This window comes from Dama dama, chromosome 3 (genome assembly GCF_033118175.1).
Source record: "Dama dama isolate Ldn47 chromosome 3, ASM3311817v1, whole genome shotgun sequence".
Classification (NCBI taxonomy): domain Eukaryota; kingdom Metazoa; phylum Chordata; class Mammalia; order Artiodactyla; family Cervidae; genus Dama; species Dama dama.
In genome coordinates this window covers 68,693,614-68,765,702 of record NC_083683.1, presented here as the reverse complement: position 1 = coordinate 68,765,702, position 72,089 = coordinate 68,693,614, and the positions used below count along the sequence as shown (strand labels likewise).

Genomic DNA, 72,089 nt, shown 5'->3' with positions numbered 1-72,089 from the left:
ATTACTGTGTGGTTTCCGTCTCCTAATTGGACCTTTCTGATATATGTACTGCATATCTGTACACCCCTAGGGACTACAACCCATGGGATTGGTACTGGTTCAATTTGGGAAAGAAGCTGCTACTATTTTACTCACGACCAACAAAAACCCCAAGGCAAGGAATATTATGGATCTGGCTACTCCTTGCAAAGTGGGAAAGGAAAAATATGGGGAGAACAATCATAAGTTAATTATATCGATAAATTGCCTCACCACTTCCATACCTTATTCATTTGTTACACTTAAAAGCAACCCAGATGCCTAGCACATAGGAAGAATTTACTAAATGATTTTGAATGAATGAATGGAGTATATGAATGATATAAGGAAAAACAAAAACACACCGCAGGCAGTATTTTCCTTTTGATTCAAAAAAATGACAAATAGCAAAGTGTAGATAAAAGACAGGCAATTTTCCCCCAAATATTTACTCTGATTGTATGAAAATGGTGGGGAATATACGAAGAAAGGAGATGTGACTATGAATACATTAAGTTAAGATATGTAGGCAAATGAAGTGGAAACACAAGAAAATAATTCTCTCCTGAAACAGTCTGATAATTGAGACAAGCACTGCATTTTTGGTTTGAATTAGCTGAGCTGAACCAGTTATTCATTTGGCTTTGCTGGTGAGGCTGCAGCCATAGAGAGGTTCATAGTGGGTTCACTCAATAAATAGCTGTAGGCTGGGGTCAATTCTTATTTTATTTAGCATTATTCATTCATTCAGATTCCATATTCCGCTAATGATTTGCAGGAACAGTGCTCATTAAGAAGAATCACTCATTTACATGGAGAAAGGCTACAGTCTGCTCTTTTGCTTTCATCCCCCTTCCTTCCTTGTGCTTTTATTCTTTCATTTGGAGTAACATGCAGCACAACGATCAAATCAAAGCATGTTCCATTCTGATTTTTTGTCTCCCAAACATTCAAACCTTTTTGTTAGCAGAATTAGCCTTTGCCAGGTAATTCAAAGAAAAATTTACATTTGATTTTACCCTCTTCAAGTCAGTGTTTGCCATGTTTATCGTATCTCCCTAGCTGCTCACTTTGCAATGGTTCACTCTCCCTCCTCTTGAGCTGATTACTGAGCAGTCAGTGGAAAGCTTCAGATGCCGGTGATATTTTCTCTACTGTTGACAAAAGCAGAAAAGAATTTCACACTTTTTTGAGCACTGCAGCTGTCTCAGTGCCTTTAAATGCCACTTATAAGCCATTCTAAACACACCAGCCTGCCTAACAGGAAACCAAAATACCCGTTAGCACTTTCTTTCCATGGAGGATGAAGAGTTGTCTTTAATGCATCAAATGAATTCAAGGAATGCATGTTCTTTCTAGAGATGACAGAAAGAAATGTAGCCAGTTCAACATTAAAAAGATAAAAGTAGTCTGTATTGTTATCATCAGTAGGAACTTGAGAGAAGGGGAGAAAGGTGATTATTCCCTGATAGCAATCTTATGAAAAATATATGTAACGTTAATTATCCTGTCATTTTGTTTAAACCAACCCTGGTTCTCAAGCCTGGTTGCACATTGTAGTCACCTGTACGTGCATGCGTGCTGCCTGCGAGCTCAGTTACCAGTTTGTGACCCTATGGGCTGTAGCCCGCCCAACTCCCCTCTCCATGGGATTCTCCAGGCAAGAACACTGGGGTGGGTTGCCATGCCCTCTTCCAGAAGATCTTACAGATCCAGGGATCAAACCTGTGTCTCCTGCATCTCCTTCATTGCAGGCAGACTCTTTACCCACTAAGCCGCCTGGAAGCCTATCATAATGGCCTGTAGAAACTTCAAATAATAGTAATAATAATGAGGAGGAGGAGGCAAAGAAGACAAGGAGGAGGAGGTTGGTACCCATCCCCAGAGACTGTGACTTAATTGGCCTGGGGTGTGGCCTGAGCTCTGAAGTTTGACTGGAAGTTTCCAAGTTTGGGAACCATTGCCCTTTAAATTACAGGATTATTGTAGTGCTGTCCAATAAGACTTTCTGAGATGGTACAGATAATAACTTCAGGGTGTATTAACCACCCTGAGAGCAGGAGGAACAAATGGAAGAGGTTGGTGTTTTCACAATCAGAAAGCTTATAAGAGGATCCTAAAGAACTGAGATTCAGACCTCTGAGAAAAGAGCGTTGCTTTCTAGGTGTTGATACCACTGAGTGGAATGCATCATTTTGGGAGTGAATGGAAAGAAGATAGAATCAGCTGCTGTTAGAATTCACTACTCCTGCCAGGTAGAAGAGCTGATGCTAGAAAGATGGGAAAAGATGAACAAGGAGGGTCTTTTGACATTTTCTCTTGCTTGGCAGCCTCACTCTGGTACCCACCAGTCACGGGACCAATGAAGGAAAGAAGTGGCCAAAGGGAAAGAGTTTGCTGCCCCAGCCCTAACCAGTGTCTCCAAGCCAGGTTTGGAAGACTGGCCTTGGAGCCCAGAAGCAATATTTAATGCCCAACATCACTGTAACCAAAGAAGTGCACATTACAAATATTTTTACATATCCAATTAATATCGATCTGTAAAACAGTTATTATTATAGATTCAGTAACCATGCATTCTTATACACTACTGGTGGATGAGTAAATTAATATCTGGGAAAGCAAGTTACAAATCCTAAAGTGTTTATAAATTTTCAATCAATAGGTTTGCTTTCAGAAATTTATCCTCAAAGGCACAATGAAAATTATGATATAAGATTTATGTAAAAAATATTTACTAGGATGTTGCTCATACTAATAAAAATCTTAATAACCCAAATAAGAAATGATTAAATACATTAAGGAATATATAAATGATTTAATTTTATGCAATAGTTTAGGTTTACAATGTAATTTATGGACAACACACACTTATGGTATAATAATTGAGATATCATCTTTTCATTTAATAACTTTACCACAAGCATTGTTGTTGCTTTTTATTTTCCTTTTATTTTCTCCTCTCTATTGCAATATATTCTCTTTCTTTAATATATTCTATTAATATAACAAAATGATACAAATCATAAAATAGCAAAAAGTAGATCTATTATTTTAACAGCATTAACACAAAATGTTTTATGCAAACAAAATACATGAGCGAAAACAATACTTTGGGAAAAATCTGCAGCAACTATACTTTTTTTTGTCTTTAATAAGTTCAGTTCAGTTCAGTTGCTCAGTCGTGTCCTACTCTTTGCGACCCCAAGAACCCCAGCACGCCAGGCCTCGCTGTCTATCACCAACTCCCGGAGTCCACCCAAACCCATGTCCTTCGAGTTGGTGATGCCATCCAACATTCTCATCCTCTGTTGTCCCCTTCTCTTCCTGCCCACAATCTTTCCCAGCATCAGGGTCTTTTCAAATGAGTCGGCTCTTTGCATGAGGTGGCCAAAGTATTGGAGTTTCAGCTTCAGCATCAGTCCTTCCAATGAACACCCAGGACTGATCTCCTTCAGGATGGACTGGTTGGATCTCCATGCAGTCCAAGGGACTCTCAAGAGTCTTCTCCAACACCACAGTAAAAAAGCATCAATTCTTCGGTGCTCAGCTTTCTTCACCGTCCAACTCTCACATCCATACATGACTACTGGAAAAACCATAGCCTTGACTAGATGGACCTTTGTTGGCAAAGTAATGTCTCTGCTTTTTAACATGCTGTCTAGGTTGGTCATAACTTTCCTTCCAAGGAGTAAGTGTCTTTTAATTTTATGGCTGCAATCACCATCTGCAGTGATTGTGGAGCCCAGAAAAATAAAGTCTGACACTGTTTCCCCATCTATTTGCCATGAAGTGATGGGACCAGATGCCATGATCTTAGTTTTCTGAATGTTGAGCTTTAAGCCAACTTTTTCACTCTCCTCTTTCACTTTCATCAAGAGGCTTCTTAGTTCCTACTCACTTTCTGCCATAAGGGTGGTGTCATCTGCATATCTGAGGTTATTGATATTTCTCCTGGCAATCTTGATTCCAGCTTGTGCTTCCTCCAGCCCAGCATTTCTCATGATGTACTCTGCATATAAGTTAAATAGGCAGGGTGACAATATACAGCCTTGACGTACTCCTTTTCCTATTTGGAACCAGTCTGTTGTTCCACATCCAGTTCTAACTGTTGCTTCCTGACCTGCCTACAGGCTTCTCAAGAGGCAGGTCAGGTGGTCTGGTATTCCCACCTCTTTCAGAATTTTCCACAGTTTATTGTGATCCACACAGTCAAAGGCTTTGGCATAGTCAATAAAGCAGAAATAGATGTTTTTCTGGAACTCTCTTGCTTTTTCAATGATCCAGCGGATACTGGCAATTGATCTCTGGTTCCTCTGCCTTTTCTAAAACCAGCTTTAACATCTGGAAGTTCATGGTTCACGTATTGCTGAAGCCTGGCTTGGAGAATTTTGAGCATTACTTTACTAGCGTGTGAGATGAGTGCAATTGTGCGGTAGTTTGAGCGTTCTTTGGGATTGCCTTTCTTTGGGATTGGAATGAAAACAGACCTTTTCCAGTCCTGTGGCCACTGCTGAGTTTTCCAAATTTGCTGGCATGTTGAGAGCAGCACTTGAGTACATATAGATTCATAAGAAAAACATCAAAACTGCCAAAATAATAAAGGAATGATCAAAATTATTTGCAAAAGGAAGAATACATGTGATTAATCAACTCATATTGAAAATGTTGACTATCAAACTCAGAAGAATCATAGACTCTGACAAGAAGATTATGCTCAGTACAGTAAAAAAAAATCATGGAGCCATTTTGGCAAAAAAGAGACTGTTTTGTAATAATTAAAATACATCTTGAACCTGTAGCAGTTTTTAGAATATATTCTGATTATGATTTGAAACTCAGGAAAAACTTTATTCTCCCAAATGTTGAAACTTTATTATTAAAAGTTTCAAAACTACTGGACTAATGTCTAAACATGTAAGGATATTTTAAAAGCCTTAACATTAACATTGTTTAAATGATATTGAATTTAATCCTATGCATTTAATATTTTAATTACTATTAAAATTATATTTGTAAAGATTTTTAAAATAATGGAATAATGTTTAAGTTTTAATAATGTGTGACATTCAGTTTGCATAATTTAATAATCAGAATTATTTCAGCTACACAGGGTTATGCACAGAACAAAATTGGAATGAACACTAAGTAGTTAATTATTGTTGCCTCTATTTAATATTAGTGCAATTAAGCATGGTCTTTCATTTCTTTACATCTCTGTCAGTATTCAAAATTTCTAAATTGCAAATATATTTTCTCATAATAAAAAATGAGCATTGTTGTTCAGTCACTAAGTCATGTCCAACTCTTTGTGACCCCATGGACTGTAGCACGCCAGGCTTCCCTGTTTTTTACTATCTCCCGGAGTTTGCTCAGACTCATCAAAATCAGTGATGCCATTCAACCATCTCATCGTCTGTCTTCCTCTTCTCTTCTTCCTCTTCTCTTCCTGTCATCAATCTTTCTGGGCATCAGGGTCTTTTCCAGTGGGTCAGCTTTTTGCCTCAGGTGACCAAATATTGGACCCTCAGGTTTAGCATCAGTCCTTCCAGTGAATATTTAGGGTTCATTTCCTTTAGGATTGAATGGTTTGATCTCCTTTCTGTCCAAGGGACTCTCAAGAGTCTTTTGCAGCACCACAATTTGAAAGCATCAGTTCTTCAGCACTCAGCCTTCTTTATGGTCCAACTCTCATATCCATACATAACTACTGGAAAAAACATACCTTTGACTAGACGGACCTTTGTTGGCAGAGTTATGTCTCTGCTTTTTAATATGCTGTCTAGGTTTGTCATTGCTTTTCTTGCAAGGAGCAAGTTTCTTTTAATTTCAAGGCTGTAGTCACCATCTGCAGTGATTTTGGAGACCGAAAAAATAAAATTATCACTGCTTCCACTTTTTCCCCTTCTATTTGCCATGAAATGATGGGACCGGATGCCATGATCTTAGTTTTAAATACTTGGATAGAGAATTTGTTTGGAAATTGGTAATAAATATGCTATAAATTTGCAGTGGAGAAATATTGTCAGAGACATTAAACAAATGACAGAGAAGTTTATATGTGATGGAATAGATAGCAGAGAGCTTGTACAAAATCACATTGAAAATATTGATTTATCGAAATCTGTCTTATAGTCAGTTAAAACCTTTAGAATTTGAAAAACTTATTTTCACTGCCTGCTATATGCGTATTATGTACCAAACACTGAGCTTGGTAGTTATATATTTTTTTTCCTCTGCCTTCTTATTTAATGTTTTTATGTTAACAAAGAGTCTAAGTCCATTTACAGGTTGTTCTTAACTTGGATATGTCTGGTTCTTCATGATTATATTTAGACAACTTATTTTTGGCAAGCCTACTACATAGATGATGATGTGTGTTTCTAATACAGACTTTAAAATTTTTGAATTTTAATTTATTTTATCAATTTTTATTTGAGTAGGGTTGCTTTACAATGTTATATTAGTTTCTGCTCTACAGCAAAGCACACAGCATGTAATACATATAATTCCCTCTCTTTTGGATTTCCTTCCCATTTAGGTCACCACTGAGCTCTGAGGAGAGTTCCCTGTACTACACAGTAGTCATATTCACACAGGTGGAAAGTTAGACATTGAGGGGGTTGAAAATTTGAGCAAGGTATTGTCCTTCCTCTCAGTAGAAAAGACAGGTAATTTTACAATTGTGATACAAGCTATACTTGAATAAGTGCTATAACAAAGGTAAAAGAAGTAAAAGAGTATAAACGAGAGATTCATTACTATGAAGAGGACCAAGGCAGTTTTACATAAGCAGTTACAAATAGACTTGCTAATAAATTACTCATAATGGGCAAAAACAGGAAAGAATCAAAAATGATGCCAAAGCTTTTAGTCCAGAAGACTGGAATAATGGTGTTGGCACTGACAGAAATAGAGACTTAGAAATAATGATAATATTAAATTTGCATCAATTTCATAATTGATATGCATCATTTTGAATCAACTATAGTTTTTTTATTCAGTTCTAAATTATTCCTGTGGCATGGTTATGAAACATAGCACATTTGTTTTTACGAGTTAACCTCATTGAATTCAAGATTTTTAATAATAAGGCTGGTATTTAAATGAGTGACAAATAAGGAACTGTATCCCCATTGGTTTTTTAAGACATATGCGTGTACTGAAAAAAATGCAAATAAACGCTTAGCTTTGCTAAAAATATATTATATTACAGTCTATCTGTAGTATCCTAAGTTCCTGATAATCAAGACATACATAAAAATATAGGCATGTGAAAAGGGGAACTTCATACTGTACTATAACAGAATTTCAGCAAACATAAGCTTTGGACTAAGGAAAGAAAAATCTAAGCCAATTCCATGAAGACTTGGAAAATATGTACAAAGACATTGCCAGAAACATTACATTCCAGTCAGTAACACATGCTTTTCATGAGGTTAAAATTACTATTTTAAATAAGTCAGCAAAGACAGTAAAACTTCTGCAGATGCTTTTACTTTTATTTAAGTTTCCTGTTAATGCTCTAAGTCAAATTCCCTTCCCTGATCTAAGATGCTCTGGCCTAGAAGCTCTAACACTATTTCTCTAGAGACGACCAGGCATTTTCTCTCTCAGGACTTCAGTTTCCTTGTCTCAGGGATGAAAGCTCTAAGACTTGACTTCTTCTCTCCCTCCCTTCTTCCCAACCACTCTTTCTCCTTTCCTCCCTTCTTTCTTCCGTGAACTTTTGTTGAGGACCTCCTTTGTGTCCCTGTTTAGACTCTTCTGTTTTACCCAGAATACTACAATCTCTTACAAATCTTTCTACCTTCAGTATTGTCCCTTCAGAGTCATTCTCAGAAAATGGCTTGACTAATGAACTTAAAATTCCAGTGTGACTATGTCTTTTCTTGGTCTGCCGTAGATAATTCCACCTGAAGTGGCTCCCATTGACCTTTTCATGGTTTCACCTCAGGTTTTTTCCTTGCATTTTCTCATCTCCTAGTTACTACAATGTTCTCTGGATATAGAGAGAGCCCTCTATGACTCTGTCCAAGCAAACTCCTATTCATTCTTCAAACTCTTATCAGATGTCCCTTCCTCTGCAACACCTTCAGGAGTTAACCCTCTTCTTCTCCTTAGTCCCCATGCTCGATTGTGCCTTTATTGTAGCGCTTATTTCATTGTGTTACATTTCGTTTTGTTGTAGGTCTGCCTCTTTCAGCCCCAGGCACTGTGCTTTGCACATAATGGGTAGTCACTAAATATTGTGTTGAGCTGCAAGCCTTTCAGTGATATTCACTTAGAACTGAACTTTAGTGTCCTCAGTTTTCAACTTCTTTTTGGTAAATCCAGAAATCATTAAAAATTAAAAGAGCAGGAAAATATGATTCAGATATTTCTTAGTCTAAGAAATTATATGGGAGATGTGATTCTTTATCGATTTTTGTGTATTGATAACTAAGTAAAACAGGAAAATGTGTGATCATTCCAAGGTTTAGAGATACATCTGGTCTTCTTATTCTGTGTGTTGAGGAGCATTGATCAGTTGTTCATGTTATGGATACTTGAACTATTTCTTCACCAACTGCCCAAAAAAGCAGTACATCTATCTCCTGAGAAACATTTGTTTCCAGAAAAAAATTTTGCTCATCTACAACTTGTCCTTAGGGGCTTCCCTGGTAGCTCAGATGGTAAAAATCTGCCTGCAGTGCAGGAGACCCAGGTTCAATCCTTGGGTCAGAAAGCTCCCCTGGAGAAAGAAATGGCAACACACTCCAGTATTCCTGCCTGTAGAATTCCATGGACAGAGGAGCCAGGTGAGCTACAGTCCATGGGATCACAAAGAGTCAGACACGACTGAGTGACTAACCTTTCATTCATCTTGTCATTATGTTATGTTTTCTGATATGTACTTCGAAAGCCTATATGACACATTTTCCTATAAATTTGGCTGTAGCTTTCATTTGCACCAGCTTGACCACTTTGCCTTATAAAAACACCATAAATTCCAGGATCTAATTGGCACAAGAATTGATTACTCTTCCAGAGATGAAGCCAGATGTAGAGCAGTCCCCCGGTTATATTCTCTTAGCCAGAACTTTTACTGTTTTTCCTCTAATAAAGTGTTAGTCGCTCAGTCATGTCCAACTCTTTGCAATTCAATGGACAAAGCCCACTAGGCTCCTCTATCCACGGGATTCTCCAGGCAAGAAAACTGGAGTGGGTTGCCATGCCCTTCTCTGAGAGCATCTCTTTAAATAATATCAGAAAATTGAGCAGAAAAAAGTATCTTCAAGGTGTAGTTGAGCAATAATTTGGACAAATACACAGAAAATGTTATGTTTACTCTTTACAACCTGTGGCTGATATTTTTGGCACAAATAAAAATTTTACGAAAATTTTAAAAATCTGCATTTTAAAATGCAGATTAATGCCTATTGCTTATTTGACATGGTTTTAAGTATTAATATCCTATTACAAAATTTTAAATCTTATATAGTCATTAAAAGAATAATCTTTTAGAAAAAAATAATTTGCATGTTGTGAATTGGAACTCCTTTGCTATTGCTGAATAAATTCAATCTGAGTAGCTAAACTGCTTAACTTTTTGTTTTAAAGGTTAGGAGACAGCGGTTCAACTCCTGGGTCAGGGAGATCCGCTGGAGAAGGGATAGGCTACCCACACCAGTATTCTTGGGCTTCCCTGGTGGGTCAGCTGGTAAAGAATTTGCCCACAATGCAGGAGACCTGGGTTTGACCCCCGGGTTGGGAAGATCTCCTGGAGAAAGGAAAGTCTACCCACTCCAGTATTCTGGCCTGGAGAATTCCATGGGCTATATTCCATGGGGTCACAAAGAGTCGGATACAACTGAGTGACTTTCACTTTTTTTTAATAAGGCACATTGACAAGTTATTGAAAATAGTGAATGGCAATCAGAAAATGGCACCTGGACCTTTTGCAAATGCAAATCTTTTAAAATAAATTCTTATTTCCTCAAAAATAAGGGATATTCATTCAATATGAGTAGTCCTGACTTTGAGCGTCAGTTCTCAGAGTCCAGACTCTAAGATGTACTTAAACAAAGAATGATTTTTCAGAGCAGTTTTCACCAAAAGGCATTCTTGCTCCAGCCTTACAGATAACTGCCAGCTCACCTAATCTGCTAGTCACGGGAAGGACTGATGCTGAAGCTGAAACTGTAATACTTTGGCCACCTGATTCGAAGAGCCAACTCGTTGGAAAACACCCTTTATGCTGGGAAACATTGAAGGCAGGAAGAGAAGGGGCAGCAAAGGATGAGATGGTTAGATAGTATCACTGACTGATTCACACTGACATGAATTTGAGCAAATTCTGGGAGACAGTTGAGGACAGAGGACCCTGGCCTATGTGTCCATGGGTCACAAAGAGTCAGACACAACTGAACAACACTTACTCTGCACCTGGCCAATGCCACAACACTCTAGTATGTAAGAAGTTCCTTCCTCATGTATAACTGGATAAAATATTCACATTGCCTCATGCACTTAAAGGATGTTTTCCTAGAACTAGAAATTTTAAAAGATCTTCTTTCAACAATGGATCTTTTCCTGTCTCTACTTTTTGTCAACACTAAGGGTGTTAATGTGCTTTTTTTCCTAGAATAAGCCAGCCTTCTTTGTGATCTAGTAAATATTGTATTTCAATGCTACATAAATTCAAAGTATTAATTTTTACAATACTAATTATGGCAGAGGTATGCATTTCACTCCTTATTTTCCTAGATGAAAAATATTAAGGGCAGAATGTGATTATATGCTTTCTTTTTAGAGGCAATGTTAGAGTTCATCTCAAAACTCAAGAATCCTTACGTGATCAGATGATTAATAACACTCTATCTTGATAAAGGAGAAATCATTTTATAGATGGAACCAGGGACCAGTGCATGAATTTTATGGTGCAAAAATTCTACCAACTTTACAAAAATCATGCATAAGAACTTGATCTGAATTGTCAGTTCAAATACTTCTCATATTTTATGTAATAGTATTTGCTTAGCTTGCTTACAGTGTTTTTAAGTAACTTCCATAACTTAATCCTAACAAATTATCCATGTAGAATGAGAAATAATATAATTAATTTTTTATGGTTAAAAAATAAAGCTTAAAAATGCCTGGTAAAGCCCATCACATATTTATTAAGTAGCAAAGCTTCAGGTCTACCAACTTTTAAACCATCAGATTTTAGTTTTCCAAGCATTTCTTACTTTACTTTGAAGTAAAACTTTGATATATACTGTTAATGTTGATATGTAGGGACAGGCAATTATTACTATAGTCTCTGTGCATACACTACTTAACTTTAAAGGTCTTGGAATTACTGACAAATTTACTTCTCAGACTCTCTCGGCAATGTAGGTTAAATGAAAGAACAAACCTCTTTTTAAACTGGTGAGTCAAGTCTCAGGAGGTGACTTGAGACTAAGATTAGACTTGGTTTAGGACTGAGTGAGCTTTGAAACTGCAGCCTCTGCAGCTGTAAGTGGGACTGTGTTTGGGACTGTGCTTATAGTAGTGTGGCTATTAGGTGATAAACCACCGGTAAGATCCCTCTGCCAACAACACAAGGGGGTCCATTTAATGCCTTTAAGGAATAGTTAGTTGAACTTGGGTCTCTAACTTAGTGAAATCGAAACAACACTTTATACATGTCTGTTTCTAAACCACTTACTCTTCTAGCTGGATTCCTGAGGTAAGGAAATTTTTTAAGATTTCCTCTACCTTAGTAAGAGTAGGAATCATTTTTACTATGATCTAGAGAAGAAACTGATATAATTGAAAAAAAAACATATCCAACAATACAAAACTGGTATCAAAATGAACGAAATATTTTATTAATCTCGGTAGGGGGTACATTAGATCGAATTAGATATGAGAAGTTAATGTGTGTTTAAAAACATTCAACTGAGTAAAATTTTAAAGATCTTATTGGCTTTATTCAGTGATTTGCCAATCAGGCAGGATCCAGTTTGCAGGTAGATGGGAGCTCCGAAGGGAAGAGATGGCAACCCATTCCAGTATTCTTGCCTGGAAAATCCCATGGACAGAGAAGCCTGGCTGGTTACAGTCCATGGGATACAAAGAGTCTGATACAAGTGAGTCACTGTGCATGCAAGGGGGGAGCTCTGAGGAGCTACGCAATGCAAGAGATTTTATAAGCAGAAGGGAACAGAAGCAAGGAAGTTGTGCTAAGCAAAAAAAAAAAAAAAAAAGGGTTGGTTACTGCAAGATTACTGTCCTTTTGTGGGATGGCAGGGATCTATCAGGGAGACTACCTAACAAGGTAACAAGGACTGATCAGGTGATTCTTGATTAAATGGTTTAAAAATTCCATGTCTGTGAGAGCTAAAACTCTAATGACGCCTCCATCTAGTGATGTGGGGTGTAGCATAAGCGACTCTATTTTGGGTTCATTTCTTGTTTTTAACATATGTCATGATTTCAAATTATTTTTCCCCCTTTGGAGTATTTTTTATATTTCTAAGGTTTAAGCAGTATGGAGGAGAAAGTTACATGTATGTGTAATCTTTTTATTGCATTTTAAAAATGACGTCTCTTAGTTTACATGTGTTGTGTTTAGTTGGGAAATGGGTAAGTGCAGAGGGTAGCTGGCTTAGTTTGGCCTCATTTGATATTGCAGATATAACCTTTGAACTTAGATTTAGTAAATTAAGAAAGCTAAGAGGAAAGAACTGGCCCAGAAAAAGCAGTCCACTTTTCATTTTTATTGTAAGTAGTTATATTTTAACATAAACTAAACTGGTAGTATTTCAGATTTTAGGGGAGAGTCCCACCAGTTCCATGTTTAAGGATCAACTTGTTATTAGACAATTAAACGTTTCTTAAGAGATAGTGGAAGAGAGGAAGGAGTTTGAGGAGAAAAAGATAGAAGAGTTGATGCGATGCACAGAATAGTTGTTCAACTATCAAAGGGATATCTGTCCATGGAGGCTGCACCAAAAATACTAAAGTCTATGGGTCTGGAGAAGGAATGGCAACCCACTCCAGTATTTTTGCCTGGAGAATCTCATGGACAGAGGAACCTGGCAGGCTACAGTTCACGGGTTCGCAAGAACTGGACACGATTTAACACTATCTATTTATTTCTTTCTATGCAGTTTATATATAAAAAATGATGTTTGTCCCTGGAGCTATAATTTTCATTCATAAGGATAAACTTTCTAAGATAAAATGACTAGATTAAAATGTTGTCTCCCTGAAGTGTGTGTATACCTGGTTTGCATGTCCCTCTGGATCCTTCTGGAGAAGGAAATGGCAACTCACTCCAGTGTTCTTGCCTAGAGAATCCTGTGGACAGAGGAGCCTGGTGGGCTGCCGTCCGTGGGGTCGCACAGAGTCGGACACCACTGAAGCGACTTAGCAGCGGCAGCAACAGCGGGATCCTTCTAAGACTGAACTGCTGGTAGGAATGGGCTTTTTCTCTCTACTCTCACATTTTAAAACAAAACAGGCAGGGACTGCAGCCTTCTTGGTTTATAATTCTCTCTTTGTGCTGGCAGTGTTAGAGGCAGCAAGAGAAAACCCACCATGGGAAAACAATAGGCTCTTTCTCATCTTATCATTCTACCTAGACTAGAAGAAGGAGAGAGAGAAGAAAGAGATATGTATATATATATATATATATATATATATATATATATACATACACACATATATGTATTCACACTATATATTTATATATATACATATATGTGTATATATGGGGGGAGAGAGAAAGAGAGAATGGGGAGGAGAGAAATGAGAACTTTCCATGTGACTTTTAGTACCTGAGAAAACACCTCTTGAATTGAAATTATTTTCATCCCTCTGGCAAACCTGCCCTTGGCCTTTGTTTGGCTTCTCTTAAGACTGAGTTTTATCCATCTGTGCTCTCCGGCCACCTCAGCTGAGACAATGTAAAACTAGGCCACGATGTATAATTCAGAGTATGTGGAAAAAACAAATGGAGGCGATTGCTCTGAAAGAAGAGACATTTAGTAAAGAAGACAAGACAGACATGGCTTTCTTTGAATAAAACGACATTTCTATTTATTTTTCTCTGTCTTGAACTATTTCCCCCGAGGCACCTTTTGGTTCTCCAGTGAAGAGGAGCTGAGGGAATCCACACATCCCCAGAGGTCTCTATTGATTCTCCAGATGTGGTTTTTCAAGGGGTGTGTTTCTCGTAGGAAGAGGGAACACCTTAATTACTCAATAACTCTCAAAGTTTTACCCAAACTATGGGTCAGGTCATTTTTTTTCCCCCTTTAACTGTATGCAGCCTTCATTTGACTATAAATTCTATTAAAAATTGATTGCTCAACCTCAGGTTTAATTTTAAGTTTTAGATGGCTGGCTCCTTCACTCACTGTATTGCATTCTTTGTCTCTTATTTACTCCATGCATTGACTGGTTATGCTGAAAGAATATGCATGAGCCCACTTCGTTTTAAGGTGCCCTAATATTTATGCCTATAGGGATTCATACCCTAATTACTTCGGCTGCAAGCTTGTCATGAAATATAAACTCCAGACATGTAAATATGGCAGTTTTGCCCTCAAAGTCAGATATGTACCTTCAGCCTACCATGGAATTCATAGTTCAAATAGATGCCTTTTTCAGCTGTTTGTTTTAAAATAAGAAGTTGTAGTCTCCTGAGTTCTAGTTTCTATAAGAAAAACAGAAGGAACACTCAGCTAATGTTTAGTATCCATATGCTTCATTAAAGTGACCAGATGGCCTGCATTTGTCAAGAGGGATGGGGGATTGTTCTTGGTTTTGTTTTGTTTTGTTTTTCCCTCTCTTTTCTAATTCTTTGCTTCAAAAAGTCTGTCATGGATACGTTTTGTGCCTTTGCTGGCCCTCCATGCAATTCTTCAAGTCCTGCTCTAAGAACATCATAACTGATAACCTACTACTTTTGTACTTGGGATTCTAGCAGGGAGAGGTCGCTGTTCCTTTGTGGTTCTGTAGTTCATTGTGGGAAAACTTAATATCAAGATCCTCATCCTGCCTATGTTTAAATTTGTAGTTTAAAGTAGGCATGATCCTGTTTTTTTAAGGGCCTACTCTGGCACACATTTTAAATCTTCAGTACTGAATTTAAATAATAAAATGTGATCTTTGATATAGTAAGCGCTATAAGGAAAAATCACCCAAGATTTAGAAATGGGAGGAGATTAGTGGACATTCTTAAGATGGAACACTGTGTTATCTATCAGATTCTTCAGTAATTTTTCATATCTTAGGATATGGGCATCTGAGTAATTTTCTATTGATTAGGTCAGGTGTTGAAAACATGATAGTCTCAGAATCCTATTATATTCTTAAAAATGGACCACCAAATTTTTGTTTACATGGATTTTATCTATTGCTATTTGCTACATTGTAAATTAAAGCTAAGAAATGAAAGTACACATTTGTTAATTTATTTTTTTTTTGTTAACTTATTTTAAATGAGTAACAAATGCAAAGATTCAGAGAATAGCAAGGAGAGATAAGAAGGACTTCTTAAATGAACAGTGCAAAGAAATATAGGAAGACAACAGAATGGGAAAAACTAGAGATCTGTTTAAGAAAATAAGAGATATCAAGGGAACGTATCTTGCAAGGCTGGACACAGTAAAGGACAAAAACAATAAGCGTCTAACAGGAGCAGAAGAGATTAAGAAGAGGTGGCAAGAACACACAGAACTCTACAAAAAAAGGTCTTAATAACCCAGGTAACCAGATGAGTGATGGTGTGATCCCTCATCTAGAGCCAGACTTTCTGGAGAGTAAAGTTAAGTGGGCCTTAGGAAGCATTACCACACACAAAGCTAGTGGAGGTGATGGAATTCCAGTTGAGCTATTTCAAATCCTAAAAGATGATGTTGTTAAGTCTTGCACTCATATGTCAGCAAATTTGGAAAACTCAGCAGTGGCCACAGGACTGGAAAAGTTCAGTTTTTTTTCCAGTCCCAAAGAAGGGCAATGTCAAAGAATGTTCAAACTACCCAACAGTTGGCCTCATTTTGCATGCTAGTAAGGTTATGCTCAAAATCCTTCAAGCTAGACTTTAGCAGTATGTGAACCGAGAACTTCCAGATGTTCAAGCTGAATTTAGAAAAGTCAGAGGAACCAGAGATCAAATCGCCACGATTCTTTGGGTCATGGAGAAAGCAAGAGAGTTCCAGAAAAACATCTACTCTTGCTTCATTGTCTATACTAAAGCCTTTGACAGTATAGATCACAACAAACGGTGGAAAATTCTTAAAGAGATGAAAATACCAGACCACCTGACCTGCCTCCTGAGAAACCTATATGCAGGTCAAGAAGCAACAGTTAGAACCTTACATGGAATAACTGACTGGTTTAAAATTGGAAAGGGAGTATGTCAAGACTGTATATTGTCACTTTGTTTATTTAACTTATATGCAGAGTACATCATGTGAAATGTCAGGCTGGAATCAAGTTTGCTGGGAGAAATATCAACAACGTCAGGTAAATAGATGCTACCATTCTAATGGGAGAAAGTGATGAAGAACCAAAGAACCTCTTGATGTGGGTGAAACAAGAGAGTTTAAAAAAATGGCTTAAAACTCAGCTTTCAAAAAACTAACATCATGGCATCCAATCCCATCACTTCATGGAAAATAGAAGAGGGAAAAGTGGAGCAGTGACAGAGTTTATTTTCCTGGGCTCTAAAATCACTGCAGCTGGTGACTGCAGTCATGAAACTAAAAGATGATTGATTCTTGGAAGGAAAGTGAAAGTGAAAGTCAGTTGGGTCCAACTCTTTGCAACCCAGGCCAGATTACTGGAGTGGGTAGCTGTTCCCTTCTCCAGCGGATCTTCCCACCCCAGGGAATGAACCCAGGTCTCCCGCATTGCAGACAGATTCTTTACCAGCTGAGCCACCAGGGAAGCCCAAGAATGCCATGACAAACCTAGACAGCATATTAAAAAGCAGAGACATCACTTTGCCAACAAAGTTCTGTATAGTCAATGCTATGGTTTTTCCAGTAGTCAGGTATGGATGTGAGAGTTGGGCCATAAAGAAGATTGAGTGCCAAAGAACTGATGCTTTCAAACTGTGGTGCTGGAGAAGACTTTTGAAAATCCTTTGGACTGCAAGGAAATCAAACCAGTCAATCCCGAAGGAAATGAAGCCTAAATATTCATCAGAAGGACTGATGCCAAAGCTGAAGCTCCAGTACTTAGGTCACCGGATGCAAAGAGCTGACTTGTGGAAAAGACCCTGATGCTCGGAAAGATTGACGTGAAAAGAAGAGGGCGGCAGAGGATGAGATGGTTGGATGGCTTCACTGACTCAATAGACATGTGTTTGAGCAAACTCTGGGAGATAGGGAAGGACAGGGCAGCCTGGCCTGCTGCAGTCCATGGGGTCACAAAGAGCTAGACATGATTCAGTGACTGAAACAACAACTCCATCACCTGTTGCCACAAAACCAGCTTATTTATGTGACAAATAATTATATTTTCCAAAATAACGTGGTTAGGGGAAGAGCTATGGTGTTTTACAGTTTTTGCAAATATCTTTAATGTCTGGCTTGATGGAAGACAAGTCTAATCTCATGTTTGCTTCTGCTGTCAATTGACTTCAGTGTGATTTTGGTTGAAATATATGAATTTAAAAAAATAGCCCCACACAGATATGTATTTAGGAAAAGGAGGAGACTTTTAAGAGCCCTTTCATATAATTTTTGATGTTCTTCGATATTACACCAACAGTTCACAAGTGATAGTTTCTTAAAGGTTAGTTGCAGTGTGAGATCTGAAACCATACTAATAAACTTTTCAAATGTTCCTTAATTCATTATCCTATCTTGCACTTTCAATAGATAATTTATCTTTTTCTGATGACATAACATCATACCTTAGTCTTTTGGAAAATATTGGTATGTGGTTATATGCAGATTTTCTAAATGTTGGCATATTTGATATCTACTACTAAAAAAATCAAATTTGTTCATACTACTCCCAATCACATTGGCCATTTTTGCGAACGGATGGTCTAAAGGAAGCACACATTCATTGTGACTTGGAGGATAACTTTAAAATGCCATTAGACCCCAGAGAGCCCTCTAAAATATATTTTCTTAAAGGAATCATTACATAAGTATGTATAAAGTATATAAAACTATAACCTCAAAGGTATTTGTGACAGCATTGTTTATAGTAAAGATCGAAAATAACCTTAGATTTTTCTTAGTAGATAAGCTGAAAGTAAAGTGTAGGAATACAAAAACTGATTATTTTGCTTATTAAAATTATATATATATATATATACTTCCTTGGTGGCTCAGACAGTAAAGAATCTGCCTGAAATGCAGGAGACTGGGGTTCAATCCCTGGGTCAGGGAGGTCCCCTGGAGAAGGGAATAGCAACCCACTCTAGTATTCTTGCCTGGAGAATTCCATGGACAGAGGAGCCTGGTGGACTACAGTCTATGGGGTTGCAAAAAGTCAGACATGATTAAGTGACTAACACTTTCAATTTTACACACATACACACACACACACACACACACACAGAGGCATGAAAAGATGCACTGGGTTGGCCAAAACATTCATTCGAGTTTTTCCATAACATCATTTGGAAAATCTGAACAAAGTTTTTGAGCAACCCAATACATGCTCTATTATAGAGTGAAAATTTTTATAATAAAACAGCATTATAGTACGATCACATTTATAGAAATTTTGTGTACATGTATTGACATAGATGGATAGAAAAAGTTTTGGAGGAGATTCTCCAAAATCTTAATCATAAATATCTCTGGGTTGAGAGGTTTGGGGGCTTTTGATTCTCTTTGTAGTATTTTGATTGCTTGACTTTTCTTAATAAAAGCATGTAGCAGTTTTTATAATCAGAGAAAACAGTAACATTATTCTATTTTTGGAACAGGAAAGTTTTGTTCCTTAAATTAGAAAATATACATGTGTTTTCATTTTGACAGTCAGTGTTGGCAAGAGTTCAAAACGAGGTGCTGCTTATGTGCCACTAGTAAGTATTAGTGCGATCTTACTGATAAGCAATTTGGCTTAACATTCTTAAAATTTTTATACCTGATAATCCAGCTAGTTTACCTCAATTAATTAATCCTATAGAAATACTCAGAGACTTGTGTAAAATATAAATGCCAAACAATAGGAAATGATTTGAATTTATTTGAATTTATTATAGTTATCTAGTTGATAGGCTACCATGCAGAGGATGTTATGAACGACTCTTAGAGCTTTGCCTGTTTGAATGTGTATGCTTCCTTTCTTCAGGTAAGGAAGGAAGCGGAAGTTGAGAGATGGGGATCATAAGCCATCTTCCCCTCTTGGCAGGTCTGTGGGATCTCTTTCCTTTTTATTCCTTCCCTTCCTTACTCCTATTTTGACCTCTGGTCTCCACTATTCTTGGTGTCTAGTTGCCACGTCCCTCCCAGCCCATCCTAAAGGAGATCAGTCCTGGGTGTTCATTGGAAGGACTGATGCTGAAGCTGAAACTCCAATACTTTGGCCACCTCATGCGGAGAGCTGACTCATTGGAAAAGACCCTGATGCTGGAAAAGATTGAGGGCAGGCAGAGAAGGAGACAACAGAGGATGAGATGGTTGGATGGCATCACCGACTCAATGGACGTGGGTTTGGGTGGACTCCAGGAGTTGGTGATGGACAGGGAGGCCTGGTGTGCTGCGGTTCATGGGGTCACAAAGAGTCGGACACGACTGAGCAACGGAACTGAACTGAACTGAACTGATTATTATTGGTCCATGATTCTAGGTGTTACTTAGAATTACAGGTCTGCACCTTTCTGATAATGTTTTACTTCTTAGACTCAGAACTACTATTTCAAAAATATTGAAAATAGGAAAGACTCATTTTAATCCACTTTATTACAATAGCCATTTCCCCTGGACACAGAGATTGGTTTAAAGATGAGCACATGACTCAGCTGCTGCTCAAATGGAAACTCTGTCTTTAGCCTTTCCAGTAACACTAGAGGTGGATGGATCTGATTTTCCTGGCAGCCGTGTTTCTTGCCATAGTGTTTCACTAAGTGTACATGTGTGTTAAGTTGCGTCAGTCATGTCTGACTCTTTGTAACCCTATGGACTGTAGCCCACCATACTGCTCTGTCCATGGGATTCTCCAGGCCACGAATACTGGGGTGGGTTGCCATGCCCTCTTTTTTTTTTTTTTTAATTAGTTGGAGGCTAATTACTTCACAACATTTCAGTGGGTTTTGTCATACATTGATATGAATCAGCCATAGATTTACACGTATTCCCCATCCCGGTCCCCCCTCCCACCTCCCTCTCCACCCGATTCGGGGGATCGTCCCGATTCAGGATCAAACCCACGTCTCTGAGGTCCCCTGCATTGGCACGCTAGTTCTTCACCATTACTGCCAATCCCTGGGAAGCCCTTAGTACAATATAAAGAAGTATAAAAATGATTATGAAGAGGCCAGAGGTTTTCACAGATACCAGAGTAGATATCCAGGCTCATAGATAGCATTTTACTTTGAGAAAATAGAAAGAATTAAGTATTTAATAGTTGTATGTCTTTTTAAGTAACGTGAAAGTCACTCAGTCATGTCCAACTTTTTGGGACCCCATGGGCTATACAGTCCATGGAATTCTCCAGACCAGAATACTGGAGTGGGTAGCCTTTCCCTTCTCCAGGGGATCTTCCCAACCAAGGGATCAAGCCCAGGTCTTCTGCATTGCAGGCAGATTCTTTACCAACTGAACTGTGAGGGAAGCCCGTGTCTTTTTAAAGGATAGTATAAATATACGCTTTCTTTTCTAGTAAAACTATTGAAAATTATTTAAAAAATACATTTTTAAATACATCTGAGTCATTTTTTGGACAGTTTTTAAAAAAATATCCGATTTAAGTTTCTGTGCACTCAAGAGCAACCATAATAGAACCTAAAGACCACTAAACTTATGATACAGCAGAGATGGGTTTTCAAGGCTATCAGCTAGAAAAATTTCTCATGAGTAAAATAAAATTGATGATCTACAGAATCTCTGAGTCTTTCTCTAATATCATAATAAAAGGGAAATTCTCATTCTATCCAAAGGAGTACCTTTATTTTTCTTTCTTTATAAAAGTAAAATTCTGTAATTCCAGGTTAAGGTAGAATAGTATGTATATTTTGAATAACAAGTGTATGAGATTTTATTTTTAATAAACAAGGGGTCTATATTGAATTTCTAATACAAAATTGTCAATCTTTAATATTAGAATGTAGTTTTGAAGCCAAGCCCAGCTTTGAAGATAGGTTTTATTAATGCAGTCATAGAAATTATAGTTTTTTATTTGGCTATGCCAATACAGGAGGAGAAAAAACAATAGACTTATAACTTTTAAAAAGCCAAGTAGAAAAATTTTTCACCATAACAGTAACTTTTTTATCTTAAATAATCTTTCATAATTTTTAATTATAAAATGATCTTTACTATCCAAAAATATTCCTATACCTCAGTTATTAAAAGAAAGTTTTAGTACCTCTGGACAATGTTAGGTTTATTTTTCACGTATTCCCCATTCATTACCATGTTTAGTGGTTAAATCTAAAGAAAATTTAAATCGATCCCTCACAAAAAGCATCAGTAGCAGCAACTAAGTATAACAGTAACAAAAACCTGTCTCTCTCACTAAAGGAACTAGTAAAAAAATTCTGTTTTAGTTTCTTAGTTTCTTGAAATCTCCGATTATGTATTTGTTGTTGTTTAACTCATGATTCTTGGAGGTTTCAAAGTAATGTAAATTTAGGAGGAGATTTCACAGAGTTTGGAGTTTTGGTTCCATATGGATTTACCCACTCTAGTTATATTTGAGTTAGGTTTCAGATGAAACCAAATTTCTAAACAAGACCTGCTATTACTGCCAATAATTGTATAGGTTAAAGTAAAAAATATTATCCCTAATGATAAAAAATTAGCATTATGCATTTCTCTTTGCACATAAAATCCTACTGACATTTTCAGCTTTTGAAAGAGCTGCTTTTATTTAAGTGTACTTAGCTAAAAGGTTGGTTTTATACTATTTCAGCATCAGTAAATGGAAACAAACCTAATTTAGTCCCATTGAAAATATAAGGTCACTTATTATGGATCAATGAAAAATTATACATTATTATCAAAAAGTGTGAAATCATACATGTATCACCCACCTAAAGATAATTTGAATACTATTGAGGATTTTTCCAAAAAGCACTTTGTTTTGTATTAATGCATAATGTACATTGGAGCATGTTTTTTTTTTTTTCTCTCCAATACATTTGTTTTTATATGTTAATATCAAAATATTTTACTTTTCAGCCATATCTTTTATAATATCTTACTAAAAAAAGTTCGTGCAAACCTGTACAAAGTGTGATGGGATGACAAGAGAGGGAGTATTCACAATAAATTCATTAATTTACAAAATATTTTATATTTACAAAATTATTTACATACAGTGTCCCATTGCTTATCAAGACAACTCAATTGTGCAAATATTATCTACAGTGATCAGATTATAACACTATGTCCCAGAGAGATTAACAGTTGCTAGTTCAATGATGAATTTGAAAAAGGCATACAGCACTCCTTGACCTCTTATCGAATGTTCTTTTCACTACACACTCAGGGACAAGATCATTAACTCAGATACTGGAAGCTATCACAGTGACATGAATCCTTGATCATAATTGACCCAAATTATTCTGATCTACAGCTGTTTAAATTAAAATTCAGCAAATAATTGCTCAGCTTCATTTTCTGCTGACTGCAAAGACCTGGCCTTGGAGGGCTTGAAAAGGGAATCTATTACTCAGAAAATAAAGAAAAACTTTTACCGAATTGAATTAAAGTGATTCATTTATTTTTTCTTCTTTAAAGATCTTTTCATTGATTGTTATTTTAAAAAATCCCTTATGAAATTCTTTATAAATGAATAGGGTTGATTTTGCTACTTGCTTTTTTCCTCCCTTGGGGTGCTTGGAGCTTTCTCCCTCTTCCCTTCCTCTGCACACCTGTTCTCCAAGCTTCTTTTGCTCAGTCTTTCCACTTTATAATCTCTTTTGTGCTCACTTAAGATGGCTTACTGAAAAAATAATTTCAGTCAGGGTGGGGTGTTTAAAAGCCAAAGTTTAAATAATAGAGTAGTGTATTAATATAACAATCTTCTAGTATTAATGCTGCCTTTATAAGCATATATTGAGCTGAGAAAATTATTTTAGTGAAATTTTAAGTCAGCTTCTTCATGCTCTTGACCAAAATCTTTTGAGATTTTACCAAGTGTGAAGGTCTATCCAATTCTGGGATTTAAAAGTTGATAAAGATCCAGTCCTTGATCTTCAGAAACCTTGAATTGAAGAAAATCTTCCAGTCAAGTATATTGGCATGTTTATTTATGTTAATTTTTAATAAGTCTTTGATTTAACCATCACTCTGTGACTGTGACAGTCCATATGATAGAATTTCATTGGTTACATTAAATTGGAAAGGAAAGGATGAGTTAGATAGTAGATTACTAAGCCTTCTTGGGCAATAAAAATGACCTTAAAGAAGAATTAATTGCTTGCACTGATGCAGGTTTGTCAAATTTTGCAGAGCCATAATTAACTATGTATTAAAGAAAAATCACAACTCAATTTTCTGACATTCTGTCTGATTGGGTTAAATTCTTGTCTTTTCTTTTTTCAAAATTGGTTTGAATTTCCCAGCCACTATCAATGCAAAACCTATCTCAGTTCATAAGGATAATATTTTGAAGAGATTTATATAAAGCATCCATACACATTTCAGTATTTAGGATTTTCCTCATAAGCATTTTTTTTAGGTTAGCTGATTAAATATTAAAAATTTGCCAAGCTATATAGTAGGATTTTTTCCCAAGATTTCCAAAGCATGGTTACTGAAAACAGTGAAACTTTATATTTCATTGGCAAAGAACTCTAAGGATTTAAACCTTTAATCAAGACTTTCTAAATGCTTAAGTTTATAAATTGTTTATGAGTTTACCAGGACTCTCCACCCAAATCTGTTCTGCTTGAGTGTAAGGGCTGGTTTTCTGCTTACAGTAACCTAGACAGTGCAGGCTTCTATGCTTCACAAAGGACTGGAGCCAAGATGAGATGAGAGAGGTCTGATCATGTATAGAAATGCTGAAACATTATTGGCGTGAATCCACTCGAAGGGACTGGACTTTTACTTGAGAAGGAGTCTGGAAATGTGTTTTCAATGACATTCTATCTCCTCTTCTGCTTGTCTCTTAAAACCCCTGCCTGTCTCCCACAGCCGGTTAACACATACACTCTTCCAGGACAGGCAGGCAAGCACAGGTTTGATTAACCGCCAGCTTTGTTCCAACACAGTTGTATGAGAGCTGCATTAATGAAGCTGATGCCCCTCTTCTGGCCCTGCTGCAGAATTCCAAGTGTTCTTTCCAGATGACTGTGCAGCCTCAGCCCCACCAACAGGCTGGAGTCTTTATCCGCCCAACAAAAGAGATGTCTGCTTTACTCTGGATTGTTAGCATGGCATTTCTAATTAGGACAATACCAAGATTCATGCAACTGGATATATCTAGGCAGAAGACAATATTGTTAGGTAAACAGTGGTTATGAATGCATTTTTGTTGGCCACACATTCTAAGCAATGGTATATAGCTGTATCTTATCTTTAACATCAGAATAATACATTCTTTCATTTAACCATTCAATCTGTTATAAAAAAACTCATTTGCTGAGCACCATTCACTGTGTTTGTCTCTGTGGTAGGTGTAGGAGATATAGAAACAAATAAGACTTGTTTCATTTCTATAGGCCATAGACCCATAAATGATTATTGATGAGAGAGATGAGGGAGGTAAGTCTAAAGATAATAAAAGAGTCAAAAGTAAACAACATTGCTCTGGGAAAGAGAAGACTGTGGAAGCAGGAAAGGCTTCACAAAGGAGGGGAATTTGAGTGGAGCATGTGGTGTTTGTTTATTTGTTCCTGTTTCTTATTGTCTCCTAAAATGAAGGAAATTTTCCTTACTCAATTTAACGTTCATAGTTTTAGTTTTACATCAATGATGTCTTTTTAATTCCCATGACAAATGCCATGGTGTGTGTGTTATTCCTTTTTGCTTACAAGAAAGTTTAGCTTCAGAGATTGACTTACTCATGGTCACATAACTGGTAATTGGAGAAACTGGAGCTAAAAATACTCCCATGGCACCAATTCTCCTGCTTTTTTTCCACCAACACACTGCCTCTATTTGATGTATTTTGGCTTCATAGACATAATACTTTGTGACTTAAAGTCAGTTCATGCCTGGTTATCAATTTGATTTTGGTTGACCCAGATGCTGAGGAATTTGCTTTTGCTTTTGATTGCAAGTATTACAGGAACAAAAAAACTTACCCAAGGCATGACATTTGTCCTTGAGTGATTTAATTCACACAACATCTTAAGATGCAGTTACTTTGTTTGCATTTTACAGATAAGCAAACTGAAGTTTGCAAACTTGGAGTTATGAAGTAATTTACCCCAAATTGAATAGTTACTGTATAGAAGAGCTTAGATTTAGTCTTGGTAGTCTGGTTCTAGAGTTCACCACAGTGTTCTAAATCTGATGAGTCACAAGTTGAGTCCGCCCCATGGTTGTTCAAGAATTAATGACACAGATGATTCAAATTATCTGGCAACCTTTTCCAGACTTTTAAAAATATAAAATAATTCTACTATATAAGCCTGAAGAGAAAGTAGAAAAGATACTGGGACACTTACACTCTGATTTTTCCAACTTACCACTTTATATCTGTTCTTTTTAAAAACATGAGATGATGTAGTAACTTCATATGACACATTTCATATTAATGATAGTTTTCCAGACATCAAAGCAAGTGTATACAGGGTGTTAGATGCCCTTACATCCATTTTGCTCAAACTGTCAGAGAAGTGCTTTCCCCCCAATATAGTAATGCTTTCTGTCTATCTGTTTGGTTCATCTCCTCAATTTTGGCTAGGAACTAGGAGAATCTATCAGACAGATTGAAATTTGTTTTTATTTCTCTATCCCAGAAGGGCTTCTGGATTTTTCTCTCAAAAGCATTTAGGAAAAAGAAGAGAAAAGGTGAGAGAAAGGAGAAAAGTAAAAGAGAATATAAATTCAAGGAGTCTGAGAGTAAGTGTGCCTGTTTTTGGATTGATGGCTCAGAATTGTGTCCCATGGAGTGCTAACTCAGAGTGTGGTCATCTGGCTGAATCACAAATGACTGAATCCCCAGAGGAACATTATGATTGGTGTGATATATCACAAAATCCTAAAAGTTATTGATGAGAAGAATTTCTGTGGAAAAGTCAGCTATTTAGCTCAGCAGAGGCTCTGGTTCTTATTCACTACTTCAAACAAAAACCCAAAATACAAACACCCCTATGACATTTAGAATGGACTTTCAGGATATATTTTAAGATTACTTTTAGAATATATATAATCTAAAATTTTAATATTTGATTAATTTCTTTTCCTTAGTGTCATGCTTCAATGAAATATTCATGGCCAGTTACAGAAGGAGAAGGGTAAACAATCCAGATATGCCATGGAGATCCTTGTTTCTCTTTATTCATGTGATGAAGATTAAGGATCTAAGGCTATCTAAAAAACTAAAGAGGCACTGTCTGTCCCAGTTGAAAAGCCAGATTTCATGGCAATTATAGTTCATGGATTAAGTAGAAATTGAAGAGTAAGGGGAATATCAAGAAGTCCATACACCTGTTACATACGGATGTGGCAGCCTGAGGGTGGGTGAAGTTACATCAATCAGGAGCGAAGAACGAAACTTTCCAAAAAGAAAGAACACCATCAGTGGCTTGTGCTTGATTTAATCAGATACTTTGTACTGAAGGTATATATTGTGTTGAAAAGAAATTATTTAAACAGTTCTGATATGTGGTCTATGGTTCAGACAATGATCTTATCTTCTGAATATTAAAGTCCTTTTCTGAAGATTTATTTCCCATCCCAGTGGTCAAACTAATAGTGATTAGTTTACTAACAAGGTAATTCAGGGTAGTCAGATTAGTGTAAAATGAACCTGCCTCACAAGTTTACTTGATAGTGATAAAATGTACACGTTCTTAACCTCTTATTAGAAAATTAATTCTAAAAAATTTAGTTGTATTTCCATGTGCTGCAGGATATAGCATAAATCGAATATTATGTGGGAGTACTATTAATGCAACTTCTTTTTCTCATCTTCTGAACTGGTTGAGTGCTTCATTTTGTAGGGTCGGTTGGCTCTTGGAGAATGCTTTCAGCAAAGTGCATAGAATAAAACAGTGTACCTTGCTCCCCTAAAACAAAAATGAGTGTATATATTTAAAATGAGCCTAAACAGCTGGCAAAATAGCTACTTAGAAGTGTTTTATTTTAAAATGACTAAGGTAAAATACAACATGAGAATAACTGCATTGTTAATAACTGGATTACAATTGGTTTCAGCTTAGCTCTTTTAGAATTGCAGAATTTTATTTTTACTGCCATTATATCAGAATCACTTTGGAAGTGTTATCTTAATATCGAAATATGTATGGTAAGTGCCAGTCCCAAATGAAAAGAAGAGCATTTTTTAACATTACCAGAGGGAGGGGGCAGGTGAGAGAGGCTGTGACTGGGGAGGAGTAGAGATTGACAATTAGATAAATGTGATAAGCAAGGGAAACCTTTAATGTAGCATCCAATTAATGAATTACTGTGCTGTGCCCTTCCATAGGGACTGGAAGGACTGTGTCCCATGAAATCTCTAGAATAATACATTCTCTGGCTCAGGTGGTGAAGAATCTGCCTGCAAGGCAGGAGACCCGGGTTTGATCCCTCAGTCAGGGAGGTGCCCTGAAAAAGGGAATGGCAACCTACTCCAGTACTCTTGCCTGGAGAATTCCATGGACAAAGGAGTGTGGCCAGTTACAGTCCCCGGGGCCGCAAAGAGCTGGACATGACTGAGTGACGAACACACACTTACATTTTTGAAGGAGGATTATATTGAATCTGGTTGAAGAATAATGTGGTGACTGAAGCAGGAGACCAGCAAAGACTATCATTGACCTTGATTGTCCTTCATTATCACCTCTGATTCTAAGGTTTAGTCACTCATTTGTAGTGAGGCAGCTCATCTATGTCAGCTGCTTTGTTAAAATCCCACAAGAATCTATACTGCTTCCCAGAGCACTAAGATAACACAAAGATTGACATCAAGTGGTCACTCAAGTTGTGTACCAGAAAAATAATACATCTACCAGAAGTGAAGTCATTTTACATCTTCTGTCACTAGGCTTAATTAGATAGTTAAGTGACTTTAAGTTTTCTTGATGTATCTCAAGTTAAACTTGTGAATCCCCCTACTTGGAATGAGATTGTAAAAGATAAGCTTTACATAGAACGTAATTTACGAATCACTTCTTTCTTCAAATATTGCTGCTATTAGGTTCAGTCTGGTTTCTCTTGCCTTATCTTAAAGGAGAATTTCAGTTATCCTGTGGTGGTTTAGTTTCTAAGTCATGTCCAACTCTTGCAACCCCATGGACTGAAGCCCGCCAGGCTCCTCTGTCCATGGGATTCTCCAGGCAAGAATACTGGAGTGGGTTGCCATTTCCTTCTCCGGGGGATCTTCCCCACCCAGGGATTGAACCCAGGTCTCCTGCATTGCAGGCAGATTCTTTGCCAACTGAGCTATGAGGGAAGCCCATCAATTATGCTGATGACATGATAATTCATAAGATGATAACACTCATAATTCATAATTTCTCCATATTCCCCACAGTCAGAACATATACACCAAGGTCATTCCTGTGGCAATTAGCCATTACAGATTCAAGCCATAACAACATCACCAACAACAATAAATCAACATCATTATGCTCATAACCAAGTGCTGCCACGTGATATCAAAAGCGTTAATGACAAGTACTCAGTTAAAAAGTTCTGAGGAGAAGTAAAAAAAATGCTGAGGTATCAGTGGACTCTTGGAAACGGTCTCCAAATTGATTATTTTCTGAGTTCAGTTTTTTTTTAATGTGATGGAGTTTCTGTTGTTCTTTTTTTTTTTTAGTGTTGGCCAGAAAAATATCTTATATCTTAAAATACCAACTTAGTGATGTACAAATAAGGACAAATTCATGGCATTTAAAAGTGAAAAAGGAAACTTAGTCATCATTAAGCCCAATGCATATAATGACAAATCATCAGAATTGCCTAGAATTGCACACACGTGTACATTTTGCATATATAATAGAAACGCAAATGTAATGTATACTTATTAGTATTTAAGGTATACATATATATATATATATATATGCATATATGTTGTTGAACTTCCTTTCTGGATGTTCAGTTCTAATTTAGTAGGTTCCCCAGTGGCTCAGCAGTCAAGAATCCGCCTACATCGCAGGAGACGCAGGAGTCTCCGGTTCTATCTCTGGGTCGGGAAGATCCTCTGGAGGAGGGCCTGGCAACCCACTGCAGTATGCTTGCTGAGAAAATCCCATGAACGGAGGAGCCTGGTGGGCTGCAGTCCATGGGGTCGCAGAGTCAGACACAACTGAAGTGCCGGAGCTCCAGAGACTAGCAGAGCAAGGTTTCTGAGACCCATCGGATCTGGAAGTCATTCATGTTACAGCCTCCACCGCTTTGCATGTGAGGCAACTGCACTGCCGTGCGGATTGGCCAGCCTACCAGCTGTCACACCGCCAACGGAGAGGAGTCAAGGATGAATCACAGGCTTCCTGAGTGCTGTCCTTTCCCAGTAACCTAGGTTTCTTCCTCAAGAGGTTTTGTGAGAAATGGCTAATCCTCTCTGTCTCCTTACTTATAGCCTTTCTTTAGTTTTTGTTTGATGAAGAATTACTTATGTTGCTAATTCACTACTTGGCCTCTAAAGGTAACTTGATATTGTGTTTGTACGCAAAAATAAAGCTGTTAATGCTTGATGTCTTTGCTTGGAAATGGTTTTCGCATGTTTTCTCATTTCCTTTTTTTTAAGATTTATCTTCTAACTGGTGGTTTTTTCACTTCAAAGTTAAGTTATTTAAATCTAAGAAAACGTGAATTGTTTATTCAATTGTTTATTCAATTAACAGTGTTGGCCAATGGCATGTTTATTGCGAGGGTTGTGTTCTTCCCTCTTTCTTTCTATCTTCTCTTTCCTCTCATAATTCCAAAAGGAAATGGCAGATGGTAATAGCTGAAATGTAACGTAATATACTGATTTCTTTGCCTGGTGTATGCATGACTGCCCTCTGTTGGATGAAATTAGATCTGCTCTAAAATGTTAGACTGTCTTGCCCTCTAGTGGTTTGTGTAGAAGATAGTGATGAAGACACTGGAAAACACTGCATGAAGGATCAATTCTTTTCTTCCCAAATAATTGATATTTTCACAAATTTCAACCAAAAGCCTGATTTAATAATAATTATAATTTAAGATGTAGGAACTCACCCTGAGTGTGCCTCACATTTCTTTTATGGATATATCAATGGGGTCATTAAGTTAAATGAGTGTGTTTTATAAGGAATGTGAAATTTATGGTTACTTTTGATCCCATAACTCAGTTTATCACTTCTTTAACTGAAAACGTCTAATAAGTCACTTTTTGAAAATGAAATTTCCTGAACTGAAATGAATTGCATTTGCTATGACTGAGACTCTATCAACGGAAGCAGAGACAAGCAACAAATCTTAAAAATACCTGTGATTTTTAACTTTTGAAAACATCCTCACTTTTGAAGAAAAAAAATACTTGTGACATAAAATCTGAAAACCAAGTTGCCTATTGTGAATTTACTACCCTTTAAACTTAGTTGGAACATAAACGTCATAATTTCTCAGTTAATTAATTCCTTCAAAGTCAATTGAGCATAACCTATTTTTCCAGCTCTCAGGTGAGAGAGCTGGAAATAACATTCTCCCTCTTTTGTAGCCTACCGTAATTAAATTTGAAGATTCTGATAGGGTTGAGTTTTGTTTCAAAGAAGAGACTAATTTTTTCTGTTTATTCCATCACTCTCATTGGGCCTCCCTTGTGGCTAACTGGTAAAGAATCCGCCTGCAATGCAGGAGACCTGTGCTCAATCCCTGGGTTGGAAAGATCCCCCGGAGAAGGGAATAGCTACCCACTCCAGTATTCTGGCTTGGGGAATGCATGGACTTTATAGCCCATGGGATCACACAGAGTCAGGCACGACTGAGTGACTTAAAGTATCCGACTCTTTGTGACTCCATGGACTGTAGTCCACCAGGCTCCTCTATCCATGGGATTTTCCAGGCAAGAATACTGGAGTGGGTTGCCATTTCCTTCTCAAGGGCAGCTTCCTGACACAGGGATTAAACCTTGGTCACCTGCGCTGCAAGCAGATTCTTTACTGACCGAGCTACCAGGGAAGCACCCCACCCCCCAAATAGACAATCAACTGTGCTGTGCTTAGTCGCTCGGTTATGTCCGACTCTTTGTGACCCCGTGGACTGTAGCCCACCAGGCTCCTCTGTCCATGGGGATTCTCCAGGCAAGAGTACTGGAGTGGGTTGCCATGCCCTCCTCCAGGGGATCTTCCCGACCCGGGGATCGACCCCAGGTCTCCTGCACTGAGGGCGGGTTCGTCACCATCTGAGCCGTCAGGGAAGCCCTACCACTCTGCCGGCTCTTATTTATCAGTTTAGTAATTCCTCTCTGAATCTCCAGGGTCGAGTATAGTACCAGAGCCATGGTGGACTTTTAATAAATCTTTGCTTATAGCACCTTTTCTAGCCCTCTTCTTTTGCCTCCTCTGGTGTCCATGAAACCCTGCAACCCTATTATCAAAACCTCCCCTGAAAGGTACATCAGGCATGCATGGTGCATGCTAAGATGCTCATTCGTGTCCGACTCTTTGCGACGCTGTGGACTCTTTGCTACACTATGGGCTGTAGCCCACCAGGCTCCTCTGTCCATGGAGTTCTCTGGGCAAGAATACCGCTATGGGTTGTCATCTCCTCCTCCAGGGGATCTTCCCAACCCAGGGATCGAACCTGCATCTCTAATGTCTCCTGCATTGGCAGGGGGGTTCTTTGCCACTAGTCTGCTTGGGAAGCCCTAAATCAGGCATCCATTGCCTTAAAATAAAGTCAGTTATTTTTTAGCCTATGAGTAAAAATATACAAAGCCTTTTCTTGAGTTTAAAATTGAGGACTTACAAGTATATACACACATAGATAGGTAGATAGAGGATAGATTCTAGAGGAGAAAGGGTGGCTATTTATAGACCAATAAAAGGGATTAGAGATTACCATGTAGGCATTTATGTTCTTTCTTTAAATGAATATTTGGTCTTCTCACTTTATAAGACTGTATTCCTTAAAAAGCAAAGCTACCTCATCTGTTTTGTTATCTTTTTCAATCTAGCGTTCCTTCTTTTATTTTCCCCAGATCATATTTGCTCATTTTAAAGACTGTGGTTTGGACACCAAACAGCTGAACCTGGAAATAATTAAACCAAGGAACTCAGCCTCCCTTGTCCGTACCAGCAGGAGTGGCATCGGCCAGGTGAGTCCTCCCAGCTGTGTAGAGCCGGTGGCGGTCCTGGTTGATTGCTGTGTGTGTTCTGACGAGCTGGTGCTTATTCATAGTGTCGTGATCGCCACGGAGCGGCAGGGAGTTTTCATTTGTTCACACCAGAAACTTGCGTGTGCTGCTCTCCCTTTCTGCTCAATTTTACTTCCTCTAATACTGAATTCTCAGACATATTAGACCTAGCACTCTTTGTATATGTCACTCGGTGACTTCTAAAAACTCCAGAATAGAGTTGATCACAACTTCATTTGTGTTTTTACTTTACAAAGGAAACAGCCTTATTCAGGTGCTTACCAATGTCTAGCATAATTCCTGAGCGCTGGGGACTTTAGCTGTGAACTTTTTTTTTTTTTAATTAAAAAATAATTGTTAAACTTGCCTTGTACTTTACAATTTTTACCCTTTTGTTCTTTGGGGCAATTATATTTTAGTCAGATGTTATAGAGTCTAACTAGGACCTTTTGCATTTTATCTCTTGTCTACCTTTCTATATATCCTAGATTTTTTAAAATATTCTTTCATCTTTCAATTAATGAATTCTTCCAACTTTTTTTAATTTCTAGAAGCTAATTTTTGTTCATGGATTTTTTGTTGTTGTTGTTCATGGATTTTTTTTCACAACATACGAATCTTGTTTTCAGTGTATTATATCTTATTTAGTCTCTCTGAAAAAAATACTTGATTTTAAACAAACTCTCATCATCATGGTATACAAATTATGTATTTCTACTGATTTTCCTCTGTCATGTTGCATATATCTTCCAATCTGTGTTGAAGACTGGTTTTAAGCTCACATTTAAGAAGGGAGTAAAATAGGAAGGTCTGTGTGTATAAAAAGTTCAGCGGACTTCATATTACAGGAGTGGATGTGAGTAACCATTAAAGTAGAAAAGCCTCCAAATGCCAGAATAAGGGGAGTTTTATTCTATAGTTTTACATTTAAAATGTGCTTATGATCCAGAGGTGTATGATGCCATTTTTTTAGAGAGATGAAATGTGCTTTCTGTCCACTGCTGAGTCTGGTAACAGGTATGACAAGTGGTGGTGGGAGACTTCTACTGTCTGCTCACCTCAGGGTCTCTGGGTCAACATCATTTCAGAGTCTCCTAGAGCAAGTTAAATCTCCTCTTAATCCTGTTGCCTACAGAGAGCTTTCCACTCATCCCAGTCTATAGCTTCTGCCATTCCTCATCCTTTTCCCTTTTGTCATCTTCTAAAATACATGAGTGTTTTGTCTGTTGATGGCATCTTCGTCTATTTCTTCACAGCTGTGAAGTGTATACCTCTTTGTTTTCTAAGCTATCAATTTAGGAGGTTATAGGGATGAAAAGCAGAGAAGGCAATGGCACCTCACTCCAGTACTCTTGCCTGGAAAATCCCATGGATGGAGGAGCCTGGTGGGCTGCAGTCCATGGGGTCGCTAAGAGTCGGACACGACTGAGCGACTTCACTTTCACTTTTCACTTTCGCGCATTGGAAAAGGAAATGGCAACCCACTCCAGTGTTCTTGCCTGGAGAATCCCAGGGACGGGGGAGCCTGGTGGGCTGCCGTCTATGGGGTCGCACAGAGTCAGACACGACTGAAACGACTTAGCAGCAGCAGCAGCAGCAGGGATGAAAAGAGATATACGCTTATGGTCAGACGACCATTTTGAAACAGAAATCCTAAGAAGGAACAAGAGAGACAATACCAAACACTTGTACTGCCCTAGTGATGAGAAAATGAAGAGTGGCAGAAAGCAGTGCAGCTGGACATACGTTAAGTCCTTTTATGTTCTTGTGCATCATGCTCAGTCGTGTCTGACTGTTTGCAACCCCATGGACTGTAGCCCACCAGGCTCGTCTGCCCATGGGAATTTCCAGGCAAGAATATTGAATTGGGTAGCCATTGTCTTTTCCAGGGGATCTTCCTGACCCAGGGATCAAAATTGCATCTCCCGTGTCTCCTGCATTGCAGGCTAATTCTTTGCCAGCTGAGTCATGTCATGTTCTTAAAGCCTATCTATTGGATTAAATACACTAACCTTATTTAAATCTCATAATAAAATATTAGAATTAAACTACTGCCTGGGGTCATCTTTGCCAAACTTCAGTTTGGAGGTTGGAATTCCTTCTATGCTATTTCAGTCAATGTGATTCCCAAATACACTTAGCCATCCTTACTGAGTACCTAATGAAGCAATGCACATTGTTGGAAGCCTCTAGTTTGTTAGGAACTTCTTCTAATAAAGAAATGAATTCAGCTTCTCTTCTCGTTTCACCCACTAATTCTAATCTATCCATTAAAAACATGTGCTTCGGGGAACTCTGTGAACACTTGATATTGTATATAAAAATAATTTTTAAATGTGCCTAAGAACACTTTTCTGGGAAGAAGGTCCATCGGTTTCATTATGTTTTCAACTTAACCTACAAACAAACAAAAGACCAAAAGTCACGGGTCTCAAAACGGTCCAGACATAGTTGGCTTCCTTTAGTTTCTGGCAGCTCTTCAAATATCCAAGAATAACTGTAATCCATTTTTATTTTTGGTATTTATACAATGAAAGCTTCAAAGTCATTTAAATAGCATGACACTGCAGCTAAATAGGATTCAGATTTTAAGGAGCTCAATTTAAGGTTATTATAAACCTGTTCATGTCCATACCTATAAATAAAAAGAGAAGTCAGCTAGTAAAACAAGGCAATAAATGTGGTATACTCTAAATGGTGGGAACTAGAGGTTTGTTGTCTTTAAGAAGTAGGATGGAAAAAATAATTCAGGGAATTCTCTCTGTGCTCCTGTATTTAATCACTGCACCTGTAAGCTTTTCAATAACAAAGGATAAGATCATATCAATGGGATTTTTGCTTTCACTGACAAATAAATATATCAGCATTATTTGTTAAAATGGTTGTAAAATCATTAGCAATTTTTAAAAAGCATATGATGTTGCTTTGTTATTAGCATGGCTTTATGAGATGTATCACAATTATCAGAACTTCATGACAACTTGAAATTTCACTAAGAAATTTCATTTTTATAGCATATAATTTTTCTTTGTTAAATTATTAAAATGAAAAATGATACTTTTAGGCATCAATTTTATTTTATTTTTTATTTTTTTAGGCATAAATTTTAAAAAAGTTAGATAAAACTAAAATTACATGAACTATCAATACCCAGTATATCAATGCTAAGATTTTGGTATATATATTTTCAGAATAAAATCCCATCTTTCTTGACATCTTTATTTATCAATATATTGTGAATGTCCTTTCACAAGAGTGAATATAGATCTGCCTTTTAATTTTAATTATAACATATTATTCCATTGCTTATATGTATTACAGTTTACTTATAACTGTTTAAATAAACATTTTGTTTCCATTTTTTGCTTTTATAAGCAGCAGTATAATATAAATGTTATGTATATAATTTGGGTATTATACATGTTACCAAATTTCCTGAAACCAATTTATTCTTCTACCCACAGGAAATTAGAATCTTCCCTTCTTTTGCATACTCAGGCTAAATCTGTTAGGCAAACTGTGTATATTTCTTTGTTTTATGATGGTTTCTTTGGGGGGAGTACTTCAGTGCAAAAGGCCACTGTTTCTATCTAGTGGTAATAACAGGGTCAATGTGAGTTCTCCTGGTTTTTGAGGCTTGTGATTCTATGAATAATAAGGGTTATTGTAAGAAGTCTGCAAAGAGCCTATGGTTTTGGAATAGCCTTTGCTTGATAATTCAAAAAGATGAATTCAATCCATCTCTATAAAGAGAAAATATATCCTCATACTCTTATAAGGATGGAAGATGCTGTATAAACATCAATACCTATTATAGTAAATTCCCAATTTGAGAGCCATGAGGATAAAAAAAAAAAAAAAGGAAAAGACTGCAGAGAAAGAAAGGATGGATGGCTGAATTCATAGATAATCCAAAAGCTTCATTTTGGCCGATAGCTTATATGAATATCTCACACCTGATATTTCCCTCCAAACTACTAACAATGAATTATTTAAAATAAAAGTAAAAAATGAAAATAAAGTTGAAATTAAAATTAAGTGGTGTAAAATAGATCTTTTTTTATAACACTAGCTTGAAATAGTTACTCAAAAGCAGAAAGTATTTAAAAGAGGATAGAAAGAACAAGGAGACCTCAGTTTAGATAAACTGACAATGAATCATTTCCTGAAAATTACATTATCATACTATTCAATTATTCAATAATTATTTGGAAATTATTCTATTTTACTCAGATTGTATCACATATAAAAACCCAGAAAATGGAGCTAATGGTGTTTAAAGTTGTTTAAGAAAAGAAGAATATTTTTCTTTATTGTATTTTTAAACACAATAACCAACACTTAGTATATTAGAAACTGAAAGGAAGTTATGATTATATATATATTATTTCTTAAGATGCAACAGAACTAATATGTGGTTTATGGGCTTTTAAAACTGAAGTTCAACAAAAAAGGCAGTTATGTACCTGAAGTATGATGGAATTAACCTAGTTTGGATTAATATTTTCAGAATAATGTTAAATCCATTTTCTTCTGTTTCTTTTTTTTTATGGTGTGTATTTCACAAGGTTATGATGTTAAGTGAGATACCATATTCATTTATTTATTGTATTTTTTAATTTTTTATTTGAATGGCATGCAGGATCTTAGTTCCCCAACTAGAGATCAAGACCACGCCCCTTGCAGTGGTGGCAGGGAGCCCTGACCACTGGACCACTAAGGGTTGCCACAAACATTCAGTTGAAAGAACACCCACAATATCTGCCAAGTGCGATAAAGGGAAGCCTAATAAAATGAGGTCTGCCTCTCATGGGCTTAAGTTTTCTAAGTTCCCTCCATCCCACTAAAGCATCACTTTCTCATTGACAAAAGATTGCTGACAAATGTTATCACCTTCTCCTGTTACATATGATCTCATTTTCCTTGTCCTTCTGGATTTATACTCTTTTAAAAATACATTTACTTTTATATTAGTTGGATTATATAAAGAATAAAGATAAATTATTTAAGCTTCATCTCTTAACCAACACTCTTAAATTTATTTTCCTCAATATGAAAACATTTTCTTATCAGATCATTGATGCAGAAGTGGGTAAAAAATATATATTTCCAGCCAATATTTTCTATAAAACTGGGCAAAAGATATTGAACTAATATTTCTTAGCATCATCTTTATTCTTATGCTGGAAGTGGGAATTCTCCACAAGCAAAAGCAATCAGTTAGAATAAACAATAGGAACAATTCACAGGTTTGACTGGCATAGTTTCAGATCTTTTCTATTATTTAAATTATTGTTCAGCTGATCTCCAAGTATTTAATCAAAGTAAAATATAAGTAATGAAATCTCCCAATTACCCCTTTAATTGTGCTCTAAGTAATGAATACAGTTACTGCAAAATATATAACTATTGTTATGATACTGATAAGGAGGTTGGTGAAGATGTCATCATGTCTGGAAAAGTGACCAGACAGGTTGCTGGGGGCTGCATGTAAACTAGCTGTGAGGGTTGATTATGGAGGAAAGTCCCAGAAAAAGTGTCTGTGATAGTATTGAGACTTGCCTTAGCTACCAAAAAGTAACATTTTGTGTTACAGTTTTCTATAAACACACCTTTGTACTTGAAATAGCTCTAGGTTGAGTTTTAAAATCTAATCCATGTGGCAATATCATAATAGTTGGGATTGCTTCTGCTGTCTTTTGCCTCAGTTTGGGTCACACTGGCTTAAAAAAAGATTGAAGTCTATTTCTACCTATTATAATTAAAACCCTAAAATGCAAACCACACTGTAAATTAGATTTTCAATGTGCTGCACTTTATAATAACAATATTTGTGAAAGATTGTGAATATTAGAAAATGAAGCCATACTTTCACAATTGGTTTATTTTCTGTCTGAGCTACTCAATTACCATGTGGCAAGAGGGACAGGAAAGAGTCTCTGCTACAATGGGAGAGACCCAAGTTCTATCCCTGGGTCGGGAAGACCCCCTGGAGAAGGAAATGGCAACCCACCTCAGTATCTTGCCTGGAAAATCTCATGGACGGAGGAGCTTGGCAGACTACAGTCCATGGGGTTGCAAAGAGTTGGACACAACTGAGTGACTTCACTTAAACTTACGGAAAGGCAATTTTAAGGTTAAAGCAGACGGATTAATTCTATTTCTCTGTGAAAACTTAGAAATGCAATATCAGAAAGGTAGTTGGTTCTCAAACTCGTAATAATACTGATTTTCTATGACCATTTAGAAAGCAGCTTTAAAAATTCAGTTTTGTATTACTAAAAATTTTATCTGAACTTCTATCTTACTGCATAATTTGGGAACTTGGTCTGGAATCATGGAATGTCCTCCAGAGTATGGCTATTTATATATGCAATAGACTAGATTCCTGTTTACTTTGTCTACTTTCTTCTTCTGGCAACCACTTGGGGCCGGTATATGAACAGAGAGAACATGAGGCATGATAAATTGAATAGGAAGCATACATATACTTGGTGGATTTTTAAAAATGTTGTAGGGTTGGGCTATAAAAAAATTTAAAAACATAAGGTCTTGTTATACTGGAAAATTAGAGAATTAATAAAACAAACACTAGGAATGTCATCACTGATGTATGCAAATAAATTCTATATGTAATGAGAATAATGTTAGAAGGTCTATGTGGCATGAACTTAAAGAAAAATGAATTTGATTTAATTAATTTATTGTTTTGCTCAACCATTAAGTAAACGTTGCATGGATTCCTACCATGTGTTAGTCTTGTGCTAGGCCTTGCAGAAAGAATAAAGATGAATAAAACATGTCTCTTGCCTGGGGGCACTCACAGTCATGGTCTAGTGAATGATAATAAAAAACTAACTACACGAAGACAAGGATTTGTGTGATCAATGTGTTGAGAATTAAAGTCTGGTAGGCCGTCTATCCCCAATGGTTGATTTATTGATTTTTACCTTATCTTATTCCAGAAAGAATGTTTTAGGAATGAGATAGACACAATGAAACAAATATGAAAACTGGGGTGTTAAGGAAAAAAGAAAACGTAACCCTTACAAAGGTAGAAATAAATATACATCTCTTTTTCCAAAGGATAAACTAAAACCCAGCCAGGCTGAAGTAGGTATAAACAAAGAAAATATTGAGAAAGGAGAAGAAGAGTGGAATGTTGGCTTCTTTCAGATTGGAAGAATAGAACAAAATGTAAGTATTTCAAGTATTATTAACATTACTTGCTAATACTTTGAAAAATTGAATATCATCTCTCAGTATGAGATAAATGTGTTTTAAACACTTCAAGAGGCAATATGTGGCAGTTAATCTTTGTTGCTTTTTATTTCTTTATATTATATATTTACCTTTGTTCTTATTATCAAATCCTTATGACATTAAAAATTAAAAAAAGATGAAAAGCTTATATCACATTTTCTTATAACTTCAATAGAGATTTGATGAAAAAATTTATACTTTGGTGTCATCTTGATTCTTGAACTTACTCCCAGATCAGCTACAAATGTGTCCTGTGGCCTGAGGCACTGAAGCACCGTAGAGCCCCGCAATAATTTCCTGACAGATCAGACAACCCACTTATTCCATGTCCCGGGTGTCCCAGTGACCTAGATGATTGTCAACAACAAAGGTGCTTTAGCTTTCAGTTTAAAATATCTGCTGGGTTTGCAAACTCAGATTCACTTTGCCATTTAGCAGAAAATGCATTTTAGGGTGCAGGAGTTTGCTTTCATTCATCCACACTTACTTAGTTCTCAGTGCAGAAGAAAGAGTGCCACCTACTGGATGTGGGATAGGAAGAGAATATGAACAAAAAATGGATTCTTACGAAAGGCAGATTCAAAGTAAATGTGAAAGGAAAAATGTCAAAGAATGTCTCATTTCCCTAATAATAATTACATAAATTTGCTTAAATGCTTTTATTGTAAACAAACACTGAATGGACATTATCCTAGAATTTCCATCTAAATATTTAGAAATAAAGATTCCTCTTGTTTTCTTATACCTTATGTTTAAAGAATTTTTTAAAAATTTAGAGCAGTTTTAAGATTCACTGCAAAATTATGGGAAAGGTACAAGAATTTCTTGTTTAACCTGCCCCTCCTAAGCACACATATGTGGGCATAACTCCCCTGTTATCAACATCACTTACACGGGGAGTGGTACATTTGTTACTACTTATGAATCTACATTTACAAATTACAATAAACTAAAGTCCACAGTTTACATTAGGGTTCATTCTTGGTGTTATACATTTCATAGGTTAGGACAAGTGTATAATGCTATGTATCCATAATTATAATATTATATAGATTATTTTTACTGCCCTAAAGTTTCTCTGTGCTCCATCTATTCATCCCACTCTCCTTCCCTTGACGCAACTTTCTTTTTATAGTCCCCATATTTTGCCTTTTCCAAAATGTAATATAATTGAAAGCATACCATAGGCAGCCTTTTCAGCTTGGCTTCTTCCACTTAGTATTTTTTCCCTCTATGTCTTTTCATGACTCCACAGTTCCTTTCTTCTTAGCAATGTATAATACTCCATCATCTGAATGTGCAGGTTTATTTATTCATTTACCTACTGACAGATATCTTGGTTGCTTCCAGGTTTTGGCAATCCTGAAACAAGATGCTATAGACATCTGTGTGCAGATTTTGTGTGGATACAGTTTTCAACTTCTCTGGATAAACACCAAGGAGCCTGGTTGCTGGATTGTATGGTAAGAGTATGTTAGTTTTATAGAAACTGCCAAATTACCTTCAAAAGTGAAAGTATTTATACTTAGGTATAAATCTAATGAAATATATACAAGATCTATATGAGGTGAACTACAGACCTCTGGAAGAGAAAATTTTAAAACAACTAAATAAATGGAGAGATTCCATGTCCATGGATAGGAAGACTCAATAGTGTTAAGGTGTCAGTTCTTCCGAAGTTGCTCTATTGACTGAATGCAATCCCAGTCAAAATCCCAGCAAGTTATTTTGTTTATACTGACAATTTGATTATGAAGTTTATGTGGAGAGATAAAAGACCAAGGATAGCAAACACAGCATTGAAGAAGCAATATAAAGTTGGAGGAGTAACCCTATACTATCCATCTTCAAGACTTAGTATAAAGCTACAGTAATCAAGTGAAATGAAATGAAAGTCATTCAGTCATGTTCTACTCTTTGTGACCCATGGACTGTACAGTCCATGGCATTCTCCAGGCAAGAATACTGGAGTGGGTAGCCTTTCCCTTCTCCAGGGGATCTTCCCAACCCAGGGGTCAAACCCAGGTCTCCCGCATTGCAGGCGGATTTTTACCAGCCTAGCCACAAGGGAAGCTCAAGAATACTGGTGTGGGTAGCCTGTCCCTTCTCCAGGGGATCTTCCTGATCCAGGAATCAAATGGGGTCTCCTGCAATGCAGGCGGATTCTCTACCAGCTGAGCTATGAGGGAGTTCAGTTCAGTTCAGTCCAGTCGCTCAGTCGTGTCCGACTCTTTGCGACCCCATGAACCGCAGCATGCCAGGCCTCCCTGTCCATCACCAATTCCCGGAGTCCACCCAAACCCATGTCTTGTGTCGGTGATGCCATCCAACCATCTCATCCTCTGTTGTCCCCTTCTCCTCCTGCCCTCAATCTTTCCCAGCATCAGGGTCTTTTCAAATGAGTCAGCTCTCCACATCCAGTGGCCAAAGTATTGGAGTTTCAGCTTCAACATCAGCCCCTCCAATGAACACCCAAGACTAATCTCCTTTAGGATGGACTGATTGGATCTCCTTGCAGTCCGAGGGACTCTCAAGAGACTTCTCCAACACCATAGTTCAAAAGCATCAATTCTTCTGCACTTAGCTTTCTTTGTAGTCCAACTCTCACATCCATACATGACCACTGGAAAAACTATAGCCTTGACAAGACGGACCTTTGTAGGCAAAATAATGTCTCTGCTTTTTAACATGCTGTCTAAATTGGTCATAACTTTCCTTCCAAGGAGCAAGCGTCTTTTAATTTCATGGCTGCAATCACCATCTGCATTGATTTTGGAGCCCAGAAAAATAAAGTCAGCCACTGTTTCCACTGTTTCCCCATCTATTTGCCATGAAGTGATGGGACCAAATGCCATGATCTTAGTTTTCTGAATGTTGAACTTTAAGCCAACTTTTTCACTCTCTTCTTTCACTTTCATCAAGAGGCTCTTTAGTTCTTCTTCACTTTCTGTCATAAGGGTGGTATCATCTGCATATCTAAGGTTATTGATATTTCTCCCAGCAATCTTGATTCCAGGTTGCGCTTCCTCCATCCAGCATTTCTCATGATGTACTCTGCATATCAGGGAAGCCCTACAGTAATCAAGACACTGTGCTATTAGGAAAATAATAGACAAGTAGATGGGTGCAATAGAATAGAGACCTACAGGAGAAAAAACTAGGTGAATATTGATGTGCCCCTCTTTACCTCTGATAATTTTCCTTTCTTCAAAGCCTGCTTGTCTATAATTAATATAGCTACTCTTGCTTTATTTTGATCAATGTCAACATGGTATGTTTTCTCCAGCCACTTTTAATTTTTATGGTTCTAGAATTGATGCTTTCAAACTGAGGTTCTGGAGAAGACTCTTGAGGGTCCCTTGGACAGCAAGTAGATTAAACTACTCAATCCTAAAGGAAACCAACCCTGAATATTCATTGGAAGGACTGATGCTGAAGCTGAAGCTCCAATACTTTGACCACTTGACATGAAGAACCGACTCACTTGAAAAGACCCTGATGCTGGGAAAGACTGAGGGCAAGAGGAAAAGGGGATGGTAGAGGATGAGATGGTTGGATGGCATCATATACTCAATGGACATGAGTGTGATAGTGAAGGACAGGGGAGGCTGGTGTGCTACAGTTCATGGGGTCACAAAGAGTTGGACATGACTTAGCAACTGAACAACAAAATTTAAAGTGAGTTTCTTGTGGACAACAAACAGTTGGGTCAAGTCTCTTGATCCATCCTGGCAATCTCTGTCTTTTGACTGGCACATGTAGACCACGGACATTCAAAGTGATTATTGTTACGTTTGGATGAATATCTACCATATTTGTTGCTATGTTTTATTTGTTGCCCTTTTAGTCCTTATTTCATCTTCTACTCTTTTTCTGCCTTTGTCATTTTAATTGATTCCATTTTCTCTTTTTTTTTTAGCTCATCAGTTATATTCTGTTCTTTAATATTTTAGTGGTTATTCTAGAGTTTACAATACACATTTACAATGAATACAAGTCTACTTTTAAATACCACAATACCACTTCACTGACAGTGTGAGTACCTTATAACAAAATATTCCTAATTCCTCCTTCTTATCCCTTGTGTCATTTGTTGCCATTTATTTCACTAATATATAAGCATACATATGCATAGATGTGTATGTAGATGTATGATATATACATAAGCATTGATTATCGAATCCATTGTAACTATTATTATTTTGAAAAAACTGTTATCTGTTAGATGAATTAAGAATAAGAAAAATATAAGCTTGATTTGATTTTCACTTAATCTTTCTTTGATGCTCTTGCTTTCTTTATGTAGATTGAGTTTCTGACATATTAATTTCTTCTCTCTGAAGAACTTTAAATTTTTTTGCAAGGCAGGTCTACTGGCAACACATTTTCTCAACTTTTGTTTGTCTGAGAAAGTGTTTCTCTTTCACACTGAAGTTATTTGGAGAATAGCTTCATTGAGTAGAGAACTTTAGTTGGTAGTTTTTTCTCTCAGCACTTTAAATATTTGACTACATTCTCTTCTTTTTTGCATGGTTTCTGAAAAGAATCTGGATGTAACTCTTACCTTTGTTGCTGTATAGGTAATATGTTTTCACCCTCCTCTGGCTTCTTTTAAGAAATTTTCTTTATTTTCAAATTTTTTTTTTTTTTTTTTTGTAATTTGAAAATGATATGCCTAGGTGTAGGTTTTTGTCCCCCCCTCCCCCCATTTATTGTTTTTCTTGGAAATTTCTGGATCTGTAGTTTGGTATCTGACCTTAACTTGGGGGAAATTAGCAGCCATTATTTTTTTTTAATAATTTTTCTATTCTCTTCTTTCTCCATCTGGTGTTTAACGAGTGTTAAATGTAAGTCACACCTCTTTAAATTGCCCCCACAGTCATTGGATCCTAAGTTCTGTGATTTTCAGTCCTTTCTTCTCTTTGCTTTTCTGTTTTGGAGGTTTCTACTGAAGGGCCTTCAAGTTGAGTCTTTCCCCAGCTGTATCTTGTTTAATAGTAAACCCAACCCTTGTAGCTCAACGGGTAAAGAGTCCACCTGCAATGTGGGCAGACCTGGGTTCGATCCCTGGGTTGGGAGGATCCCCTGGAGCAAGGGAATGGTTACTCACTCCAGTATTCTGGCCTGGAGAATTTCATGGCCTGTATAGTCCATGAGGTCGCAAAGAGTTGGACACAACTGAATAGCTTTCACTTCAGTTCACCTGAGTAAACCCAACAAAGGCATTCTTCATTTCCCTTACAGTGTTGTTGTTTTTGTTTTCAGTCTCTAGCATTTCTTTTTGGTCTTTCTTAGGATTTCCTTTTCTCAGCTTATGTTGTCCATCTGTTCTTGCATGTTGTCTATTTTACCTACTAGAGTCCTTTGCATATTAATCATACTTGTTTTAAATTCCTGGCCTGATAATTCCAACATCCTTACCTTGTCTGATTTTGATGCTTGCTCAATATATTCAAATTGTGTGTTTTGCTCTTTGGTATGTGTTGTAAATTTTTTAATAGTCAGACATGATGTACCAGGGAAAAGGAACTGCTGTAAATAGGCCTTTAGTAATGTGGCTGTGAGGTGGGGCCATGGGGGTCTGTCTTTCAGGGAGCCTATGCCGCTGGACTGTGAACCTCACAAGTGTTTTTAATTTTTCTAGAAGGATACCCTTCTAAGTGAAAGAGGCTGGCTAGAGTGGGCTGGAGTTGAATAATACCTCTCTCCCAGGTGTTTAAGGCTCTGATAACCCCCAGCAGGTTAGTCTCTGGTTAATTAGTTTCCCCTGAGGTCACTCCTTCTTATAAAGAGCAGAATGCTGTGGTTCCTTTCCTTTCCCTTCAGAAGCATGAGGGAATTTTCTCTAATATACTGTGGAAACTTGGTTGAGCTCCTGGATGTAAATCTCTCCAAACTGTGAGGGCTCACCCACGACTGGATCCCCCTGCAGTTTTTATCTCCCAGAGTTGTCCAAACTGTGCTTTCATCAATTTGTCAATTACAGATCTGGTTTTCCTACCCTGGTACTGGTTCCTGTGGTCATTTTAGCTCATGAATCTCTGCTCCAGTGAGTTTTTTTCTATATTCACTTGTACGTCTTTCTGATCATGTGAATTCACAATTTGCCTTGTATTCTCACCTCTCTTATGGGTCCTAGAAGGATTGTTGATTTTTTCAGTATATTCAGCTTTTTACTCACTCTTTGGATAGAGTGGTAGCTTTTAAGATCCTTACATTGGGAACTGGGAGTCTGTTTTATACATTTAAAAATTTTCATTTACTTTTTTTTTTTTTTCTGTTCACTTCTTTTTTTTATTTTTATTTTTTATTATTATTATTATTTTTTGCTTTTTATTTTATTTTATTATTATTATTTTTTTTTTTTCCAGTGGGTTTTGTCATACATTGATATGAATCAGCCATGGATTTACATGTATTCCCAATCCCGATCCCCCCTCCCACCTCCCTCTCCACCCGATTCCTCTGGGTCTTCCCAGTGCACCAGGCCGGAGCACTTGTCTCGTGCATCCCACCTGGGCTGGTGATCTGTTTCACCATAGATAGTATACATGCTGTTCTTTTGAAATATCCCACCCTCACATTCTCCCACAAAGTTCAAAAGTCTGTTCTGTATTTCTGTGTCTCTTTTTCTGTTCTGCATATAGGGTTATCGTTATCACCTTTCTAAATTCCATATACATGTGTCAGTAAGCAATAAATGCTGGAGAGGGTGTGGAGAAAAGGGAACCCTCTTACACTGTTGGTGGGAATGCAAACTAGTACAGCCGCTATGGAAAACAGTGTGGAGATTTCTTAAAAAACTGGAAATAGAACTGCCATATGACCCAGCAATCCCACTTCTGGGCATACACACTGAGGAAACCAGATCTGAAAGAGACACGTGCACCCCAATGTTCATCGCAGCACTGTTTATAATAGCCAGGACATGGAAGCAACCTAGATGCCCATCAGCAGATGAATGGATAAGGAAGCTGTGGTACATATACACCATGGAATATTACTCAGCCATTAAAAAGAATTCATTTGAACCAGTCCTAATGAGATGGATGAAGCTGGAGCCCCTTATACAGAGTGAAGTAAGCCAGAAAGATATTATTTTTTTTTCCAGTGGGTTTTGTCATAAACCCACAGCAAGCATCACCCTCAATGGTGAAAAATTGAAGGCATTTCCCCTGAAATCAGGAACAAGACAAGGGTGCCCACTCTCACCACTACTATTCAACATAGTGTTGGAAGTTCTGGCCACAGCAATCAGAGCAGAAAAAGAAGTAAAAGGAATCCAGATAGGAAAAGAAGAAGTAAAACTCTCACTGTTTGCAGATGACATGATCCTCTATATAGAAAACCCTAAAGACTCTACCAGAAAATTACTAGAGCTAATCAATGAATATAGTAAAGTTGCAGGATATAAAATTAACACACAGAAATCCCTTGCATTCCTATATACTAACAATGAAAAAACAGAAAGAGAAATTAAGGAAACAATACCATTCACCATTGCAACAAAAAGAATAAAATACTTAGGAGTATATCTACCTAAAGAAACAAAGGACCTATACATAGAAAACTATAAAACACTGATGAAAGAAATCAAAGAGGACACAAACAGATGGAGAAACATACCGTGTTCATGGATTGGAAGAATTAATATTCTCAAAATGGCTATTCTACCCAAAGCAGTCTATAGATTCAATGCAATCTCTATCAAGCTACCAACGGTATTTTTCACAGAACTAGACCAAAGAATTTCACAATTTGTATGGAAATACAAAAAACCTCGAATAGCCAAAGTAATCTTGAGAAAGAAGAATGGAACTGGAGGAATCAACCTGCCTGACTTCAGACTCTACTACAAAGCCACAGTCATCAAGACAGTATGGTACTGGCACAAAGACAGAAATATAGATCAATGGAACAGAATAGAAAGCCCAGAGATAAATCCACGAACCTATGGACACCTTATCTTCATTTACTTTTTATCTAATAATATAGAACAATTATATATCCTCTTATGTTGTCTATGTAAAGAAGATTAACTTTCTTGACAGTCTAATCCTACAATATGGAAAGCTCAGGTTATTAAAAGACTAAAAACGTTTATAACTTGGATTCTAGTAATTAAAGGTACTCAAAGTTGAGAAGAAAACTCTGGTCTAAATATGGTCAATGATTTTCATCGATATGAAGTCAGCACTTGTGGTTTAAATGGCTGTTTCTTTAGCTTGTTGTATTACATTCTCTCTCTTTTTTTGCATATATCAGTGTTTTATTAACAACTGCAAAATATTCTGTTTAAAGTTCCACAAATTAAAGACTGACATCACAGTCACATCAGAAGTAAATAAGAATGTGATTAAGAAGACTAAGTACAATTAGGGTAGTAATAGTTATAGTAACCACATGTACCGAGTACTTCTGTGTCATGCACTATAACTTGCATTTTATTCCATGCAAAAACTGTCATAAATATTCTATTGTTCCCATTTCAAAGATGAGACTATTTGGAAAAGTTAGACAATTTGCCCTATATTAAGATCCTAGAAAGTAGTAGATTTGATATAATAAAATACCAATGATCTTGAGAAATACAATACATGCCATATTTGAAAGCCAAGCATCTCCTATTGAGAAATACAGTAATGTCTTTCCAACTGGGCTGGCCAAGTGAGATTAAGGAAAAATCAACACAGTGGGCAGGTTTGCAGATGAGAAATTTAAGTCCTCACAGAGAAAATGATAATAAGATTTAGAATTGGTCAAACTGCAAAAGTTCTTACCAAAAAAATAAAAGTCTTTATAAATACTTGATTGTCTAACACAATCATACCCATTTTGAACACTTACTGTGTGCTAATTTGTAAATTAGTTCATTTAATTTTCACAACTACCACAGGAGTTATTGGCAAAAGGTGGCAGTATCAGGATGCAAGCCAGAAAAATTGACCTGTTCCCCTACAGCCTATGTAATCGGCCACCAGGCTATGACCAGGGACACTTTCACACCTTCAGCCTTCCTAATTTTCTTTTTTTTTTTAAAGTAATTTATTTGTTTTAATTGGAGGCTAATTGCTTTACAATATTGTAGTGGTTTTGCCACACAATGACATGAATCAGCCACGGGTGTACATGTGTCCTCATCCTGAACCCCTCCCCCCTCCCTCCCCATCCCATCCCTCTGGGTTATCCCAGTGCACCAGCCCTGAGCACCCTGTCTCATGCATCGGACCTGGACTGGCGATCTGTTTCACATATGATAATATTCATGTTTCAATGCTATTCTTTCAAATCATCCCACCTTGGCCTTTTCTCACAAAGTCCAAAAGTCTGTTCTTTACATCTGTATCTCTTTTGCTGTCTCACATATAGGGTCATCATTACCATCTTTCTAAATTCTGTATATATGTATTAATATACTGTATTGGTGTTTTTCTTTCTGACTTACTTCACTCTGTATAATAGGCTCCAGTTTCATCCACCTCATTAGAACTGATTCAAATGCATTCTTTTTAATAGCTGAATAATATTCCATATTATGTATATGTACCACAGCTTTCTTATCCATTCGTCTGCTGATGGACATCTAGGTTGCTTCCATGTCCTGGCTATTGTAAACAGTGCTGCGAAGAACATTGGGGTGCACATGTCTCTTTCAATTCTGGTTTCCTGGGTGTGTATGCCCAGCAGTGGAATTGCTGTGTCATGTGGGAGTTCTATTTCCAATTTTTTAAGGAATTTTCATACTGTTCTCCATAGTGGCTATACTTGTTTTCATTCCCACCAACAGTGTAAGAGGGTTCCCTTTTTCTCTGCACCCTCTCCAGCATTTATTGTTTGTAGACTTTTTGATAGCATCCATTCTGACTGGCGTGAGATGGTGCCTCACTGTGGTTTTAATTTGCATTTCTCTGATAATGAGTGATGTTGAGCATCTTCTCATGTGTTTGTTAGCCATCTGTGTGTCTTCTTTGGAGAAATGTCTGTTTAGTTCTTTGGCCCACTTTTTGATTGGATCATTTATTTTTCTGAAATTCAGCTGCATGAGCTGCTTGTGTATTTTTGAGATTAATGCTTAGTCAGTTCATTCATTTTCTATTATTTTCTCTGATTCTGCAGGCTGTCTTTTCACCTTGCTTATAGTTTCCTTAGTTGTGCAAAAGCTCTTAAGTTTCATTAGGTCCCATTTGTTTATTTTTGCTTTTATTTCCATTACTCTGGGAGGTGAGTCCTGCTGTGATTTATGTCAGAGAGTGTTTTGCCTATGTTTTCCACTAGGAGTTTTATAGTTTCTTGGTCTTACATTTAGACATTTTATTTTTGTGTGTGGTGTTATAAGGGAAGCGAAAAGGAAAGATATTTCCATTTGAATGCAGAGTTCCAAAGAATAGCAAGGAGAGACAAGAAAGCCTTCCTTAGCGATCAATGCAAAGAAATAGAGGAAAACAACAGAATGGGAAAGACTAGAGATCTCTTCAAGAAAATTAGAGATACCAAGGGAACATTTCATGCAAAGATGGGCTCAATAAAGGACAGAAATGGTATGGACCTAACGGAAGCAGAAGATATTAGGAAGAGGTGGCAAGAATACACAGAAGAAGTGTACAAAAAAGATCTTCACGACCCAGATCATCATGATGGTGTGATCACTCACCTAGAGTCAGACATCCTGGAATGTGAAGTCAAATGGGCCTTAGGAAGCATCACTACGAACAAAGCTAGTGGAGGTGATGGAATTCCAGCTGAGCTATTTCAAATCCTGAAAGATGATGCTGTGAAAGTGCTGCACTCAATATGCCAGCAAATTTGGAAAACTCAGTAGTGGTCACAGGACTGGAGAAGGTCAGTTTTCATTCCAATCCCAAAGAAAGGCAATGACAAAGAATGCTCAAAGTACCGCACAATTGCCCTCATCTCACACGCTAGTAAAGTAATGCTCAAAATTCTCCAAGCCAGGCTTCAGCAATACATGAACCATGAAATTCTGATGTTCAAGCTGGTTTTAGAAAAGGCAGAGGAAAAAAAAAAAAAAAAAAAAGGCAGAGGAACCAGAGATCAAATTGCCAACATCTGCTGGATCATTGGAAAAGCAAGAGAGTTCCAGAAAAACATCTATTTCTTCTTTACTGACTATGCCAAAGCCTTTGACTGTGTGAATCACAATAAACTGGAAAATTCTGAAAGAGATGGGCATACCAGACCACTTGACCTGCCTCTTGAGAAACCTCTTTGCAGATCAGGAAGCAACATTTAGAACTGGACATGGAACAACAGACTGGTTCCAAATAGGAAAAGGAGTACATCAAGGCTGTATATTGTCACCCTGCTTATTTAACTTATATGCAGAGTACATCATGAGAAATGCTGGGCTGGATGAAGCACAAGCTGGAATCAAGATTGCCAGGAGAAATTTGAATAACCTCAGATATGCAGATGACACCACCCTTATGGCAGAAAGTAAAGAAGAACTAAAGAGCCTCTTGATGAAGGTGAAAGAAGAGAGTGAAAAAGTGGTTTAAAGTTCAACATTCAGAAAACTAAGATTGTGGCATCCGGTCCCATCACTTCATGCCAAATAGATAGGGAAACAGTGCCTGACTTTATTTTTCTGGGCTCCAAAACCACTGTGGATGGTGATTGTAGCCACGAAATTAAAAGACGCTTACTCTTTGGAAGGAAAGTTATGACCAACCTAGACAGTGTATTAAAAAGCAGAGACATTACTTTGCCAACAAAGGTCTGTCTAGTCTAGGCTATGGTTTTTCCAGTGGTAATGTATGAATGTGAGAGTTGGACTATAAAGAAAGCTGAGTGCTGAAGAATTGATGCTTTTGAACTGTGGTGTTGGAGAAGACTCTTGAGAGTCCCTTGGACTGCAAGGAGATCCAACCAGTCCATACTAAAGGAGATCAGTCCTGGGTGTTCATTGGAAGGACTGATGTTGAAGCTGAAACTCCAATACTTTGGCCACCGGATGTAGAGAGCTGACTCATTTGAAAAGACCCTGATGTTGGGAAAGATTGAGGCAGGAGGAGAAGGGGACGACAGAGGATGAGATGGTTGGATGGCATCACTGACTCGATGGACATGAGTTTGGGTAAACTCCAGGAGTTGGTGATGGACAGGGAGGCCTGGAGTGCTGCGGTTCATGGCGTCACAAAGAGTCAGACACAACTGAGCGACTGGACTGATGCTGTTAGAAAGTGTTCGAGTTTCATTCTTTTACAAGTGGTTGACCAGTTTGCCCAGAACCACTTGTTAAAGAGATTGACTTTTCTCCATTGTATGTTTTTGCCTCTTTTGTCAAAGATAAGGTGTCCATAGGTCCGTGGATTTATCTCTGGGCTTTCTATTTTGTTCCACTGATCTATATTTCTGTCTTTGTGCCAGTACCATACTGTCTTGATGACTGTAGCTTTGTAGTAGAGACTGAAGTTGGGTGGGTTGATTCCTCCAGTTCCATTCTTCTTTCTCAAGATTGCTTTGTTTATTCGAGGTTTTCTGTATTTCCATACAAATTGTGAAAGTATTTGTTCTTGCTCTGTGAAAAATACCATTGGTAGCTTGATAGGGATTGCATTGAATCTATATGATTGCTTTGGGTAGTCTACTCATTTTCACTATATAGATTCTTCCAATCCATGAGCATGGTATATTTCTCAATCTATTTGTGTCATCTTTGATTTCCTTCATCAGTGTTTTATAGTTTTCTACACATAGGTCTTTTGTTTCTTTAGGTAGATTTATTCTTAAGTATTTTATTCTTTTTGTTGCAATGGTGAATGGAATTGTTTCCTTAATTTCTGTTTTCTCATTGTTAGTGTATAGGAATGCAAGGGATTTCTGTGTGTTAATTTTATATCCTGCAACTTTACTATATTCATTGATTAGCTCTAGTAATTTTCTGGTAGTGTCTTTAGGGTTTTCTATGTAGAGGATCATGTCATCTGCAAACAGAGTTTTACTTCTTCTTTTCCAGTCTGGATTCCTTTTATTTCTTTTTCTTTTCTGATTGCTGTGGCTAAAACTTCCAAAACTATGTTGAATAGTAGTGGTGAGAGGGGGTACCCTTGTTTTGTACCTGACTTTAGGGGAAATGCTTTCAATTTTTCACCACTGTGGCATTGAGGATAATGTTTGCTGTGTGTTTATCATATATGGCTTTTTTTATGTTGAGGGATGTTCCTTCTATGCCTGTTTTCTGGAGGATTTTTATCATAAATGGATGTTGAATTTTGTCAAAGGCTTTCTCTGCATCTATTGAGATAATCATATGATTTTTATCTTTCAATTTGTTAATGTGGTGTATCACATTGAGTGATTTGTGAGTACTGAAAAATCCTTGCATCCCTGGGATAAAGCCCACTTAGTCATGATGTATGATGTACATTATTTAAGTATATATTATTTACTGCATAGAATCCTAGTTAGCTTAAAAAATATTAGTCCCTTTTGCTTTCAGATGCTTTAATATTTGTGCCTATTGGGTCTCTATACCTAAACACCTTGGATTACCAACTTCTCATGAAATATAAATTATAGGTATATAAATATGGTAGGTGTTCCCTAAAAGTCACATTTACCTTAATCTATCATGATATTTATATTATAAATCCCCCTTTTTCCTATTTGTGTTAGGAGTTGTAGTCTCTTGTGTTCTAGAGTTTTGTAATCTATTTAGAATTTATTCACTTAACAAGTATTGTGAGTATTTTTTCAGGTGATAAGGAACAGTAATCAATACATAGAGTGATCTGTTCTAATAGAATTCAGTTTAGTGACAAATTTTTAGGATATTATTCAATAATTATCGCAACATATTGTATAATCATATGCTATATAGTCATAATCTAGAGTTCACATTTAGGGAGATCAGGCATAAGAGGCATATTTTTCATATTGGCTCATTCAGTATCCACTCATAACTCCTTTTAGACTTCCTTTTTTTAACTAGACAGTCTGAAAAGGTAAAATCTACATTTGTAAGATTTTTGGACCTGATATTCTCCTAGAGAAGCTAGACTCCTTATCGAGAAGCTCCCGAGGGACACTAGAGAGGCAATCTGAAGTAACAATGGGTGAAATCATAGCTGTGGCAGTCCTGATGCAAAGTCTGCATCATAATCTCCAGCAACATGGGGACTAAGCAGTGGGCGTTGGTTGCAGTGGGCTGTCCACCGGAACATTCCTGTGGTGTGGTGTACATTTCTCCAGGATGTATGCCTCTTGCTTGACTTTGTAGCAACAAACCTTGGCTTCCTGGCCCTTGCAGAAATTCTTTAAGTTATCTTAATACTTCTGAAATAATTCCTTCTCTGATTAACGCAGCTGAAGGAGACTCTGTTTATTATAACAAGGACCATGACAATAGAGTATGCATTCTAAGTCTCCATTAAAAATCTCTCTTCGGGAGTTTAGGTTTTCCCGAATCTGAGATCATATGTGAATTCATGAACTTGTGGTGCCCATGACCCATAGTTGTATAACTCAAAATCTTTACTAATTTGTGTTGAGAGCTTGGGAATTTGACTTCTGATAGGGATTTTTGTTATTGTTTTTACTTTTTTAACTTAGACACAAGACTCCATACCAACTGTAAACTCTCTTGAAGCCTATTCCACAAATAGAAAGTTTTTCAGACTGAGATTTATGAAGCTCCCCTGCCAAATATTGGATTTAAAATCCTAGTCTCCCACTCTTAAGATATCAAGATCTGAACTCTTAAGGTTTGCTCATTTATCAATGTTTTTTTCCCTTCATTTCTATTAATAGCACATGTAGCACTTACTTTCTTCATTTTGAGTTTATAAAGTGTTAAAATACTTTATTAATTTTGTGATTTGTTAGTGAGGTCACAGTCACATTGACTGTTCTTCTATATTGCAGTAAGTCTGTTTTAAAATGTCCACCGACAATCAAAAATGTTTAGCATGAATTCTCATTAGATTGTAACATTTATGAGCTGACAATTTCTTACAAAAAGGACAGCAGTTGGTATGCAGTCATGGGGAAAGAAAAAGATAGTGAAAGAGGAAAAAAAATTTTATGTATTACCAGCACTATCTCTGGTAGAAGCTAGTTTGTTTTGGAGCATTAGAACTGATTATCTAGAACTGTACTGTTGAATATGTTAGCTGTTAGTCAGATTTGGCTATTGAAACTTAAACTAATTACATTAAATGAATTAAAAAATTCAGTTCCACAGTTACATTAGCTACATTTCGAGGGCTCTGTAGCCACATGTGCTAAAGGCTAATGTGTTGGATTCTTGCTATTGTGTCAGACACTGTTCTCATCATTGGCATTACTCAGGAATATAGTCCCTGTCCTAAGGAGCTGCCTCTAGTCAGGGGAAAGAGAAATTAAATACATAACCTAGTTAAAAAAAATTAAGAACACTTTAGGTATTGGTATGTTTAATGAAAATATAAAATAGGGTAATATTATAGTGACTAGAGGGCTGCCCAATAGGTAGATTTATAAGTGAAGGTTCTTTGGATTACCAGTTGAATGGTAACAAAACAAAATCTTAGTGTGTACAAAGCAGATACAATAATGGGCACAGAGGCTTAAGACAGAAAAAAACCTCAGCATGTTTAAGGTACAAAGGGCCAGTGTGACTGGAGATTAGTGAAAGGGAGGAGAGTAGAAGGAGATGAAATTGAAGACATTGGCCTAAGAGTTTGAATTTTCTTTTGGTTATAGTATAGCAGGAAGTTTTTGAAGAATTTTAAACAGAAGAGCACATGATCTAATATATATTACCAAAGTCATGAATAAAATGAGAGCAGGACAAATTTTTATAGAAGTGACTTACAAACTGAGTTTGAAAGTATTGTTTCTTCATCATCATTTACTTTGCTCATTTCCAAGATAAGGGGAAAGGAAGTCCTGCCTTATAGTGTCTAGTAATAGACTATTATTTCAGTCCATTTAGTGGACTTTTTGGGGCAGAGATCTTGGTATACAGAGAGAGTGGACTGGGGACTGGGGTGGTGAATTGAAAGTGGATGAGCAGGTTGCTTTTTAATATGCTGTCCAAGTTGGTCATAACTTTCCTTCCAAGGAGTAAGCGTCTTTTAATTTCATGGCTGCAGTCACCACCCGCAGTGATTTTTAAACCCCAAAAAATAAAGTCTGTCACTCTTTCCACTGTTTCCACATCTATTTGCCATGAAGTGGTGGGACCAGATGCCATGATCTTAGTTTTCTGAATGTTGAGCTTTAAGCCAACTTTTTCACTCTCCTCTTTCACTTTCATCAAGAGGCTCTTTAGTTCTTCTTCACTTTCTGCCATAAGGGTGGTGTCATCTGTATATCTGAGGTTATTGATATTTCTCCTGGCAATCTTGATTCCAGCTTCTGCTTCTTCCAGCCCAGCGTTTCTCATAATATATTCTGCATATAAGTTAAATAAGCAGGGTGACAATATACAGCCTTGACCAACCTAGACAGCATATTAAAAAGCAGAGACATTTCTTTGCCAACAAAGGTCTGTCTAGTCTAGGCTATGGTTTTTCCAGTAGTCATGTATGGATGTGAGAGTTGGACTATAAAGAAATCTGAGTGCTGAAGAATTGATGCTTTTGAACTGTGGTGTTGGAGAAGACTCTTGAGAGTCCCTTGGACTGCAAGGAGATCCAACCAGTCCATCCTAAAGGAACTCAGTCCTGAATATTCTTTGGAAGGACTGATGTTGAAGCTGAAACTTTAATACCTTGGCCAGGTGCAAAGAACTGGCTCATTTGAAAAGACCCTGATGCTGGGAAAGGTTGAAGGTGGGAGGGGAAGGGGATGACAGAGGATGAGATGGTTGGATGGCGTCACCAACTCAATGGACTTGAGTTTGAGTAAACTCCCAGATGTGGTGATGGACAGTGAGGCCTGGCTTGCTGCAGTTCATGGAGTCACAGAGTCGGACACAACTGAGCGACTGAACTGAACTGAGCAGGTTGCATTTACTGGGGAGAAACCAGTATGCCCATTTCATGTAAGTTTTTGGAAAGAGAAAATAAAAATGATCACATGTAAAATTTCCTTCAAGTAAACGTTCTGAAATGATTTCTTATCCTATCTCACTAATATTATCAAAACTAAGGGTTGAAATATTCAGGATATCAATTAGCTACCTGCCTAGGACTTTTTTGAAGCCCCATTAATGCAAATATAATGGGGGCAGGTGTAAGTTTAAAGCACCAGAGGATAATATTTTTCAACTTTTTTGCATTGTTTAATGAGACAGTGAATTCAGTAGACTTCAAATGTGTTCTGTTTTATTAATTATTGTGTTATTAACTTTAACAGGTTAGTGGAAGCACTAGTCACATCTCCATTGCCTAGTGTTAGTACTCTGGATAATAACTGGGGACAACGGGTATTAACCCCTACATTATTGGTTCATGAGAAAGAGATCCCCTTACACGTGAGTGATTTTGAAGGAAAATACATACATATGCATGAGAAAAAGAGGAAAAAATATGAGAATTTAGATCAAAACCCCCTGAATTTGACATCTTCTTTCTTTTCATGCAGGGAGTTAATTAGATGGACAATTTAAGTTTGTGTTTATGGGTACCAGTTATGTTCCGTTTTGCTCATTTTCCTAGTCTTTGGTGGCTTTATGGATTTTAATTTTAGTGTAAGAGTAAGAAAAACAGTTGAATTCTGCACTCCTCTATGTTTTTCTTAGTCTCCTGGTGTGTATTTTAGCTTTCCTGATGGGATTACCAGTGAGCAAGTTACAGTGGTGTACACTATTGCCCTAGTGGTCCCAAACAGTTAATATCCTAGCGCCTTAATGATTAGTGTCTGTGTGCTTAGGTAATTTAAATTGTTCCTCTGTAGCTCAGGATATTTTGAACCGAAGTGACACTGATAGTAGATGGGCTGGTTAGGAATATGAGCAAAATTTGTGTTTTAGGGCCTAATTGATGGATCAAGAGAATGCAGCTGTCATAATTAAGAAGAAAAGACATTGAAGCCACCATAGACACAAGATACCGCTCTGATAGATTGAACCTACAAACTGTGGTGTGGCCCAGTCATACATATGCAGTTTTGTTTCCTTTAATATCTCTTCTTGTTAGGGTGTGAGTCTAGCCTTAGGCATGGTCTGAGAAAGTATTATTCCTCAGTTGCCAATGGCCTAGACTTAAGATTCTCATCCACTCCTAAATTGGTGAGCTTTATCAAACAGGACATAATGAATAGGTAAGGAAACGCATTTGCCTTTTCTCTTGACTGAATTAATTGCATCTAAATGATAAGGGTTCTGTTTCTGAGTCACACTTGTCATTGAACTGTTCTGCTAGTTAAAATCATGTGGATTTTCTGCCTATCTTCTAAAAAATGCTAATTTCTATACCATTATTGGAATCAGAAAAAAAAAATGGCATGTAAAGTGAAATACAGATCAAGATTAATAAGGTAGTTTTCCAGTTTTTGCCTGATGAACCAATTTGGGCAATTTTGTGCTATGAATCCTTGTCTGTGCTAATTGGAATAAGAAGGGAAAGCAGAGTTTCCTGCCCTTTTGTTCCTCCTGGATTTAAAATCAATTGAACAGATGCAGTGATATAAAGCTGCATTTAAGTCTCTTATATTTTTCTTTATAGACACAATTGTGAATTGTATTCTTCTGCATTTGTAATTAGAGGGTGAAACGGATGGCAAAGGCTCAGTCTAAAGAGACGTCCATTAAAATAAATTATGCTGCCAAGTGATTGCTCAGTCCAAGAGGCGGACTCAGTTTGCCCCACATGAAAGAAAGAAGTTGAACATAGACGTTTTGAAGAAACCTTGTTATGCAGGGCAAAGTAACTCAGTCACTGGACCATATATGAAAATGCTAAAACTAAAGATGCATAAATAACTTTACCTTTTTTAAAAAAAAGAAAATGAGCATTGCTGTAGGTGAGAACTGAAGTCAGATAGAAGCCCTTCTAAGTACAATTTAATGTACTAACCATATCTGCTTCTGATGTGTAAGGAATCTGTGGTCACTTTTTTCTCTTAAATTTTAGCCATTCTTACAGAAGCCAATGAAGGATTACTAGCCATGATTTGAGATACACCCCTTTAAGTATTAAGTGTATATTTAGGAAGGAAACATGCTTAAGATATTTTAGCTGTCATGTGAGGCAGCATAACATAGTGGTTAAGAACAGGGATTCTGGAGTCAGCCCTCCTGGGTTTTGAATTGCATCTGTCGTTGACTCTTTGAGTGACGTTGGGGAAATTGTATGACAATTCTATACTGTAGTTCCTTCCTGTGTCAAGTTGGAATAAGTAAAAATGCAAATCTCAATGGTGACCAGAATTTAATGTCATCCCTATATTTTATGCTTATTTAATATTTTTTAAACTAAAAGCTTTAATAAATCATTTGTTTCCAAAAAGAGGCAACGACAGTTTTTCTGCCAAAAAAGTGGAAGTGCGTTTAAGTTTAAAATTTAATTAATTTGCCTAAAATTTAAGACAGATCTGTATTTAACTGCAAGTCTCAGATTCTCAGCTTGAAAAAATTCCTTGCCTGGTGCTTACGTTTTTGACCTGAGCTGGAGAACTTCAGTTTCATGTTGATAACAGTGTTAGATTTTAACAGAGAGAAATTTCAGGAAAGAAACAATGCTGTTATTTTATTAGCTCATTATGTGAGACGCCTCAATTTGAGTGACATGAACATGTATATTTCTCTATCAACCAATATAAAAATATTTTTGATGCCTTTATATTTGCACTATATTGGGCACTGCATTTTGAGAATGACTCAGATTCTGCTCACAGGGAGCTTGTTTTTAGAGGATGAACACCTGTCTTTTCAATCCTGTTCTCCCTGCAATAAACACAAGAAAGGAGAAAAAATGTCCAGAGACCTCTGGGACCATCTGAGAGATTATTAGAACCTGCAAATCCTAGGGTTTACTCAGTCTGTAGAATTACAACCAGAATTTGAGTATTGTGTCAACTTCATGTGTAAACTTAGTTGTTACTTCACCTTCTTGAAAGTAAGTTTGCAGCTCTTAGAACTGTTAAGCGGAATAATTACATTGATCTAGTGCAGTTTCTCGGAGAAGGCAATGGCACCCCACACCAGTCCTCTTGCCTGGAAAATCCCAGGGAGGGAGCAGCCTGGTAGGCTGCAGTCCATGGGCTCCCTAAGAGTCGGACACGACTGAGCGACTTCACTTTCACTTTTCACTTTCATGCACTGGAGAAGGAAATGGCAACCCACTCCAGTGTTCTTGCCTGGAGAATCCCAGGGACGGGGGAGCCTGGTGGGCTGCCGTCTATGGGGTCGCACAGAGGCGGACACGACTGAGCGACTTAGCAGCAGTCGCAGCAGTGCAGTTTCTGGAATATATTTGATATTCAATAAGCAGATGGAGTAACATTCTCTCTTTTCTTTTAGATTACACCCCAAATAACTTGGTATTGAGCATTTACATTAATGCACTCAAGCACTTCATCTCTGAGTTAGAAGGATTTCATAAAGTCAAGAACAAGAAAAGCATTGTATCTTTTAATATTTGACTGAAGATCTTAGACTCTGCAATATGAACAATAAAAAATGAAAAATAAATAATGGAGGGAAAAATATAAAACATCCTTCTATGTGGTCAGTATATTGTCCACTACAAGGAAAAATCTAATGTGACCAACTGACAAATTATGAGAAATAGTAAAATAGATCAAAATGATTTTACATAAAGTCAAAATACAAAAATCACTTTTTACAAATAAATGTGTGTGTGCTCGGTTGCTCAGTCATGTCCAGCCCTTTGTGGCGGCATGGGCTGTAGCCCACCAGGCTCCTCTGCCCATGGATTTTCCAGCAGGAATACTGGAGTGGGTTGCCATGCCCTCCTCCAGGGGATCTCCCCGACCCGGGGAGCAAACCTGTGTCTCTTGTGTCTCCTACATTAGTAGGAGAATTCTTGACCACTAGCAACACCTGGGAAGCCCTTAAAAATAAATAGCCATTGATTAAAAAAGTGAAAGGAAATGGTTCCATTAAAAATAAGAATATAAGTTATAAAGTAATAAGCATAAACCATGTACAATGTGTACAGTCTTTCTGTTGAAAATATAAAACTTTAAAGCTAGACCTAAAAGAACATCTGAATAAACGAAGAAATATATCATGTTTGTGGATGTAAAACCCCAGTATTCTGAAATTTTAGTTTTCAAAATAATCCTTAAGTTTGAATAATCATGAAATTTCTAGCAGAGATTTTGAACATGAAAGCCAACTCTAAAATTCATTTGGAATAGAAATACAGAATATTAAAAACAACTAACCCATGTCCTATCTGATATCAAAACATAATTGAAAAGTGTAGTAAATAACAAGTTGAGATATTTATTTATTTTTTTGTGATCTAGGGTATTTTTTTTTTCCATTTATTTTTATTAGTTGGGAGGTTGAGATATTTAATATGACAGAATCCAGAAATGGATACACAGAACTTTAACATGCCAAAAATGTCTTTTCAGATCCTTTAATAAAATATGGACTATTTAATATAATAAAGTTGGGATAATTTTCTATCTACCAGAAAAATAATTCTTTGATTTCTATCTCAAAAGATTCTCAGATATATCCCAGATAGAGCAAAGGCCAATATGTAAAAACAAAAACAACAGAAATAAAAAATACATGAATATTTTACAAGAAAAATAGGAAAATATTTCTGTGACTTTAGAGCAAGATATTCTTTTTAAAAATTATTAGAAGAAAACACAAATAGGGACTTCCCTCATGGCCCAGTGGTTAAGAGTCTGCTTTGCAATGCAGAGGACGTGGGTTCAGTCCTTGGTAGGGGAACTAAGATCCCATATGTCATGGAGCAGCTGAGCCCCCATGTACTCCAGAGCCCATGAGGCAAAACTTGAGAGCCTGGATGCCACAATTAAGACCTGACCCAGCCAAATAAATTACTTTTAAAAAAGAAAACACAAATAAAAATTGTTAAATTTGGTCATGTCAAAATATTTCCAAAGACAAAAAACACCACAAAGTCAGAATAAGAGGCACGCTGGTAGAAAACATTACAGCCTGCAACCTATAAAGAAATTCAGTGTATATCCAAGGGGAAAAATAAAGCACATAAGCAGTCAGAAGTCAGATGAGAAGAGTAAGATGATAGAGAGATGAAAAGATCAACTCCACTTACTTGCAAGTAGGAAAATAAACTTTGAGAGAGTTTTCACTCATCAGACTAGCAACAATTTAAATGCCAAATGTAAACAGTTATTGGGGAACAAGTATTCTATATTGACAGTAAGCATTTAAAAGTATGGTTAATTTTGAGGGTACTTGGATAGTTTCTATAAAAAATTAATTTCTTATAATTACACTTCTAATTATTCTGGAGAAATTCCTACATATGTCCAAGAAGGCATGACCAGGAATGTTCACAGGATTATCTGAAATATAATACTAAAAGGAAAATAGAAATAACCAAGGAAAATAGAAATGGCCTAAATAACTACCAAAAGAAAACCAATAAATAAGTTATATAAATTATGGCACATTAATACCATGAAATACTTCGGGGCAGTTTTTTTAAAAAGAGGTGAAATTTGTGGACCGCTATGGAAAAATATATGACATACTTTTGGGTGAAGAGTTCAAGTTTCCAACTGATCTTTTCAGTGTAATACAATTAATGTAAAACATATGCTCATATTCAGAAAATAATACTGTATATCTAATGCAGAAATGGATAAAGTACTGGAGAAATTTGCATTCAACTGTTATTTGGTGAGATCCAGAGTGTTTGCAGACTGGGTGTGGTTTTTAGAAGGTGGCTTTAAGCTTTCTTGTAATACTTTAATATTTTCAAGGTGCATATTTGCATATATGTATGCATTCTGTGTAACATATCTGTTTTACTCATGTAACATCTATATTAAATATATTTAGATTTACACGTGGGCTCCCCTTGTGTCAGCTGGTAAAGAATCTGCCTGCAATGTGTGAGACCTGGGTTCCATCCCTGGGTTGCTAAGATCCTTTGGAGAAGGGAAAGGCTACCCACTCCAGTCTTCTGGCCTGGAGATATACCATGGACTGTATAGTCCGTGTGGTCACAAAGAGTCGGACATGACTGACTGAGCGATTTTCACTTTCACTTTTCATATTTATACATCTAAATACACCTATATCTACATATATCCATCTATATATCAACTTGCAGTTTTATAAGATTGGAAATTCTTTCAGAAGTGCAAATTCTCTTTCGTTGTAATAATTATCTTTAATTAAGAATGGAATATTACTCAGCCATTAAAAAGAATTCATTTGAATCAGTTCTAATGAGATGGATGAAACTGGAGCCCATTATACAGAGTGAAGTAAGCCAGAAAGATAAAGACCAATACAGTATGCTAACACATATATATGGAATTTAGAAAGATGGTAACAATAACTCTATATGCAAAACAGAAAAAGAGACACAGATGTACAGAACAGACTTTTGGACTCTGTGAGAGAAGGCGAGGGTGGGATGTTTCGAGAGAATAGCATCAAAACATGTATATTATCTAGGGTGAAACAGATCACCAGCCCAGGTTGGATGCATGAGACAAGCGCTCAGGGCTGGTGCACTGGGAAGACCCAGAGGGATTGGCTAGAGAGGCAGGTGGGAGGGGGGATTGGGATGGGGAACACATGTAAACCCATGGCTGATTCATGTCAATGTATGACAAAAACCACTACAATATTGTAAAGTAATTAGCCTCCAACTAATAAAAAATAAATGGGAAAAAAAATGAAAAAAAAAAAAAAAAAAGAATGGGCAAAAGGTATCATTCTGGGTTTCAGAGATTAGGGGTTATCTATAAACCAAGTGAAGGCATCAGTCAGTCGTGTCCAACCCTTTGGCACCCCTGACCAGTAGCCTGCCAGTCTCCTCTGTTTGTGGGCTTTCCTAGGCAAGAGCTGGAGTGGGTAGCCATTCCCTTCTTTTCCTTCTCCAGAGGATCTTCCCAACCCAGGGATCGAACCCAGGTCTCCTTCATTGCAGGTGGATTCTTTACCATCTGAGACACCAAATTTAAAGGTTAAAAATTAATTTGGGCAGATGTCATGCAATAGAGAAATACAAGTCAAGTCCCCATTACAAGGTTGTTCGGCATTTTGATAGTACGCATTTCATCTTGAGTAACTAAAGAGAGACTGAGGGGCCAGTAAAACTGACTCTTGTATTTTTGTTCACTTCATATTGAATTGTCATTAAAGGACAGTGATTCTCAGCCCATCAAGGTATCTTAAACTAGTAATTTGGGAACAACCTAGAATATAATGATTGTGCATGTGCTAAAACAGCAATAGATATTTTGTAGCTTCATCAAATAGATTTTTATTAGCAACACTCTTATTGTGATATTTTTTCTTATGCTCTGCATTTCAGTCTTAAATCTAGTTGAGTTTATTTATTATCACATCAGTTTAATATTGAAATAGCTGTAAAAGTAAGATTATATCATGTTGTTTACATTGCAAATATTAAAAGACAGTTTAGAGAGGAAATTCATAATCAATCCTATTGTCTCTGTTAGTGGTTCAAATATTTCTCAAAATATAATCATAGCTTAGAAAATTGTCACATGAATATAGACTTTGTTTTGGCTTTAAGCAACAGAAATTTATTCTCACATTCCATAATAGAAGTCTGAAAGCAAAGTGTTGGCAGGGCTATACTTCCTTTGAAAGCTCTAAGGAAGAATCTTTCATATAAACATTTTTTTAAAAAGACATTTCTAGTTAAATTTAAAATTGTGTTGTAAAAGTCCTCTTGTGGGTTTGGCAATCTTAAGGCTGTGACAAAGTTATTTTGTTAAGATATAAAGGTATTTGAATTGGGGAGTAATTTTTTCCATAGAGAATACTATCAGAAATTTTAGACTTTACTAAAATATTGTCAAAACAGATTGAAAATATATTATATCTTGTTTTTTTAAAAAAACAATCTTCCTCAACAGTGCTCTGGCTTCTTGGAGTCACCTCAACATTAAATTGTGTTTTACCCTGCGTGGGAAAACCATCTAATGGTTGGCATCTGCGATATCTGCTCACGTTTACAGACTTCATTACCGACTCCGTTAGGTTTGTCTTAAGTCGAGATTCTGTCAGCAACCAACGCCTTCTGTTCAATGATGGGTTTTACTTCGAATTCCAGGACTTGTCTAATCTGCAGTGTTCAATACGTTGCTCCATTAAAAGCTCTGCCTATTGTAATATTTCAACAATCATTAAAAGCTCTGCCTAGTTCACTAATCATAACATTGGTTTTAAATGTTAATAAAACAGTATCTATTTTGGAAAAAAAAAAATAAATTGTGTTTTAATATTGGGTTGGCCCTGGGAATCAACACTAAAGGATGCAGCTGCTCCCAGTACAGAATGGCTTGGAAACTCAGGATCGGGCACCACAGAGGGCTACCCAAGGCGTGTGAGAAGCACTGGTAAATGATGCTTGAGTAAAGAAGCATCTGCGAGACTTTAAAACTTTTTCTTTTAAAATAGAAAGATCTTTACCCAAAACCTTCTTAGAAGAATATGTTGATGAATTGGCTAACAGCAAGAACTTTGCCGGGCAAATTTCAGTAGAACTCTCACCCTATGTTTACTAGCTGTGTGATCCAAGACACTTTCCTTTAATTCTTTAAACCAGACCTGTAAAAGGGTGATAACAATATCCACCTAAACATTACTATGAGAATTAGTAAATGAGATATGCATGTAAACCACTTGGCATCTGGTATATAATCTATTCACAAAATAGTGTATTCCATCCAATCTAAGATACCAGCATCATAATATGTACCATTTTTATGGACTACAGTTAGAGAGAGAGACTGAAAACTGTGATAAAATTGAGAGGCATCTCCATTTCAGAAATGTTAATGTGTAAAAATATGTGTATTAGAATACATGGAATACAGTGGTGGTCTGAAGCCAAAGCCTGTAGAAGGATGCTCTTGGGAAAATGACCCTCACATCATCTAGTCTTTATGACACCAATTATTTGCATGTGTTAAGCTAGGTCATGTATAGCCAGAGACTCCAGAAAAAAAATCAGGCAGGAGTCAGGGGCCAGAAAGATATTTAGCATCTCCATCCCTTCTCTCCAGGAGAAAGTCAATAATAGCTTTTAAAACATGGCAGAATCCTCATTTTATACAGGTTTTTTTATCCAAAGTTACACGTCACCAGAACTTAGGGAAATCCAGAAACACATACCTCTATCCAGTAGAATACTGTGTTATTTCCTGCTTTCTATAACCACTTCTTTGACTTTCCCTTATATTTTATGATTACATAAACTTAACATACTAAAAAAAAAAACATAAAATTGAAATATAATGATGACCTCCTTCATCAGACTCTTCTACCCCCAAATGTAATCATTGTAATGTACACTTGTCGAGTCTTTAATAAGTATTTATTTTTTAAACACTCTTTGTGTAAGAATTTATAAAAACAATGAGATCTCTTCTTTTCTTTAGAAATAATATATAATGTATTTGTTGAGACACGTGTGCACTGGTCATTAGGCAATTCAGGCTTCTGCAGCAGGAATAGCTTCCATGACGTCTTTGATGGAGAGTCATCTCACCGGTGCTTGGATACCTTCTCTGCTATGACAGCCTTGATTCAATAACCCAGTCCTGTCTTTCCATTTCCGGATACACCTAGTTTTTAGAGTGTTGTTTCTCCTTTTGTTAGAGTGAATCTGTGTCTCCAAAAGACCACAGGTGATCCTAGTTCTTTCCTTAGTCACACATATGATCTAACTATCCTACATTCTAGTCAGAGATACAAATTAGATGACAGCTATTTTGTCTGATTTCTCTTCAAAGCTTGTCTCTTCTTTGCCTCGTATTAAAAATATTTTGAGAGCTAAATATGTGCTAGACAGTGCTCTCCATGATAGAAGTGGTTTCCTTCATGTAGCCTTTCAGTGATCCTTCATGTCTAACACCTACTGTTGACATCCTAGTGTTATGGTGGAAGAAATTGCCACGGAGAAGTTAGTAACCCTCCTCAGCTTTCTGCTGTGATAGGAGGTGGAGCCAGGAGTCAGCCTCTGGCCTTGAGGAAACATTATTTACTAGACGGGTGTGCTGCTTTTTTAAAATAGTATCACGCCCTCAGAGGTTCCCTACAATTGGTATTACATTTCTTAGGATATATTATACTTAATAAATGTCCTCCCTATAGAATTTCCAAAAGAAAACAACTCTTCAGAAGTGGCCTGATGCTTTGTGGGTGAAGGAAGCCTGTCCCCAGCCTTAGCAGTTAGGTAGGAGCACAGTTTGTGACCCAAGTTTCTATTTGCTTCTTAAGCACATTCAGCATAGAAGAGGCTCTTTGAGGAAAGGGTGTTTCAAGTGAAAATTTTAAAGTCTTATTCTATAAGCATTTGTTAAAATTCATACCTTCCATTTTAAGTTCATGCCATTGTTTGATCATTTTTTTTAATCAGTGCAGACATTGGCATTTGTGTTTATTAAGGTTTATGGTTCATGTGAGGAGCTGAGAAATTTTAAAATTCTCCAGTGTGTTTTTCTGGGAAAACACATTCCTCCTGGGAATAGTTAAGGAAATGGCAGCCCACTCCAGTGTTCTTGCCTGGAGAATCCCAGGGACAGGGGAGCCTGGTGGGCTGCCGTCTATGGGGTCGCACAGAGTTGGCCACGACTGAAGCGACTTAGCAGCAACAGCAAGGCTTAATAGTTCAGTTATGTTTATGACTATATGTTTATTCATTATAAGAAGTTAGGACATCTTCAAAGATAACTCAGCCTCTGAGGCACCAATACCCAGTGTGGATGAGTATCAGTCTGCTCTATACTGTCTGCATGTCTCTACTTTTCTAAGTCAGAAAGCCACGTGTCCATTGGTAAGAGAAAACCATTCACGGTACCTGATGTCTTGTTATTGTTATGAAGACTAGATGATCCTTGCAGTTCGTGGGAAACATTCTGACCCTCCCTAGAGACTAATGATAATCTCTATGTGTGTGTGTGCTCAGCTGCGCAGTTGAATCCAACTCTTTGTGACCCTGTGTATGTAGCCAACCAGGCTCCTCTGTCCAGGCGAAAATACTGGATTGGGTAGCCACTTACTCCTTCAAGAGATCTACCCGACCCGGGGGTGAAACCCACATCCCCTGTGTCTCCTGCATTGTAGGGAGATTCTTTACCCTCTGAGCCATTGAGCAAGGCCAATCTTTATATCATACCTTTTCTAAACTTTCTAAACTTAAATCATTCTTTATGACTATGACCATTTAAAGTAGAAACATCATATATTTGATGTTAAAAGTGCTATTCTAATGGATACTTTTCTGAGATCTGAGACTTGATCAAAATTTATCTTCTGCAAAGTAATATACTTTGAGATTTCATAGATATCATCATATTACTCAGTTTTCATTCTTCACACTGAAAATTTACCCATTCCTCTGATAACTTAGAGTTTACTTTCTGAATATATAAACTAGATTATGCTAAGAAGTGAGAGAACAATCTCAAGAAGTCAACACAGGTGTCTGTGGAGGATTTCCCTTTAAGGATGTGACATTTCTTGCATCTTTGTTTTTTGTTTTCCTTCTTGATGAAACCTAATGTTTGGTTTTTATACTTTATTTCATAAGTACATCTGTCTCATATCTTCAGAGAATAGTTTACAGTGAGTTTTCACTTTGAAACATAACTGGTACAAAAGCAGTCCTTCTAATACTTTGGGTCTGTTTGCCAAAAAAGTATTATGTTTTTGCCTAAATTGACACTCACATGCGGTCATGGCTTCCTGAATTTTCTGCCACTTATTCACATTTTACAATTTAAAGGGCTTCACATGAATCTGAAAACACATACATTTCTCCATGTATTTCCTTTTTAGATCATTAAAAAGGTTAAATAATGTTTTTGTCATTGAATTTCCCATCATTAACTTTTCTCTGTTCAGAAAAGTACCTATTTCTTTCAATTTTTCAGATATAAACAAATGTTATTTTTCAGATATAAAAAATTATTTGGAGGAAAAAATGTATATTCTTGGGTAAACAGAGTTAATTGATCTTACAACCTTAGAAGTCATTTGTTTCTCTATCTGATCAGTGATTGGATTATGCTGAAATTTTGATGCAAGGAAACCTTAAGGATTTCTCTCAGGAAAAGCATTTTACTTTTAGACAGTGTTGTCTGTTAGTTGACATTAACAAAGAAGACATTGCCAAAGAGTTCACCACATATTAAATATGTTAAATTTAAATAGTTAAATTTTCTCATATGTTAAGTGAAAGTCACACAGTTATGTTCGACTCTTTGGGACCCCATGGACTATACAGTCTGTGGAATTCTCCAGGCAAGAATACTGGAGTGGGTAGCCATTCCCTTCTCCAGGGGATCTTCCCGACCCAGTAATTGAACCAGGGTGTCCTGCATGCAGGCAGACTCTTTACCAGCTGCGCTACCGGGAAGCCTGGTATGTTGGGGGTGCATAAAAATTAACATTAAAATAACATAAAGTCTCATATGTTGGGGGTACATTAAAATCAAATTTGCATACATTTGCATGAGTCTAAAATAATGTAATTTATTGCCATGTGATTTGTGGGAAAAATCATTTCTTTGCAGGTGTATGACTTATTTCTATTCAGGAATCTTACGTCCAAATTATTCTTAATAAAGGTCTACTCTTCTCTAGTGAGCTAAAGCAGTATGATAGGATATAAAGAGGAAAAGCACAGGAAAAACTAAATTTTATATCAAATTTTTGCTCTGCCAACTCTGGACACTGAATTAACCACTCTGAGTCTCAGCTTATCCTTCTGTAAACTGTAAGAATAATAACATTAATGTGTATCTTGTTCAAGTCTCAGGTTAATTGTGTAGATCTTGTATGTGAAAATTCTTTGGAGAATGAAATGTGAAAAACATAGTTTATTATATTTAATAAAGAAACACCAATCTATTTTTAAAGTGTATTCTGTGGGATTGATTCACAGGAGGCAAAGCTGCTTATGTAGTCTGAATCTTTCAGATTTTATTTGAGATTGTTATAGCTCATTTAAAAATTGATATTGTTTATTTTTAAAGATCGAGGGTAGCCTCAGTAAGCTAGCTATGCTATAAATCTTGATATATGAGAAATTAAAAACTACTCTCTAGTCTGGCACTGTTTCCCTAGGAGTTCAGTTTGGAAAGTGCAGTGACTAGACAATAGCCAATTACTGAGCTGTCTGTTCGCTGGTTTTTCTCTCATAGGAAGTGCATGAGAGTGGGGTTGGTCATTTTAGGAAAACAGTGACTGTCACAATTTCTAGGATAAGCAAATGGATGCACATGTGGACGGTTACTTGAAGAGCTCTGTCCCAGCCTAAGTTCCTTAGAAAGAGAGTTTATTACAGGGCATGTTATCCAGGGAAGCAAAGTGAGGGAACATGGAAATGAGAAAAGAAAGAAGGGAAAACAACGCCCAGCGGGACGTTGCCAAGCGGGTCACAGTCTCCAGGAAAAAAGGGTTGATTCTCGGGTCATGTGAAGTCTCAGGAGAAGCCTGAGTCAAATCGACTTGCTGGCTTCGCCTACTTCCAGTCTCTTGTCACTGGTCAGTCTGATCCACAGAATGTTAAAGCCTCCTCACAGCGAGGTTATTTTGCATGGGTCTCAGAGCGACTGTTGGAAATGAGAGACTGTGAGGTGCAGATGATAGGATCTCATCCCTGAGGAGGCTGAGGCTGTACTGTTGTCAGGAGATGAAGTGATTGTGGTGAACAGGGCTCATGGCCCCCAGAAGAGCTTGAGCGGTCCCTGGAGCCAACCAGAAGCAAGCCACCCGCAGAGCCCCGGGTGGGAGGTGGACAAGTACACTGGATTTGGTATAGCACACACACACACAGGCAACTGAAAATAATTACAGAATTTGCCTTACTAAGTAGGAAAAGACAAGACACTTTGATGCAAGGAACTTTCAAACCCATAGGACTACCAAATCTGATCTACTTAAAAGAATTGTAACCTAAGAAAGAAGTACCTTTTGACTCCTTACCAACTCTATGCCATACTTACAAAAAAAAATCATTTATATAAATGACTCTGCATGTGGTAAATGACCAAGATCATTATCATCTAATTGCAACCGTCATCATTATCTAATGATACTTCTGAAGGGGACCACCTGCCCATTTCAAAGCAGATGCACCAAGTGATGGATTGATAAGTAGACCATTACATTAGGGTATATTTAAATAGGTTAAGAATTTAATTTGGAATTAGACCAAGATAAGCTTGCCACTACTTTCCTGAATAGAAAATACATTTACAGGGAGAGTGTTTTTTCTTTGTTAGAGTTGTTAGAATTCTTAAATAGTTTTTATTTTTTTGTTTAAATCTGAGAGGATAGAAGAAAATATATTGCAATAAAAAACTATATTAATTCTGACTGGGGAAAGTAGTACACAGAGAGACTGAGATGATAAAAAGAGCCTATTAGCAAATACAACCTAGACAGCATATTAAAAAGCAAAGACATTACTTTGCCAACAAATGTCTGTCTAGTCAAAGCTATGGTTTTTCCAGTAGTCATATATGGATGTGAGAGCCAGACTATAAAGAAAGCTGAGCACCAAGGAATTGATGCTTTTGAACTGTGTAGTGTTGGAGTAGACTCTTGAGAGTCCCTTGGGCTGCAAGGAGATTAAACCAGCCAACCCTAAAGGAAATCAACCCTGACTATTCACTGGAAGGACTGATGCTGAAACTGAAGCTCCAATACCTTGGCCACCTGATGCAAAGAACTGACTCATTGGAAAAGACCCTGATGCTGCAGAAGATCGAAGGAAGGGGGAGAAGGGGATGATAGAGGATGAGATGGTTGGATGGCATACAGACTCAATGGACATGAGTTTGAGTTAGCTCCGGGAGTTGGTGATGGACAGGGAAGCCTGGTGTGCTGCAGTCCATGGGATTGCAAAGAATCAGGCATGACTAAGTGACTGAACTAAACTAAACTGAGCAAATACATTGGAAGTGAAAATTTACTTTTTGAAAATAGTTGCTATTAACATTGTCTCCTGAAACAGATAAAGATACACTAAATTGAAAGGCAAAGAAGGATAAAGATTGTCTAGCTGGGTTATTATTGGAAAGTCAACAAACCAAGCATTCAGGGGCCAGCT

General features: G+C 37.1%; 1 long non-coding RNA gene across 1 annotated transcript; it reads left to right on the top strand.

Annotated features, from left to right (window-relative positions):
* The first annotated feature begins 32,530 nt into the window (after positions 1 to 32,530).
* Positions 32,531 to 65,053, top strand: LOC133042587 (uncharacterized). Its single transcript, XR_009689528.1, has 4 exons — positions 32,531 to 32,595; positions 39,721 to 39,831; positions 41,248 to 41,360; positions 64,882 to 65,053. It is a non-coding gene; the product is annotated as an uncharacterized LOC133042587 (long non-coding RNA).
* Positions 65,054 to 72,089: the final 7,036 nt, after the last annotated feature.